General features: G+C 39.7%; 1 protein-coding gene across 2 annotated transcripts; it reads right to left on the reverse strand.

Annotated features, from left to right (window-relative positions):
• Positions 1-16,986: 16,986 nt before the first annotated feature.
• Positions 16,987-54,738, reverse strand: LOC122556924 (histamine H2 receptor-like). 2 transcript variants are annotated; one of them, XR_015759653.1, is made up of 4 exons: positions 54,602-54,738; positions 46,316-47,742; positions 31,915-32,083; positions 17,295-17,432 (listed from the first exon to the last, which is right to left on the reverse strand). XR_015759653.1 is itself a non-coding variant. In XM_087995048.1 (3 exons), the coding sequence occupies exons 2-3, from the start codon at positions 47,419-47,421 to the stop codon at positions 17,276-17,278; spliced, it is 1,263 nt and encodes a 420-aa protein (XP_087851174.1). In that variant the 5' UTR covers positions 47,422-47,742; positions 54,602-54,738; the 3' UTR covers positions 16,987-17,275. The 2 variants fall into 2 exon arrangements, 1 of the variants encoding a protein (XP_087851174.1); XM_087995048.1 differs by lacking the exon at positions 31,915-32,083 and having other exon boundaries at positions 16,987-17,432.
• Positions 54,739-72,089: the final 17,351 nt, after the last annotated feature.

Consider the following 72,089-nt stretch of genomic DNA (forward strand, 5'->3'; position numbering starts at 1 on the left):
AAGTGGCATGAAAGGATGGGTATCTTGCTTGCATTGATAAGTGGCAAGTAATGTTGTTGCCACACAAGCGTCTGGCAAATGACTATCTCTAACAAGAATCTAACCATCTTCACTTGGTATTCAACAGCTTTAGCATTGTTGAATCCCTTACTATTAACATCCTGGTAGTTGCCATTAACTAGAAATTGAACTGGACCAGCTATATAACTACTGTGGTTACAAGAGCAGATCAGACAACAAAATTTTGCAGTGGATAACGTATCTCCTGACTCTCTAAAATCTGTCCACTACCTACGAGGCACAAAGCAGAAGTGTGATGGAATCCCGTTCCCTCAAGTGACTTGGATTGGTACAACTCCGAAAACACTCAAGTAGGTCAACAACATCCAGGAAAAAACAACCCTTTTGATTGACATCTCTTTTATCATTAATATATAGTGCTTGCGATTTGTGAAAAGATGTGAAAAGGTTGAGATTCAAGTTGTGAGTTTGCTAGCTGAGCTGGTAGATTTGTTCTCGGATGTTTCATCACCATGCTAGATAACATCATCAGTGAGCCTCTGGTGAAGGGCTGGTGTTCTGTCCCACTTTCTATTTACGTGTTTTCGTCTGTTGTGGTGGATGATATCATTTCCGGTTCTTTTTCTCCGCGATTGGTAAATGGGGTCCAAATCAATATGTTTATTAATGGAGTTCTGGTCTGAATGCCAGCACTCTAGGAATTCCCGTGTGTACCTCTGTTTAGCCTGTATTAGGATGGATATGTTGCCCCAGTCGAAATGGTGCCTTCTTCGTCTGTGTGTAAGGATATTAGTGATAGTTGGTCATGTCTTTTGGTGGCTAATTGGTGCTTGTGTATCCTGGTGGCTAGTTTCCTGCCTGACTGTCTGATATAGTGAAAGGATCGGCATCTCGCTTGTTCCAAATGTTTGCCCTTTTTGCTACCTCTAAGGAGGGAAGAACAAAACCTTTTTTAAAATTCTTTTATGGAATGCAGATGTTACTAGTTAAGCCAACATTTATGACCTATCACTAATAGCTCTGGAGAAGGTTTCAGTGACCTGCCTTCTTGAATCAATGCAAACTTTGGGGTTTAAGGTACCTACAAGGCTGTTCAGAAGGAAGTTGCAGGATTTTGATAGTGAATGAGCAGTGATATTATTCCAGGTCAAAGTTGTGTATGCCTTGGAGGGGAGCTTTAGGTAGTATCCTTCTCAGTTGTAATGGTCATTCATTTGGAAGTTGCTGCTAAAGGAGCCTTGTTGAATTGCTGCAGTGTATCTCACAGATGGTAAATACTGCTGCCAATGTGTGATGGTGGTGAAAGCAATGAATGTTGAAAGTTGCAGTTGGGGTGCAAATCAAATGGGATCATTTTCACTGGATGTGTTAAGCTTCATGAGTGCTACTGATGCTGCATCCACGTTGGCAAGTGGAGAGTATTCCATCGCATTCTTGACTTGCCCTTTAGGGAAGAAGATCTGCCATGCTTATCTTGTTTGATATACGTGTGAAACCAATGCCACAGCAATGTGGTTGATAGTTAACTGATCTTTGGGCAAATAGAGGTGGACAATAAATCATGACCTAGATAGCAATAGCAATCCCATTAAAATTATTAAAGAACTATTTTCTTCCTGAAAGGATGTTCATGAAGTAGATTGACCTATACTGTGTGTTGTCAATAATTTCATGGTCACTATTACTGAGACAAGCTTTTAATTCTAGCTTTATTAATTGAAGTTAAATTCTAGCAGCTACCTAGCAAGATTTGAACTCATGTCTTTGGAGCACTAGCTCAGACTTCGAGAATAATAGTCCAGTGATATTACCAGTACACTACCATCTCCCCCACACATCATATTACATACATGCTTCATGTAACAATAATATTGTTTTTTTTAAACTTTGTGCTGAATATATCTTTCGTAATATTCAATATGTGGGAAAAACCAACATGCTGAATATAATTGTACATTTGGGCATATGTTATTAGGATGAAATCTCACAGTCCAATGTGAAATCCTAAATCATTTCTCCGTAAGTATTTTTAGATTCGCTGATGATACAGGAAGTTCCTACATGTTCTATAATTATCTCTCATTTTCATCCGTTTAATAATCTGAACTAACACTGTTTGATCTCATGCATTCACAAAACGTGTCACAAAATGTATTTCTCAGAGAGTTAACATCTTAGTTCCTTTGCATTTTAATCTGTCTAAAATTTAGAATATATTTTTAAGTTGACACAATGCTCTATTAACTAGGAAAATATTTCAGATTACCCAGTTGGCATAAAATCAATCTGGCAATGGAAATATTAGAGACTATTTTGACTAAGTTTATATTCAGTATTGACTTATTATTTAATAGAACTACTAAAATGGAACAAATCAAGACTATACAATATTACTATAAAAGGAGCAGGAACACATGCAAATTATTAAACAATAGCAAAGATGCTTATTTTAAAAAAACATTTTTGAATATGTCAATATTATCATATATTGGCCATTCGTAGTTGCTCTTGAGCAGATTCCTGGATAGAACCGATTGAGTTTCATTATAATTTTTGTGATGTCCTCAAGGAGAAGTGCTGGCCGTTTGAATTCCTTCAGGAGCTCTATACAATATTATTTATAATTCATTCAGGATCTCTATGTAGCAGACTCCATGGATTTGCCTAGAAGGTTGAAAATTCTGATGGGCAATTGACCTGCATCTGAAACCAACCAAAACAAAACCCTCAAAGATGGAAATTTAGAGGATTCTAATAGTTACCCAGAAAAAGTTACACAATTGAAAATCTAGTCTCACTCCTAGATATCTAGCAAGTTGATGCTTCAAAATTAGTATACACTTTTCCAACAGCTTAACTACTGGGACCACTGACAATCACAAATCTCCCTCTCCCCGACCAGACTATTCCCCCACAAGCCAACACGATTTTAATATCCCTCCCAGGGACCTGACACACTACTCAAACTGAATCCCCGGGACCCAACATCCTCACCTACTCCCCTTCCCTATTGGTGCTGACATCACCAACCCCATTGCCAGTCCTGACACACTCACCCTCACCATTGGTCCCAACATCCCCTCCCATTCAGCACTGCCAGCCCAGACACACTCACCCACCAGCCCTCAGTATCATTGCCTGCCAATGCCAACATTACCTCTCATCCCACCATTGCCTGTCCCCATACACTCATCCCCTTGCCTGACCTAGACTGAGTACTCCATACCTTACCTGCCACCTACTCACCTGGCACCCTACCCAACTGGCACAAGTAACCCCTTAACCAACTGCCACACTAATCTCAACTTACCTTTCCACAGCAGCTATTAACGTTATGCTACACGACATTAAAATCACAGAACATAGCACACTGCTGTAAAAAGGGGCAGAGTCTGACCATCCTTGACTATGCTGCAGCTACATGTCACATTTCTGAAGCAGTGTGGACTGCAGCTACATGTCACATTTCTGAAGGAGCTGGGATCAGAAATCCGAGCACGAAATGCAGATTTCAGTACTAATGTAAACATAAATGAGCAACTCGTAAATCTGACTCCAGTTGCCACTCCTGGGATTATTTGGGTTTGTAAACCATGGAGAATGTTGCCTTCCCAAAAAGCATCTGATCTTTTCTAAACAGAAATTTATCAGTGTCATTTTGTTCCTCTTACAATGAAAAAGATAAGTGACTTTTACACTTTTGAGTAGTAATGATTAGTAGTTAATGATCTTTATCAGAATATGTCAACACAGGTGAATCAATCCAAAAACTGATCTTTCTTACATTCGGGTTATAAATCTTACTCCAAATTTAGATGCATTTAGCATTAAGTTTGAGTAATATTAGCATCTGAATGATACTCCAGAACCTTGATGATGGGATACAAGTGTGTTCAATGTAGGCAAGCTGAGTCATTCACTGTTGAAGGGGCTCTTGTGATGCAGTAGTCAGGAGCCAGAAGGCTCAAGTCCTGCATGCTCTGGAGATAGTAAAAGCATCACTGAACATTTGGACTAGAAGATATCTAACTCACTATTGATATCTTCACCAATTCCATGACCTTTACTTATCAGGTGCAGGGATTAAAGCTGTATGCGTTCAAATGCTCAACTTTTATTTTCACCTCAGTCTGGCGTTTCTGACCTTCATTCATTCATATCCCACAGGCACATATGATGAGAGCCCATTGTACTTTGTACTAGACACCTTTATTTGGATAAGTAGTGATGCTTATTATTCTGTTGCTGCTTTAGCTGGAAAGGATTAGAAGGCTCTTAACATTTCTTGGCATTTCAAGTTTCAGGCATTGAAGAAGACTAGGAAAGCAATGTCAATATCATAACAAGTGGTGGAATTAAGGGACAATCTATGCTCCATTTTTACATTCATATTACCATTCACAAAACTGATCTATGTTGTCAGTAATCAGTCATTCAATATGGATAACTGGTAAGTGATGGCCTTCAACAACTTTGAGTTTTAAATACCAATGAATTCAGAGCATTTATGCCTTTTCATGACGCTGTATTTTAATTCTGCTTTAGCAAGTCAACTTTTCTCTTTCAATGTTTAATCTCTGATTAAGCCCCCCCAGGATATTTAGTATTAAAGTTAATTTTCAGTTTGGAGAAGTCTAGGAACTTGCATTAACTGTGCACCTCTCCCATGTCTCTATTTCATTTATCATGACCCATAAAATTAGCAATAAAAAGCATTGTTACCAAACCTGGTGACATTGCTTTAATTCTGTTAAAGGTTACTTCTTTACACCCTCCAGGAGTCTGTCTCTTGCTCTGAGGTATTACGTGACTAATCTGGAGGTTGATTCATAATGTTGTTGTTCATATTTTGTATTGAAAAACAGTCTACATATCTGATTATGTTTAATTTAAATTGTTTGCATAGAACAGCATAGTTTTGAACAAAAGCTCCAGGGGAATTTTCACATATAATGGATATTGGGCCGCTGGTGAGCATGCCTTCTCCAATCTTGGACTTCCAAAAATCATTCCTTAAAGTCCTACATGGAAGAATGTTAGTTAACCTCAAAACTATCTACAGTAATGGCAAAACTTGCAACAGGCTAAATGATAGAAAACGAGCATTGAAACATCTAAGGATGGCATTGAAAAAGACTGAACAATCTTACTTCCTCAATGCTCTTCATGTCCAACCATTGCATAGCAACAACCAACAAAACTAGCCGAGTATTGAATTACACAACAAAAAGCATAGAATATAATTTTGATAATTCTACATATTAATTTAAACATAAATTCAAAGTCACCATACTCCCACTCTATCATTAGAGAGACAACTGTTAGTGAGTTTAACCTAATGGTCACGACATCTCAGACAAGCAGTAAGAGTGAGATAACATCAGCCAGTACAGCAATTGAACCTAAGCTGTTTGCATTACTCTACACTACAAACCTGCCATCCAGCCAACAGAGTTAGAGAGCTAAGCTCTGTTATGTAATACAGGATATTTTAAATAAGCAGTTGTTTGACTGCAAAATGCTTTAATTGTTCATGACAAAGGTCTTAAGAGGCCTTTAATAAGTACAAATTCACTTTTGCCTCAACTTTTCACCAATCTTCCCTGTTTATTAAAATATGGGAATATTTGGAGCACAAGGATCAGGTTTCCATGGTGAATTTCCAACTCTGCAGACTTTCAAACCAGAATCCTTATTGACACATAGGTAAATGTGGATATCTAGACCCTACTATCCAAGGTGGCCTGTCCTTCCAAAAGCTTTTTGAAAATCTCATGGTGTAATTTCAGATTTGAAATAACTCATAGATAAAAACTAAATTCATCAGAAAATGTAAAGGCTTTTCTATTCCAGAATCAGCATCCTTTGCTGAGTCTTAAATAATGCCAAATGACATTTCCGTTGAGAAAATTAACTTCTACGAAAGAGAAGTTTCACTTCTTAGTTTTTAATGATTGTTGTAGAATTCAATTCTTTTGTTTTACTTTCCTATTTGACTTTCCAGAGTTGATATGACATTGTACCTATTATTCCTTTTGATATTTTCTGGATTAAATATTGGGTTATTCTCCACTCTGATTGGTGAAGAAGATGGAAAAATTATTTACTCTAGAAATATAGAAAATAGAAATAGGAGTAGTCTTTCAGACCTTTGACTCTGCCCCATTATTCAATATGATTATGCTGACCAACCCACTTAGCACTCTATTCCTGCTTTTGTCCCATACCTATTGAGCCATAACACTATTTAAAAAAGGAACAGGAGTAGACCATTCAGTCGCTCAAGCCTGGTCCCCCATTTAATAGGATCATGGATTGTCCAACATTTCTCACATCCACTTTCTTGGCCTTTCCCGTAATCCTTGATTCCTTTTATGATCAAGAATCTATCCACCTCAGCCTTAAATGTGCACCAGAACTATACTTGCACAATTGTCAGTGGCAGTGAGGTCCAACAACTCACAACCCTCTTAAACAAGAAATTCCTTCTCATTTCAGTCTTAAATTGGTGCTCCTTAATTCTGAGGTTATGCCCTTTGGTCTTAGACTCTCCCATGAGGGAAAAAATCCTCTCAGCATTTACCTGAGAGGCCCTGTATGTTTCAATGAGATCACCTCTCTCATTCTTCTAAATTCCAGTGAATCTCAACCTGTTAAGCCTTTGCTCATAAGACAATCCCTTTGTACCAGTGATCATTCTAGTGAATGGCTTTGAACTGGCTTCATTCAAATGATATCTTTCTGTAAATAATGGGATCAAAACTGTTCACAGTACTTCAGAAGTGGTCTCACTAGCACCTTGTACATTTGCAGTAAGACTTCCCTATTTCTTATAATCCAACCCCCTTGAAACAAGAGTCAACATTCCATTAGCCTTCCTGGTTAACAGCTGCACCTGTGTGCTAGCTTTCTGTGGTTCAGGCACAAGTACATGCAAGTACTGTTGTGTTGCAACTTTCTGCAGTCTTTCTCCATTTAAATAATATTCTGTTTTCTTGCTCTCTCTTCCAAAATGAGCAATGTTACACTTTCCCACATTATACTCCATTTGCCAACTTTTTACTCACTCGCCAATATCTCTCTGCAAACTGTTTGTATCCCTTTCACAACCTACCTTTCCACCTATTTTTGTTTTGTCTCCAAATTTAGCTACCGTGCATTCACTTTCTTCCTCCAAGTCATCAATGCATATTGTAAACAGTTGTGGTCCTAGCACTGATCCCTGTGGAACCCCACTGGTCGCAGGCTATCAACGTGAAAAGAGCCCCTTATTCCCACCTGCTGTTTGCCATATCAAAATACTACCTTATGGCATAATCTTTTATGAGGTACTTTGTCGAACACCTTATGGAAGGCTAAACACAAGATATCTATGGGCTTTCATTTATCCACCTTGGTTCAGACTTCCTTGAAAAACTCTAATAAATTAGTCTGATTCAATTTCCCTTTCATGAAGCCGTGCTGACTCCGCTTGATTAGATTGTGACTTTCCAAATGTTCTGCTATTACATCCTTAATAAGGAAGTAATAAGGCCCTTGGGGTGGCCCGGTGGCTCAGTGGTTAGCACTGCTGTCTCACAGCACCAGGGACCTAGGTTCAATTTTCACCTTGGGTGACTATCTGTTTGGAGTTTAAGCATTCTCTCTGTGCCTGCACTGGTTTTCTCCCACAATCCAAAGATGTGCAGTTTAGGTGAATTAGTCATGCTAAATTGCCCATAATGCTAGTTGCATTAGTCAGAGGGAAATGCGTCTGGGTGGGTTACTCTTCGGACGATTGGTGTGGACTTGTTGGGTCAAATGGCCTGTTTCCACACTGTAGATAATCTAATCTAATAAGTGATTTCAATACTTTTCCAACAATAGGTGATAAGCTAATTGACCTATAGTCACCTGCTTTTTGCCTCCCTTCCTTTCTGAATAGGGGTGCCACATTAGCAGTTTTATAAATCTCTGCTGGTTCTTCAGAACTGAATGATTTTTGGAAAATTACAACCAATGCATTCATTATCTCCATAGCTGCCTCTTTCAGGATCCTAGAATATAAGCCATCAGGGCCAAGAGGCTTATCTGCCTTTAGTCCCATTCCTGATGACGAGTTTATGCCCGAAACATTGATTCTCCTGCTCCTTGGATTCTGCCTGACTGGCTGTGCTTTTCCAGCGCCACGCTTTTCAACTCTGATCTCCAGCATCTGCAGTCATCACTTTGTCCTTTGGTGCTGTTGGTTTTCCAATACTACCTTTGTGATGATGATGGTACTTAATGCCTCTCCAGTATTCTTTAGTATTAATGGAATATTCAAAGTATTTTCTACCATAAAGACTGATTCAAAATATCTGAGTAACCGCTTTGCTATTTCTTGTTCCCCAAAACCATTTCCCAGATTCATTTTCTAATGGGCCTATGTACATTTTGGCCTCTCTCTTCCTTTTTATCTAATTAAAGAAGCTTTTATTGTCAGGTTTTAAATTCCTTGCTAGTTTGCCTTCATAGTTTGTCTCAGTCTTTATTACCTTTTTTATCCTCTTTTGCTGGATTCTTAGTTTATCTCAGTCTTTGGAGCTATTGCTGACTTTGGTCTCCTTAGATGTGTTTTCTTTCCCTTTGGTCACAGAATTAAGATCTAACTTCTTCCTGAAAATATTTGGCCTGTTGTTTTCTGTGCCAGCGAATTTTACAGGCTCACCATTCTCTGGGTGAAGGAATTTCTCCTCACCTCAGTCTAAGTGGCTTATCCTGTATCATTAGACTGTGACCCTGGTTCTGGACTCAGTCATTGGGAATATCCTTTCTGCATTTACCCTGTCTCAATCTGTTAGAATTTTATAGGCTCCTGTGAGATCACTTTTTCAAACTTTGAAACTTTAATGAACATAGTCCTAACTGATCCAATCTCCATACATCTGTTCTACCATCCCTGGAATCAGTCTGGTAAACCTATTTAAAATTAGATGGGAAAATGCTGTTCATTAACCAGTCAGGACAAAACCAAGCCAAACCCTAGTAGAAACACTGACTGATGTTGAACTTTCAAAAGGTGAAATCAAGGGCTTAAGTTGAAAAAAAAGTCAACTACTTCTATCAGACATTCAAAGTTATTTGATAAAGACTTATTTACCCTTTTGTGCTAACATTACTTTAAACAGCTGTAAATGTGTTTTCCTTTTAATCATTTCAGACACAAAGAGCATTTTAATCAGATTACTGCACTAAAGTTATTTGAAGGTAGGTTAATCATGAAAATTTATGCTTTCAGTACCACTATAGTAACAGGTATGTTTATTTATTTTAAATAAACATTGTCTATTGACCCAGTGAAAAAGTTCAACAAATCCATCACTGCATTGTAAAATTAACAATGGAAATTTACCATTACTTCTTATTTTTAAATGGGTCATAATACAATTATCATTCTGATAATGTAAGATTGCACTTTGTTGCTGAAATAATTCACAGCTATGGCAAAACAACTGAATATAAGGTTTTGGGAAATAACACAGCCATTACCATGACTATTTCACTGACTGTAATCTAAAATTTGAGCTGATTCAATAGTACATAAATCTAAAGAAAGCCTTCTTTTGTTGCATGCTAATTGGAAAGCAAACCTTAAGGAGCAGTCTTGGGAATATAAATTTGCATATTCACTCCAGAAATTAGTAGAAATTAAACTAAATTATTAAAGTAATGCAGACATTCAAGGCAAGCCCAGTCAGGGTTCTGGTGGGTGAGATTTTCCTTCACAAAATTGGACATAATATGTAAGAAACAAAGTAATATGTGAAAAGTAAAGTTCTACAGCCTCATTTATCTCCCGTCCCACCCGTATTACTGTTCACTGTTTATTTGTTGTAGACAAGCTCACAAAGGGCTGGACTGGGATTTTCTTTTATTCATTAATTTATGGGATGTATAACTGTCAAAATTAGAATTTTTTTTCCCCATCTCTCATTGTGCTTCAAATAGTGGTGGAGAGTCTCCATTACAAACTAGGGCAGTCCATGTTGTGCAGGTAGACCCACACTCCTGTTAAGAGTACAGTCCAAGATTCTGACTCTGGACAATAAAGAAACAGTGATATAATTTCAAGTTAGGATGGAATGTGACTTGAAAGAGAATTTAAAGATGATGATATCCTTTGTGTCTGCTGTCCTTGTCTTTCTACATGATAGTGGTCACAAGCTTGGGGATGTTTTCGGAGAACATCCAATGGGTTGCTGCAAAACATCTCATAGATTTTGTAGATTATAGACATGCTGCATCTTTGATAGAGGAACCGAACAGGTAAAAATGAAAATAAGAGATTCAGTTTGAAAATAAAAACACATCCTGGCCGTGGTGGTTATTCTTAAAGGTAACAAAAAAATCAAGTCTAGAATATACTGAAGTTTGTTAATATGATATTTTGGCTTCTGTAGTCATGAAGTAACAATGGATAGATGTCTCTCGGGTCTTGGTAAACACAGTATACTCACGTAATACAATATTGAGAAGTACTTTCAGTCACTCTTCTAGAAGAACAATTAGGTTTCAGCTTGATCTCAAGGAGAAAGTTTTCAAAAACAGGAGACACAAATTGAACAGTTTGTTAAGTAGCAAGCTTTCCTCAATGGAAAATCAAAACATAAATTCCAAATCTATAAATATTATTCAAACAAAACAGCCATAAAACCCAGGTGTGAAATAGTTAGGTGCTTTCCCTGGAGTGATTTCAAGCAACCAAGATCAATTATCTTGAATCATGAGGTTCCATTGCTTGTAAAAATAGTTTCAGTATCTTTTCAGTGACAATTAGAAAAGAAATCCAGACATCACCGTATCCATCAAATTCAAGTCCAAAAATATTATTAAATATTAAATATTCTTCTTGCACAATACATATTTTAAATATGAAATCATGTCAGGTCATCCTTTCAGCTATTAACTTGACATTTTAATTTATTTTTAAAAATAATCGGTCTCTACAGCGATCACAACCAGCTGGAACAAAAAGCAGTCTTTGACATATTGGTAAATCTCCTTTACTTCTTTGGCACTAACATATTCTTACCCCAGTATTTCTTCGCTCAACTCAAAGTCAGTCATTAATATGACCTTTTTTAAATCTACCACTTCCTCGATTACCTTTGCTTTAGTTGGCAATCTATAATATATTCCAAAGGGAATAATATTTACTCTTTTGTTCTTGCATAGCAACACACATGGGATTTTTGATTTTCATTGATATTTTGACTCCCAATCTTTTTTTAACTGCATTCATCTGATGTTTCACAGGCAGAAATCCTATCAAAAGACAAAATCAAAGGGATAAAATAGATAATTCAAATTTAAATGCATTTAGTTAGGGTTAATCGAATTAAAGAATATGGGGCAAAAGTGAGTAAATGAAGTTGTGGTACAAATAAACCATGAACAAAATGAATTTCTGTCATATCATGCTCTCCATTCTGACATATGCCTTCAACTTACCAGTTTCACTTTGTGCAGTTACATAATAATAGCTCAAAGCACCCCCTGACAACATGACTCATCTTACTGTGTCTTCATTCTGAAATTTTTTTCTATTTTATATATTCAACACTCCCCTTCTTTGCTCTCCTTATTTGCCTTACCTCATAATTTCCCATTTTGCTGCAATTAGATCCCTTCTCATCCTTCTAAACTCCATTGAGTATAGACCCAGAGTCCTCAAATGTTCCTCATATGTTAAGCTTTTCATTCCTGGGACCATTTTTGTGAATCTACTCTGAAAATGCTCCAGGGCCAGTATATCCATATCAAGACATTTGGCCCAAAACTGTGCACAATATTCCAAATGTGGTCTGACCAGAGCCTTATAGAGTCTCAGAAGTACATCACTGCTTTTATATTCAGGTCCTCTCAAAATAAATGCCAACATTGCATTTGCCTTCTTAACTACTGATTCAACCCGCAAGTTTACTTTGAGAGAATCCCCGACTAGGACTCCCAAGACCTTTGAATTTTCTCCCCATTTAGAAAATAGTCCATCTCATGCTTCTGTTCTTCCTACCAAAGTGGATGACCTCACACTTTCTCATGCTTCTGTTCTTCCTACCAAAGTGGATGACCTCACACCTTCTCACTTCTTTGCCCACTTTCCTAACCTGTCCAAATCCTCCTGCCACCTTCCCACCACCTCAATGTCATGTGTCCTTCTATTTATCTGTGTATCATCTGCAAACTTAGCCAGAATGCCCTCAGTTCCTTAATCTACATTGTTAATGTATAAAGTGAAATGCTGTGGTCCTATCACTGAGCCTTGCAGACCACCACTTGTCACAGGCTGCCATCCTGAGAAGGATCCTTTTATCCCCACTCTCTGCTTCCTGCCAGACGGCCAAGTCTCTATCTGTGCCAGCACCTTGCCTCTAACACAGGCCCTTATCTTACTGAGTAGCCTTCTGTGGCAGCACCTTGTCAAACACCTTCTTGAAGTCCAGGTAGATAACAGCCATTGGCTCTCCTTGGTCTAACCTGCTCATTACGTCCTCAAAAAATTCTAGCAGATTTGTCAGGCATGACCTCCCCTTGATTAAAAGAGGACTGGAATCGGCAAGACATAATTTTCTGTGATGAAATTAATTTGTACTTATCATATAATATGATATTTCAATACAATTCTCAACACATTCAATTGGTAAGGCAGACAGTGAAGTGTTGTTTTAAGGCAGCAAGATTTGTATTACCATATTTAATGTTGCAATATTTGTGCATGAGTAACATATGGCATCATTGTTAATTTTACAGCAAATTTTGGTTCAATGTTTTACATATATTAGTTCATTTCAAAGTGTAGTATTGCATTACAGACAACTTTGAGAAGAATGTTTCAACTTCTGTTTCTTTTTATACAGATAAAAAAGGAAGTTTGCTTTCAGAAGATTAAACTACAAAAAACCCTGCAATTTCTTTGCAAATTCTGAATTCTAACAGTTATTATAGTGAATTCTTATGTGAATCAAAGATATTGTTTCTGTGCTTGCAGATATATAAAATTGAACATTGAAAATCAAAGAAGTAATTGACAAAAGGGTAATTGTTTCCAAATTTTGGAGAACAATATTGGAAATATCTCCATGATTATGAAAACTGTGTAGTAACAACAGGAACAAAACAGTTTCTCTTAGATTTTTGTACATACTGTACTGAATGCAAGGGGCAATGTTACTGTAACTGTGAGTAAGCAAAAATGAAGTGCACACAGAATTGCAAAGTGGCTAATCTGTCCCTGTCACCCATTGATCATCTATTGCCTCATCCCTCCCTTTCTATGCAACCACTTACATCCAAGAGATAATGGGAGTCAAGGAAGAGTAGACCCAGGGTTACAGAGGGAACAATCCTTGTACAATGTTGAAAGAGGACAAGAGGGGAAGATTGTTAGTGGAAATGGCAGAGAATGATCCTTCGAAGGTGGAGGCTAGTAAGGACAAGACAAAATCTATAATCTGCATCCAAAGGAATAATCGTGATGATCATGACCTCTCACTCGAGACTTACATTGTCTAATTATGTAGGCAGCAGTACAGATATATTTAAATGATGTCCATGCCTCAAAATGGACCTGGCTTTTTTATTGTCACAACGGATAAGCCACTGGTACGCCCTGCCAGTTAACAACCTAAGCATTAAAATCTATCCAATTTAATTTGCTTATGCTTATAGTTATGATTCTGCCAATTAATTCTCAAGCTTTTTTTTTCTGGATTGATGAAGAATTCATTCATAGGGAGTTCTTTGCATTAGCTTGTGCAATACTTATAGGCAAAAGTGAGGACTGCAGATGCTGGAAACCAGAATCTAGATTAGAGTAGTGCTGAAAAAGCACAGCAGGTCAGGCAGCATCCAAGGAGCAGGAAAATCGACGTTTCAGGAAAAACCCCTTCATCAGGTTTTCATTCCTGATGAAGGGCTTTTGCCCAAAACATCGATTTTCCTGTTCCTCGGATGCTGCCTGACCTGCTGTGCTTTTCCAGCACCACTCTAATCCAGACTGTGCAATACTCATGATTGGCATTATAATTGTCAAATTAATTTTGTTCAAATCTTTCAATGCTTTTCATTCATGGTGTTGGTCACTGTCATTATCTATTACCAAAGTGGTGTGTCTTGGATGAGGTTGTGTATTGCAAAAGGATCTCGAGAGGCTGTTGAGTCTAGGCTGTTGGTAAGATTATCTTTTAAGTTAGTCCTGCAATTTAAACCACTATGTTGCTCTTATAAACTTCGAACAAAACAAAGTTTATAGAAGTTACAACTTGTTTTTATATAAGGGATTCAGTTTATTAAACAGTCTGGTAATATTGTGATCTCCACTGAGGACAGACTTTAAGCCATAATTATAATCATAGATCATCACTTAGAGGCCTATGTAGATTTGGTTTTTGTTTAGTCAGTCAGTGCAACGACCACCCACAGTGAACAAACAAGTGAAACTGTCCAATCGGAGAATAAATTAGAGAAAGTAATTATGACAGAAAGCTTTTTTAATTCAAGTTTCCATTTCACCCATTGCTTTTCACAAAAGAACTGCATCACATCAAAGATTTAAGTATATTTCCACTGTTTTCCACATGATGTTCTCTTCTAAATGGACATAGGTCATGGGGAATTATTTGCTTTCTTTCCTATTAATATATTAGAACCAAAATTCAAAAACTCCAAAAACTAATGCTTGGTCTAAAATGTGGATTTAGCCCCTCCACTTGTTCCTGATTCTGGTAGCCTGCTAACTTTGTTCTGTCTTCAAATTGACAAAATTGCAGTGTGAAGCCAGAAATACCAGCGCTGTTGAATAGTTGCAGACTGCAGTTGAGGCCTCAGGAGCATTTGTTGTTAACACCAATTAATACTAGTGAGCACCTCTTAAAGGAAAGGTATATTTTTCTCAGAGCTAGAACTGATTTTAAACTGGAAAATAAAACAAAAGAATGAGAGAGAGGGCTCCAAGATTTTCCAATATCTAAACTCACAGAAGGCAGTGGGACCAGCTGTGATGGTCAATGCTGGTAGTCAAGACTTGGGAAAATGGGTGCAGTTGCACAAAACATCTCTGATCCCACAGCAGCATCAAGATCAGTGAATGCATCTTCAAATCCCATATCCCACAAAGGACATCATCAAACTCTCACTTTTCAATGTGCTATAATTTAGTTAGTCACCTACCAAGTATTGCTAACAATTAAGGTTTACACATCACATTCCCAGCTGCATGTCACCATCAAAGAATTTTGCACTTTGTTTTTTTAGATTCCCTACAGTATCGAAACAGGCCATTTGGCCCAACAAATCCACACCGACCCTCTGAAGAGTAACCCAGCCAGACCCATTCCCCGACCCTATATTTATTCCTGACTAATGCACTGACTAATTTATCAGCAGGAGGAGGGTTTATCCTGTTGTGTAGTAAAAATTGTTTTATTAATGATGGACAAGTATATTTAGGGCACTTTGCAATACTTTGTTTTCATGAAGATAGAGTAGAATCAATTGCTACCGTTGAGAGGGTCTCCTTCCCCAGCTGTGGGTACAGGACTTTGTTCTGCCTCTATACCTTCTCTTGCAGCACTAACTCTTCCATAATCCAAAAGCCAACATAACATCCTAGCTACTGTGTGTCAAGCTGCCTCTCCAGACTGAGAGGAAATAGATGTGTGGAGTTCACACATCCTGTGACGTGAAATTGCTTCTGATCAGTAGCACTGCAGCCATTTTGAGGTTTTAGAGGCTCCAGGGAAATTCAGATGATGGCAATTCACAATCAGGTTGAAAATTCTATGTTAAATCTGGATTTTCAAAATGATGTAGGAGAAAGCGAGGACTGCAGATCAGAGTTGAGAGTGTGTTGATGGGAAAGCACAGCTGGTCAGGCAGCATTCGAGAAGCACAAATCCTGATGAAGGGCTTATGTCTGAAATGATTCTCCTGCTCCTCGGATGCTGCCTGACCTGCTGTGTTTTCCCAGCAACACACTCTCGAAACTTTTCAAAATGATGTGGCTTATTAGAAATAAAGGTAAAGTCAATATAGGGCAGCTCTCCCATTACAGAGAGATGGTGGTTTAACCTGCAGGCCACCACACTACAGGCAAGAAGAAGCACCCTTTATGGCAATTTCAGCAGGTGTACGAATTGAACCCATACTATTGGCAATGCACTATATCATAAACCAGCCATCAACCAACAGAGCTAGCCAAACCCCACATCAGAACAGCATCTACCTGGTAGGCATTTCCACTCTATCTCCCCCCAAAAAACCATTATCAATAACAGAGCAGCAAGGTTAGGAGAACATGTAGGACTTTCATAAAAGAAAAAGCAATGATTTACCTCCTTAATACTATGTATGAATCACCCGCTAATGTGTTCAACTCTGGGCTGATCATTTGGTAGGTTTGACAATGGTGTGCAATAACTTGCTTGTTGTTTTTCTGACATGCTGGCAAAGCGCCTAATCGCACTACTAGTCTTTTTAATGATTGGAATGGCTTGCATCCTACTACCTTGTTACAAAGGTTTTACTATCACATTTACCTCTTCATATGTTTGTACATTGTATCAGATGATGGTTGGTATTTCATTCTAGGCTTTCTTTTATTGTATCCTGAACTTGTGCAGTTACCTATATTATAAGCCAAATTGTGTCTGTGAACACAAGAACACATTGACAGTTATTATTAGTTTATTTTCATCATTGCAGTATACCTGGTGTATTATTGCCAAATAAGTTGGTTCATGAAGTTCTTGGTTCACTCATAACTCACTGATTTACGTATTGCTTAACTGAAACTACTAACATAGACAGAGAAAAAGAGAAGTATGCAAATCTTGGACTTTCCACATGCGTTCATGCCTTTAGAGTGTACAGAAAAACAACTTCTGTTTTATTGCACAATTAGATCAAATTAGAATTAAGCTGAAGACACTAATACTGGTTAGGGTATATGTTGATAAATTATTTATTCCCATTGATATGATGACTTATTTATATTATCCATAATCACTTATAAATATCAACATCAGAAATTCAACTCATTATATGAGAGCAAATTTAAGAATTAACTTTCAGACTTACATGTAAACTTTGAACTTTCTTTTTAAAAAACTCTAAAACACTTATAAGAGTCTATACATGAGAATCACATGAAGGTAGTTTTCAGTACACTAATCAATATTGCACATTCATTGCTTATATAGTAACAGTGTAAATTAAAGACTTCGTAGTTCAGTGCTTAAGGTCCAAACATCCTTCTGGATTCCATCAGTTCTACGTCAGTCTCTTCAAATTCAGGAACCCATAGGTTTTTCATCAATCTGACCTTTGTCAACCATAAGTCTCTGCAGTAAGAGATCATCTCTGCTGACCTTCCACGTAAAGTGACATGATATCTGAAGGAACAGAAAGGGTGTGATCATAAAAGGTGGAATATACCTTTCTGGTGTGTCTAAATAACAAACGAAACAGAAACATCAAATATAACAAATTCACGAAATGATACCGACATTTTATTGCTGGTTCAAAAATGGAATTTCCCCAAAATTCCATCACAATAATATGTATTTTTGCTATACATCAATATCATGCCACTGAAAGTCCAGAAAATTGGAGCATAAGTGATTTATGCTTCCTGTTTGCCAAACCCTTCATTTAGGGTTTATGTTGGGTTAGACGCTGCTGGAATATGATCAGTTACAATTTTTCCTCATACTTTATCCGGAACATAAATTGCACTACAAATAGCCAGAAGTGCATGTTAATAACACAGCAGCAAGGGCATGACAGCTTGTCAGACTTTCATAAATGACAAAGCAACAATCTATCTCCTTAAGCCCCAGTACAAAGTAAGGGCTGATAAAGAAATAGACTGAATCCCAGAGAAAGAAATAGGATGAATTAGATAAACTAATTGCAAAAGGAAAAATAAACAGAAGGTAAGAAAGAATGGATTAGCAGAGAAGGAAAATGAGAAAAAGAAAAAGAATAGCAAAACAAACATTAACATTTAAAATGTTATAAATTCAAAGAATAATTCTCCTCCTGCAGGAAAGAGACTTGTCATTATTTGCTGCCTTTCTGAGTCTCTAAGATTGAATAACATTATGGAACCATTGAATACGTCATTAAAAGAAGCCATGCGTCACTAAATAGCAATGCTAACCTTTTGTGGCTATTTCAATTTATTTTATCTGTGGAAATGCAATGTTTTTTTGTCATTAAGTGGAACCTTGATAACATTCTTTTGAAACAATTCCAGTGTCAAATTTGTATGAATTGCAACTAATAAGATAGCCAATTAACTTGCTATGTCGAATGTCACTTTCTCCAATGAGAGTCCACCAGTGGCTTCGGTTTAATATTATCAATGAGTAATGTGTTGTATTAGAAAGAAACTTGGCAAATAATGGACTATTGCCAGGCATTGTTTTCAAATTATTATACCTTAAGAAAGACTTACAGCTGACTGACACCATGTTTTGAATCCACAATAAGAGTGATACTTCATTTTTTTTTTCTAAAGCTGCTATTCTCCCAGGATTTTCTGGAGAAGCTATGGTATATGTTGTACAAAAAAGTTTATGTTTATCTACAGGCAACACTTATAAATTGTATTCATTAAATGGCCCTTTTTGTGATAAATGAAAGGTTTGTTCAGTGCATTATTTCAAAAACAAACCATAACTATTGACTATTTGAGCCATTCTTGCACATAGGATTCCCTTTTCATTTCTAATGCATAACTAGGCCTGCCATGGTCAACGGGAAGACAAGCAGCTAACAGAGATGTTCACAGCACAGAAGGAGAGCATTCATCCCATCCCGACTACCATCTACCAAGTAAATAGCTATTCAGTCTCATCCTTGTGTTTAGTTCTTAGTTCTTAGCCATGTAGATTATGGCACTTCAAGTGCATATCTATATACTCTAAAATGCAATAAGGACTGTTGTCACTATCAAGTTCAAGGCTGCTACTTCCTCTGGGAGAAAAGATTACTACGCAACCTCTCCTTAATCTTCTATCAATTACATTAAATCTGTACTCTTAGTTACTCATCTCTCTGCATGTGAGATGGATCTTTCCCATCACTTTATCTAAGGTTCTCATGAAATCATACACCTCAATTAAACTTTCCCTCAGCTTTTTTTGCTCATCAAAAACAGCCTGTGCATTCTTTCCTCAGTTTTCTGCTCAGAGTAAAATTCTCATTAATCTCCTCTCTACCCTCTCTACTACAATCATCTTCTTTCTATAATTTATGACCAGAACTGTATGCAGTACTCTAAATGTACCCTCTTAAGTTTATACACATCTAGCATATACTCCCTGCTCTTACATTCTATGCCTCAGCTATTGAAGAAGAATCGTCTCGGACTCTCCTCCACCAACCCATTCACCTGCTCTGCTTCAAGAATCAATTGACATTTACTCCAAGAATCCATTGTTCTTCTAAACTTCTTAGTATTCTTTCCATTTATTGTGCATTCCTTTAGTTAGATGCTCTTTCAAAATGCATTAATTACCTCAAACTTAGAGTCATAGAGTCTTACAGCATGAAACAGACTCTTTGGTCCAACTTGTCCACACTGACCAGACATCCCAATCAGATTTTGAACCAGTTGCTGGCATTTGGCCCATATACTTCTGAACCCTTGTTTCTGTATCAGATGCCTTTTAAATGCTGTAATTGTACCAGCCTCCATCACTTCCTCTAGCAGCTCATTCCAAGCATGCATCACCCTCTGCATGCAAAATATTGCCCCTCAGGTCCCTTTTAAATCTTCCCCCTCACACCTTAAACCTATGTCCTCTAGTATTGGACTCACCCCCTCTAGGACAAAGACTTTAGCTACTCATCATATCCATGCCCCTCATGATTTTATACATCTCTATAAGGTCACCCCTCATTCTCTGATGTCTTAGAGAAAAAAGTCTCAGCCTATTCAGCCTCTCCCTATAACTCAAACCCTCTAGTCCTGGCAACATCCTTGTAAATCTTTTCTGCACCCTCAAGTTTAACAGCATCCTTCCAATAGGAGGGTGACCAGAATTGTGTGCAGTATTCTAAAAGTGGTGGCATCAATGTCATGTTCAGCAGCAACATGACATCCTAACTCCTATATTCAATGTTCTGACCAAGCATGCCAAATGTCTTCTTCACCACCCTAACTACCTGCACCTCCACTTTCATGGAACTATGCACCTACACCTCTAGTTTCTTTGCTGAGCAATACTCCCCAGGGACCTACTATTAACTGCATAAGTCTTGCCCTGGTTTGCCTTACCAAAATGCAAACACCTCACATCTATCTAAATCAAACTCCATCTGCCACTTCTCAGCCCAGTGGCCATCTAATTAAGGTCCCATTGCACTCTGAGGAGTTATTCCTCACTGTCCACTACACCACCTATTTTGGTTTTACCTGCAAACTTACTAATCATAACTCTTATATTCACTTACACAAATGACAAAAAGCAGGGTACCCAGCTCGGATCCTTATGGCACACCACTGGGCACAGGCCTCCAGTCCAAAAAGCAACCCGCATCACCAACCTCTGCCTCCTTCCTTCAAGCCAACTTTGCATCCAACTGGCTAACTCTCCCTGAATCCCATGTAAACTACCCTTACTAACGAGTCTGCCATGCAGAATCTTGTTGAACTCCTCCAGTGCAAATTCCATTTTCCCAATTTAACATTAATGCAATTTAAATAATTGAGATATAGTAAAAAAACGATGTATTACTGAACAAACTGGAACAAAATTTCTAGTCACAAAAAAAGATGAATTACTGAATTAACTGGAATAAAATTTCTACTCACAAAAGTAGCTTTTGCTTTCTATCTCCTGCAAGCCAATTTTAGATCCCACACCCAAAAACTGAAGTAAATCTGCCATTTAAATACTAATATTTCCAGATCAGATTAAAGGTTGGGAATTCTGCAGTAAGTAGCTCATCTCATAATTTCTCAAAACCTGTCAGTCTGTGATCTACAAGTCAGGAGTCAGGAGTCAGGAGTAGGATAGAATATCTTCCACTTGGCTGGATGGTTAGGTCCAACAATACGCAAGAATCTTGACAGCATCCAGGACAAAGCAACTCACTTGACTGGCATCCCATCCACCACCTTAAACATTCATTCCCTACAACACACAGTGGCAACAGCATGAACTATCTGCAAGATGCAACTCACCCAGGGTCTTTTACCAGTACTTTCCAAACCCACAATCTTTAGAAAGACAAGACCTTACAACACCACCTGCAAGTTGCCCTCCAAGTCACATGACATTCTGACACCATTTTCACTCAGGACTGAAAGCAGAGACCACAATACCAGACCTTGCCAACTTGGTCTAAGTTTGCCACCTGAGATGGAGCAGTCTCAGCTCTCTGTATTAATGCCCAACTCTGTAGGAAGCAAGTCAAATTCTCCAATCTGCCTGTGCAAGTGCCACCATCTTCTCTTTAATATCTTCAATTCACTCAATCTCTGTTCCCGTTCCCACTTGCCACAACCCCAAACACCACAATGCCTGTATACTGTCTGCATTTCCAGCTCACTCACACGAGACATTTCCCCATCTGCATCAACATTAATAGCTGTGCTACCCACTTTCATCTCCTGTAACACCAGCCTCTCTTTCATTCTAGGAGGGAAATAGCATACAATTGAGCAGAAAGAGTCAATATGTTTGCTCCATATTCAGCACCTCACCCCTTATCTGGAAGTACCCATGACTCCAATTGCCCTGGAGTGATAACAGAGGTCTCCCTGACTGAAGACTATCCCTCTTGTCTGAGGCCTGTTGACAATTGTGACAAGCAGGAAGAAAAATGCAAGGATGCTGTGAGCATCCAGGTCGGCTCAGAATGAGTGAGCATTGTGACAGCGAATGGAGAGCCCAGGAAAGTAGCCTGGTATAGTCCATGACCTGAATGCATGTCCATGAGCATACAATGTCCTTGCTGCAGCATTACAATGATAACTGCTGGTGCAGCCCGAGAAGGTCTTCTAAGTGAATCGCAGATGTGCCATGAGTTTTCTTATGGAAAGCATAAAAGATGGCTCAAGATTGCTCTTAATGTTGAAATTGGCCTCACCATATTTGTCACCCAGTTCTACCATACATCTCACCAAAGTTCATATTGCTCAGATCTTATAAGATTCTGCCCTCTGCTTTTTTGTTTTTAACTACTGGGAGTGTTGTATACTTTCAGTGGGTTTTTCTCACATTTGAATGATATGTCTCATCATTCATTCAGAATGCTTGATGTATTGCTATCAGAAATTAGCTGATTACTGCTCATTGGAACTGACTGGCAAGTATACCGTCAAATAAATGTTGGAAAAGCTATTATATATTTTTCAAATCATTCTGATTAAACCTGTTCACTTCTAACTGATAATTTATTGACTTTAAGATGGATTTACTGATTTTAAAATTAAGCATGAAGGCTAACTTTAGCTTAAGGGGTTTATGTTAGAAATGCTTTCTACAAATTTCTCTAAAAGATTGTGGGCAGAAGATGACTAAATGAATTTTAGAAAAGTTGGACCAACTTCAAAGACCTTCAAAATGGTGGGTAGGGCTCACAATTCCAATGGCCCCTGTCCATGTTCCATACTCAAAGACAAGTTCCTTTTATTTAATACATACAGTGGTGAGACAGATAACAAGTTTCCTTTTCCATAATATTATAGCACAGCAATGCACGACAAAAAGCAACATTTAATATTCAAAATTAACTATGCATCTCCTCATCTAAAAATGCTGAACCGTTTACCCATAAATATCAGAGAACACTTTTACCCTTGGCATTAGTTAGAAAGTAAACTTTGGTCCATTTGGGTCTTCATATTTAAATCATTTATGAATTAAATGAGTGTAAACTGCAAGTGTTTTTAGAAAACTGTTGGAAAGACTTGTACTTTTTAAAATTGTAATGTGAAATGATATCAATACGGTCCCACTGCATCGTTATATCATTCAAACAGAAATAATCCAAGTGATTTTCTCAGGGATTAATTTCTGGTGAGGTTACTTCAGAAGGAATAGCTTGGTTTGTCATCCAACATTGTGTTTTATTATTAGCACAACGTCCACAAAATAAAAACATTACAAGTTCAACCATAAAGAGCCAGAAGGATGGGGCAAGAATGAGTGTGGTTGGGCTTTGAGTATCCGAAAGTTGAATCAAACTGAACCCAAAACATTCCCCTCTGCCTGTGCCTTCTCAGATGCTGCCAGACCTACTGAGTTTCTCCAGCACTTTCCGATTTTATTTGATATTTGAAAACCAAGGTGCTGCAGATCAACCCGGAATTCTGATAGCTCCAGCATAGTTTCAGTTTCGGAGGAACATTGGGAGAAACAAACAGGATATACATTTAATGCCAATTAACAATCCCTTGAGCTCTTTGCACAGTTTGTTACAATTCTGATGTGAAGCAGATTGGAATTTTCAAACATTTTTTTCAGGTGGACTTGATCAATCTGGTGAAAGTGAACGCGCAGCTGTTGGTTCACCTCAGGATCCACTTAATTTTATCTGCTGTGGTCTTTAAAACAAAAGTGTGGAATCAACTGTGAACCATACTTGCCTGGATGAGTACAGCTCCAACATTACTCAAGAAACTTGACACTATCCAGGACAAAGCAGCCCACTTGATTGGCACCACATTCAGAAATATCCACTAGGTTCATGCTCAATTTTCAGTAGCAGCAGTATGTACTGTCTATATGATGTATTGCAGAACTTCACCAAAACTCCTTCGGGAGCACCTTCCAAATCAATGCCCACTTCTGTCTTGAAGAACAAGGGCAGCAGATACATGGGAACACCATAACCTGCAAGTTCCCCTCCAAGCCACTCACCATCCTGACCATATACAGAGGAACCTTGATTATCCGAAGGATACGGGTGGGGAGTATTTTGCTTGGTTAATTGAATTTTGGATAATCGAGTGCCAGATAACATAGTTTAGCTGTGCACTGTGGCATTGAGATCTTTCCAGATAATCCGATATTTGGATAATCCAATATGCCAGATAATCAAGGCTCCTCTGTATCATCATTCATTTATTGTTTTTGGGTCAAAATCCTTGAGTTTGCTACTTAAATTCATTGTGACCCTACACACTGTACATGAATTGCAGGAGTTCAAGAAGGCAGCACACCACCACTTTCTAAAGGACAACTATGGATGGGCAATAAGTGTTGGTGCAACCAGAGACAATACAGAAAGAATACAAAAATTGGCAGCATATCCAATATTAGCCCTACCTTGACAGACTGTTCCCACCTTCCAGAGTGGTCAGCAGCTCCAATTGCTTCCAAGTTCACCTTCTGACCAATTAGTCCTTTCAACTTTAAAAATCACTGTGATAGTGACACAACTTAGGCAGAGTGACAGGACAGGAATTAATTCAGTTTTCTGGATTCTGACTCCCACATTGAAAATCTGGCCTTGTCTCACATTCACTGTGTAATTTATAGCTATTATACAAATGCTTTGCAATGTATTTAACTTAATTAAATCACATTAATGCATTTTTGGTTATTTCAGTAAGTAAACAAACTAGGACCAAATCATAACCAAATACTTTACTCTGATGCTTAAAAATAAAATCACTTTCAATTAGAGAAACCTGAAATATTTAATGTGCATTATAAGTAAACAAATTTTCTTGGGGCTAAATTCTTAAAATGAAACTGTCTCCAACTCATTTTAGCCAAAAATACAGACATGCCATCTCACAATTATGAGGAGAAAGGATTCTCTTTGCCTATCCCAAGCCGTGAGTATTGAGGTCAGTTCTAATGCCCCTTACTTGGGTTCAGACTGCTGTTCACTTAAAGGAGACTGGGTACTGAGCTTTGTGATATAATCTTAAACCATTTCTAGAAAATATGCAGAATAAACTGAAAATAAAACGTAATAGCTGTATTTTTGCATTCTGGTTAGTCTTTTAAAATTTTACCAGTAACTGAGGTCATACATCTTATCAGATAAGTGAGTAAATCACTATATTCCTTCTGAACAACTATTCTTTTGCATTCGCAATACAAAGGACAAAACACCAGGGGATAATTATGACTTCAGATAGTTTAAAACAAGTGATATCAATACATGCATCCTCCCTGATTTTATTTTCCATTTAATTTTCCCCAAGTCAAAATAACCCCAAGAGATCTTGATAATCTGATTAGCAATAGAAACATATTAAAAGGAAACAGCATTGAAACATTTACAACATGAGGTTACTAACCTGAATAGTATAGAGGAGAAAGTAAGGACTGCAGATGCTGGAGATCAGAGTCAAAATGTATGGCGCTGGAAAAGCACAGCAGGTCAGGTAGCATCCGAGGAGCAGGAGAGTCCACGGTTTGGGCATAAGCCCTTCATCATTCTTGATAAAGGGCTTATGCCCGAAAACGTCAAATCTCCTGCTTGGATACTGCCTGACCTGCTGTGCTTTTCCAGCGCCATACATTTTGACTCTGATCTCCAGCATCTGAATAGTACAGAGATCTACTTATAATGTATGAAATAATTCCACACCAACAATAGGCATTATTTTCTCATGGAAAACACTCAGCTACAATTTTGGTTGTTGTCAGATTTATGAACATCCAAGTTACCTGGACATTTTTGTACCAGGAAGCTGTCACACCTCTCAGGGTGAGATTAGCTGATCTGGTGAGTATTCAGTGATAGATTGGTGACTTCAAGTGAGGTTAGCAAGGAGACACAGATGGTGGGTGCACAGGAGCTTCAGCCTTTGCAATTGTCTGACAGTTCTGAGATGCTTTCATTTGTCTGGATGAGAATGATGCCTGCAGTGGAAATGAGCTGATGGCACCATGGTACAGAAAGCCACTAGAGAAGGGGGAATGAGAAGGAATGTAGTTGTCAAAGGGGATGGTATAGTGAGGGGGATTGACACTGCTCTCTGCAGCAAAAAGAGTGCATGTCCAAACGGCTATGTTGCCTGACCTATGTAGGGTTCAGGATAACTGCAGAGGAGTTTGGAGTGGGAAGGAGAGGATTCAGTTGTCATGAACTCTGCAGATACCAACACCATGGACAAGATAAAAAAGTGCATTCTGTATTGTCAGTATGTGGAGATAGATGCTAAATTAAGATGCAGAACCTCAAAGATTATAATCTCTGCATTATTACTTTGGCCACAGGTAAATTGGCATAGAACAAATCAGATTAGGAAGATAAATGCATAGTTCAAAAACTGATGTTTGAGATGTGGGGATTCTAGTTTTTGGGGCACTGGCATTAGTATTGGACAAAGTGGTATATGTAATGATGGAATGGTCTGTACTTGAACTGTGCTAGGGTAAGTGGCTTTTCCAACCACAAAATAAGGGAAGTGGAGAAGATTTTAAATTGAGTAATAATGGCAAGGAATCAAATTTGGTAATTTTGGCAAATCAAATAGCAGTGTCCAGGAATAGGTTGCTAGAAATAGAAAAAAAAAGTTAATATGGGAACTCGAAATAGGCTGTGATAGAAAGGGATGGAAGTGTGAATTGAAGAGTCAACCAACAGAGAAGACTGGGATTTATTAAGAGAATCAAAGGATGAATTAAACATTATGTATGTGAATGAACATAGCTTTTGAAGCCAAACAGATGATCTGCAAGTGCAAATAGAAACAGATATGATTTAGATTAGATTACAGTGTGGGAACAGGCCCTTCGGCCCAACAAGTCCACACTGATCCGCCAAAGCGCAACCCACCCATACCCTTAACCGAACACTACGGGCAATGTAGCATGGTCAATTCATCTGACCTGCACATCTTTGGACTGTGGGAGGAAACCCACGCAGACACGGGGAGAACATGCAAACTCCACACAGTCAGTCGCCTGAGGCGGGAATTGAACTCGGGTCTCTGGCGCTGTGAGGCAGCAGTGCTAACCACTGTGCCACCGTGCCACCCACAAATGACCTGATGGTGGCAGGACCTGAATCTTGAAGACTATATGACATTTATGAATGATAGGTAGGTAAGAAAAGGAAGCTCTGTATGTTAATAATGGTACTTGCTCAGTAGAAAGGGAATGATCTAAATTAAGAAAGCATGTCTATCTTTCCATGCATTGTGATGGCTAGCATATTGGGGCATTGCTTTAAATTGAGGGGTGATAGATCTAGGACAGATGTCAGAGGTAGTTTCTTTACTCAGAGAGTAGTGGGAGCGTGGAACGCACTGCTTGAAACCGGAATAGACTCGCCAACTGTAAGGGCATTTAAATGGTCATTGGATAGGCATATGGACGAGACTGGAATTGTGTAGGTTAGATGGGCTTCAGATTGGTTTCACAGGTTGGCGCAACATTGAGGGCCGAAGGGCCTGTACTGCGCTGTAATCTTCTAGGTCCTATGTTCATTATGATAGTCATAGGTGATTTTAACCCACGCATTATCTGGAAACATCACATGGGCAAAGGTCAGATAGATACGAAATTCACGGAATGTTTTCAGAATAACTTCTTACAGCAGCACATGCTGGAACTAAAAAGAGAACAGTCGATATTCAGCTGTACAGGTAGTTACTTTATAAGTGATGGTCACATGCTTGAAGACTATGTGGAAGTGATTTCCACATTATAGGAAAATTGAGCTTTAGAAACAGCGCTTAAAACATTGGCAACATAATCGCATTACAGCCAACATATGTTTTAAAAGTTCATGCTTTTGAAACAGTGTCCCAAATTTGTCAATCGCGTTACAGCAGAATGACCTGCATTGTGTAATGAGATAAGATAAATTAATGATTTCAGTGAAGGTGCCGCATTGTAGCAGAGATTACAACATGATTGAATTTTGCTTTCAGTTTGAAGGCGAGAAAAGTGTGCCTGAGACTATTTTGTTAAAATTCAACTAAGGGCATGAAAGCAGAAGTGGCAAAGGTAAATGAGGAAACTGCATTGAAGTTAGGTCAATTGAGATCCGTGACAGACATATAGTAGAATATTTTCAAATATACAGAATAGATACATTCCAATTAGTTAAGAAAAGTTCCAAGCGATGGACCAACCAAATTTGTTTAACTAAAAATGGTAGCATCAATCTTTAAGAAAGAACAGATAATTGCACAAACTCAGGCAACAAGTCAGAGGACAGAATGTAAAAACAACAAAGAATTAATAAAGAGGAAAAAGTAGAGCATGAGAGAAAGCTAACTAGAAATATAAGCATAGATGATAAGAGTTTCTAAACATTTTTAGAAGTGGAAAAGTGAATATTGGTTCTATAGAAAGTGAGTCTGAAACATTAATCATGGAAAATAAGGGTTCTTAGCATATGAGATACTTAGCATTTGAGTCTTCACTGCAGAGGATACAAATGTTCCAGAAGCAGTGACAGACAGGAAATGATGGGGAGGAATGAACTCAGGAAAATCATTAATAGAATAAATGCGTGGGAAAATGGAATATAAGACGGAAAGAAAAATTGAAGTTGTCTGTTTTGAAGGAAAGAATAAAAGATAAATATCTAAATGGAGAGAGATTGCAAAGCTCTGAGGTACAGATGAATCTGGGTGCACTCATGCATGCATTATAAACAGTTAGTATGCAGGGACAGGAAATAATTAAGAAGGCTAATTGAATATTATCATCCCAAGGGGAACTGAATACAAAAATAGGGAGATCACTAGTGAGACAGCATCTGGAGTATTGTCACATTATTGGTCACCTTACTTAAGGAAGGATGTAAGTGGGTTGGAGGTAGCTCTGAGAATGTTTTTGAGGTTAATAGCTAAAATGGGCATATTGTCTTTTGAGGCAATGTTGAATTGGCAAGGCTGTTGGAGATTCGAAGAGTAAGAGGGAACTTGATTAATCAAATAAGATTTGCAGGAGTTGTGACAGGGTCGATGTGGAGAGCATAGTTTCTGTTGTGGGACAACCTAAAAGTAGGGGACCCTCTTTAAAGATCAGTGATTTCCCACTTGAAACAGAGATTAGGTAATGCTGTTTTTTCTCATAAGGTCATGAGTTTCTGGAACTCTCTTCATGATCAGGTGGTGGAAAGAGAGAGTTTGGATATTTTTAAAGTAGCAGTAGAACTGGGGGCGGGAGGAGCTGAAAGCTATCATGGATAAGTGGGAATGTGAATGTGATGTTACAATCAAATCAGCCATAATCTCATTGATTGGCAGAAGAGGTTCATGGTGACGAATAGTTTCCTCCAGCTCCTAATTTTGTGTGTTTTTATGTAATACTTCACTATTGTTTTTGTGTATTAATGATTTAGATTTGCATCATATTCTTGAAATACATATTTTTCAATTATTTTTGCAAATTAAGTATTGGTCTAATGTGCCCTATCTTGCCTTATTTGTGGTGTATTTTGTATTAACATAACACAAAAGCAAGTTGAAAAACTCTTTGTTTACAGTTCAATTTTTGTACAGCTTTCTAGAAGTCTATAAACAATAGAAAATGCATTGCAAACGTTCACTAGGATACTTTTGGGAGAATTATATCTCTAATGATATGTTTTTATAAAAATACTTGCCTTTAATTGGAGCAAATAAGACTAATCTTTGATCTATTAGTAGTCTTTGAGATAATGAAAAGAAAAAATACCTTAATATTTAAACTCCTTTTACAATACCACAACAATCCAAAAAAGCTTTCAAAGCCAACTAGACTTCTGACATGTATTCAATGCTATCAGACACAGTGTCCCCAATTTGTGCACTTGACTTGATCACAAATAATGAGATGAATGACCTGTCAACATGTTTTAGTGGCTTTAGTTGCAATGTAGATTATTAGCAAGGCCATAAGAAGAACTCACCTGCTCATTATTAAACATAGCTTTGGGACCTTTTATCTAATGAAGCAGATGGAGCCTTCTTATAGTATTTGATCTGAATAATGGGAGTATTGACAATGGAGTACTCCCTCTGCACACCATTGAAATCGCAACCTAAGTTATAGGCTTTTATTTTGTCTTAACTCTTACTCAGTCACCTGGTATTGCAAACTACCATACATTTTAAATTATAGCTATTTTAATTCAATTTAGTTGAGTCCTAAGACTACCAGTCCCAACTGGAAGCAGTTAAGACAAGGTTCATGAGGATGATCCTCTGTATAGAGGGATTGTCTACTGAGCAAATGTTAAACAGGTGAGAACTCAATGGAAGTCAGAAGAATGGGAGGTGATCTCATTGAAAGTATAGGATTCTTAAGGGGTTTGACAGGGTAAATGCTGGGAGGATGTTTGCCCTCATGGGAGAATCTCGGAGGCATAGTCTCAGAATTAAGGGTCACCAAATTAAGACTGAGCTGAGGTGAAATTTCTTCTCTTGTAATTATTTAGAACTCCATGTCACAGACAACAGTGGGGCAGAGTCCATGTGTATATTTCAGGCTGAGCTAGATATATTCTTGCTCATTAGAAGAATCAAGAGTTATGGGGCCAAGACAGAAAAGTGGATGTAAGGAATATCTTAATACATTGATAGCTAACTAAAAAATATTTAAATGAGACACGATCATGAAAACAATTCATACCTCCAATAAAGTGCAGCAGGCAGATAATGAGCCCATAGTGCTCACTGTTTGTCAATTAATGGGGCTGTATGAGAATCCACGCTGACATCAATGAATATCAAGCGAGTGAAACTTTAACTCAGCAACACTGGTACAGATTGTCAATTATCCAGTCAAAATTTATGCTTAGGCCTGCATATCTTCAGCTGCATCATCAATGACCTTTGCTCCACTGTAAGGTTTAGATGTGAGATTTTCATTGATTATTGCAGAATGTTCAGGACCATTCAAGACAGGCACTGAAGTAGTCTATGTCCAGAAGCAGCAAGACCTGGATAATATCCAGGTGTGGTCTGAAATGTGGCAAGTAATATTCACATCGCAAGGCAATGATCATCTCTGAGAGGGGAGAACCTAACAATCAGCCCATGATTTTCAATGGCATTACCATCACTGAATCCCCTCTGAACAACATTCTGGGGGTTATCATTAACCAGATACTGAACTGGACAAGTGATATAAACATGCTGGCTACAAGAGCAGGTCAAAGGCTAGGAAGAATGCAGTGAGTAACTCACCTTCTGATTTCTCAAAATCTGTCCACCATCTAGGTACAAGTCAGGAGTGAAGAAATGCTCCTTACTTATCTGGATAAGTGCAGCTCCTACAACACTCAAGACACCATCCAAGACAAAGCAGCCTGGTTGACTGGCACCACATTCAGAAACATTCAATCCTTCCACCACCAATGCTCAGTAGCATCAGCATGCATGATCTACAAAATTCACAGCAGACCTCCTTCAAGGATCTTTAAGCAGCACATTTCAAAGTCATAACCACTACTATCTAAAAGGACAGAGGTGGCAGACACACGGAAACACCATCATTTGCAATTTACCCAATTACTCACCCTCCTGACTTAGAAATATATCGCCATTCCTTCAGTGACACTTGTGTACGTCAAAAATCCTGGAACGCCCTCCCTAATAGCATTGCAGTTCTACCAAATGGGCTGCAGTAGTTCAAGAAGCCAGCTCACCACCACCTTCTCAAGGGCAACTTGAAATGAGCAATAAATGCTGGCCCATCCAGCAGTAACCACATCTCATGGTGAATAAAAATAAACCCATGTGGAATATGGAAAAATAAACCATGTGAACTTTGTCAAGTTAGCTTACTATAGATGCATCCTCCAATAGACTGAGGAGAAAAAAAAGGTTAAAATATTAAACAGGACTACTATTTTACTCTATCACACAGAGCACCAGTAATATTAAATACTTGAAGGAGATCATCATTGATATAAACAATTTATTCTCTTTGTCCCTCTATTAACACTCACCACTTTGTACTTTCCTTGAGCTGGGATAGTCTGGGATGAAAACTTGTCCATGATTTCCAGGATTTGTTGCAGCTCTGCAATTAGTTGGGTGGAGGCACGTTTCTATTGGGGTGTATTAGCTTCCCCTTCCAGGAACACCTCTCTACTGTGTATAATTCCATCTAGTGACCTGGGTGAAAACAAATAAAATTCACCCAGGTGAAGCACACAAGCTTGAGTGATAAACCTCGCTCAAACATGAAAACACAATGGTCGGTCACGAGGCATACAATAAGCTGAACTACTTGGCTGTCATCTATCAGCTTCTACATTGTGTTATGATGCTAGCTTTCTCTCTCATCCATCTTATTTACACCAATACACAATCTACTTGTCAAATTAACAGCTTAATATTTACATGCAATTTTAACAGCACTACAATTTGTACAAGCGATCTCTGCTTTATATTGGGATCATGCTGCATGCCATTCTCTCCTGCCCCTCTTTGCTTCTTGGTTTTCAAGGTCACCCCCTACAGGCTATCAGCATGAGATTAAATATTTTCCATGTGGGCACAATGAATGCTGCTTATGGATTAATTACTTACATAAATAGCAAGTAAATGAATTACAGGCTATCTCTTACTACCCTTGTCAACTTGTCCCATTTGGAAGCCATGAGGCTTTTCCAGTTTATTTCAAATGGAACCCATTAGGATATTTCTCAAGAAATCAAATTCAAGGAGAAAACTAACATAAATACTGCACGAGAGGACAGCATTAATTGGATGGTTAGTGGACACTGATTGGTAAAGGCATTGCCATGGAGGACACACACATTCTTTTCATGCAGAAAGAAAATGTACAGACACTGCAGCCAAAAGAGAAATTTCTGGAAAAATTCAGTAGGTCTGGTAGCATCTATGGAGGGATAGCAGAGTTAACATTTCAGGTCCAGGGACCCTCCTTCCCTGCTTTCGCTCCACAGATCCTGCCAGACCTCCTGAGGTCTTTCAGCATTTTCCTGTCTTTGTTTCTAATTTCCAGCATCCGGAGTTCTTCTGTTTTGTTTAGTACATACTCTGAACCTGTTTCAATTCAACAGAGGGGTGACGGTCCAAGATGCAAGTAAATAAGGTTGAATTTCCTCATTTGGAGTTAAAGTGTGGTGGTGAGGGAGTTTCATAGCTCAGGTTGAAATTTCTCACATGACCTTTCACTTTTCACCTCATTCATTATGAGTTTTGGGTGTGTTTCTTGTGAATTGTAAGGTAAGTGAGGTGAAAGCTTTTATCACTGCCAGAAATTGTGCTTTCCAGCCTCTGCTGCCATATTTAAAACCCAGCTGTACACCGGCTCAGATACTTTATCACAAGAACTCCTTCTCAAACAGCAATGCTCAAAACTGAAAGTGCTGCAGAGAAGAAGCAAGATAGCTAGGACAGGGATCTGGAGGAGTTGATGGACAATGTGGCAGTGAAATGAGTGATCCTTTTCTCTCCTAACCACCAAAAGCTCCAACCCGTCTGAAAAGAAGTTGCAGTATAGATCAGCGGTATGTCTTGTGGCAAAACAGATGGCCTGTAATGCTGCAAAAAAGTCAAAACCCCTGCGTATTGCACAAGAGTAAACATACTCTCTCTGCTCCCACACACTCACAGGGCTAACACTTACTCTAATTCTACCATTGTACATGTATCTCACCAATACTCAAGGACTGCAGCTCTCATTATGGCATGCATTGTGTCCATGCAATGACATCCTTCCTCACAAGCTACGAACCCTTCATGCCCCCTGCATTTGCTTCTCACTCACTCAGGGCACCCACCATTTCTCCTGTTCATGCATTACCATTAATCAGTCTTCCATCTATTTCGATCATACTCAATCATTCCTTTTGTGTCACTGAAGGAAAAGCTGGCGCATCTTCCACCACCATCCCCAAAACTGATGTTTTCGCAGCACACTAGCCCCTACCTCTGCTTGTACTTGACCTGCAGGACTGATTGTAGTGCTATTCCCTGGCTGACTGTAGACCCCTTCACTACCAGCTATAGTCACTTCGCATTGGCTTTCACCCATTGCCATTTATGTGAAACACACTGCGTGTGTTCGCTGCATGACCTGCTGGCATTGATGCCACATGGTACCATAAATGGACCATCCACTCCCTGTCTGCCTCAAATCTTCAGTCTTCAGTGCAGCCCACTGTCACAAGCTGCCTGCCTCTCCCTCTGCTGTAAGAACCAAACACAGAGGCTGACAGCCTGCAAGTGATCACTTAAGACTTTGTGCACGAAGAAAGCATGTGACCCACACAGTGACTGGTAGCCTGTAACTCAGTGCTGAAGTCAGTATTAAGAAGGTAAACAACGAGACTGATCTCCAGCATTGGCAGTCCTCACTTTCATCAATGAAACATAGGATGCATGTCTTGGTCAGTGCAAAAGCATCTTGTGTGGAATTTTCTTTTTATTCATTTATGAGAAATGGGCAATACTGGTAGGCCAGCATTTATTGCCCACCTGTAACTGCCCAGGGGAAGGCATTGAAGCATTGCAGTCCTTGTGGTAAAGCTCCAGTGTTGGTTGAGCTGATCCTAGAGCAGTCATATTGGTGTAATGAAGCTGGTGGTTTGACGGTGGAACATTTTGTCGATGATGATTCGAGGAGGATAATCACCGTGGAATCTGCAGGGTCATTGTGGAGGAGAAACAGAAGTGTGATGGTCAGGAAGGCAGTGCAGCCACCAGGGATCTGTTTTGATTTACCAGTTGGGCATTTGCAGCACCTAGCTTGTTGGAGGAGGAAATGAGGATTGGAAGTGAGACTGGATTAATTTGCTTTAATGAGATACAAATGCATGGACACAAAGTAGTTGCCTCTCAAAGGTGCAATTCTGAAGTCGCTATTCAAGACACGAGGAGAAAATCAGGAACATTTTTCTTCATGCCAAAATCTGATTTTTTTCATTCTCACCTCAATTTTGTTATGATACAGGCAACACACAGGCAGTTGCCCAAGGCAGGAATCAAACCCAGGTTCCTGGCATTGTAAAGCAGCAGTGCTAACCACTGAGCCACCGTGCTGCATGATAAATTCAAATGGTTATTAAAGGTGATACAATGTCAGTAAAGGGGATATTGCTGTTTCAAGGAAAGGAGTTCTCCCAATATCTGTAGCAAAAGTTTTCAAAACCCGAATAAAAGAAAAATATTGCAGATGTTGGAAAACTGGAACAAAAAACAGAAATTACTGGAGAAACTCAGCAGGTTTGCTCCTCGGAAAGAGAAATTTCTCTTTCCACAAATGCTGCCAGATCCATTCAGTTTTACCAGCACATTCTATTTTCATGAAATAAAGTTTAACTGATAATGATTTTTTTTTAATATCATCTGCAACCTAGAAGCATGGCATTCCAACCAGAACTCTATCAACAAACATATTGAGTTAGACCCCATCTACTACCCCCTGAGAAAAGGAACAGGAAGTGACTTCACCACAGGAAATATCATCACAGGAAATGACATCATCAACCAAAAGAAACCCAAATGTATAAATGGAAAGCAGGAATTTTCAGCATTGCTTCACCTGCGGCCCATTGAAGATGTTACCTAGTAGGTGATGAAACGTCTGAAAATGAACCTTCCAGCTCAGTGAGCAAACCTTCATCCAGAACCTCAACCTGAGCTACAAATCTTCTCAAAACACGCTAAAAACGTGCTCAAAGCTCAGTTGTACAAAACCATTGCTAACTCTAAAAGAAAGGAATGATCGCATGGCACTGATAAAAGCACTGGAAATGACCATGGCAAACCCAGCCCTGCCAACCCCACAGAGTCTTACTTAATAACACCTAAGGGCTTGTGCAAAACTTGGGAGAGCTATTACTCACGCTAATCAAGAAGTCGCCCTATTATGATAATCGTCACAGTAGCAGATCTACAGACAATGTCCCACTTTCTTAGTCACCGGACAGTCCTAACAGAGATGGTAGCAAAATGGTATAAAGTCAGGAGTGAGTTGACCTGGGAGTCTTCAATGTTGACTTTAGACCCCATGTAGTCTCATACCATCAGATTAAATATGGATAAAGAAACCTCCTCCTGATTACCACCTATCATGCTCTTTCAGCTAATGAATTAATGCTCCTTTACATGGAACACCACTGAAGACAGCAAGGGCAGAGAATGTACTTTGAGAGTGGCACCTCAGTGTGTTTTACCAAGGATGGCTTGATAGCATCACTACTAATCTAACTCACCAGTTTCTAGAGAACATGGCTACCGGATTGAGTCTGCAAAAGATAGTGAGTAAACAGCAAGAGGAAAGCCTTACATGGTGGCTCAGTGGTTAGCACTGCTGCCTCACAACACCAGGGATCTGGGTTCGATTCCAGCCTCGGGCAACTGTCTGTGTGAAGTTTGCACATTCTCCCCACGTCTGTGTGGGTTTCCTCCCACAATCCAAAGGTATGCAGGTCAGGTGAATTGGTTATACAAAATTGCCCATAGTGCTAGGTGCATCAGTCTGAGTGAAATGGATCTGGGTAGGTTACTCTTCAGAGGGTCAGTGTGGACGTTGTTGGGCTGAAGTGCCTGTTTCCACATTGTAGAGAATCTAATCTAATCTTACGAGGCATGGTCCTCACCAATCGACCTGTCTTAGATGTATTTGTCCGTAATAGTATTGATGAGTGGAACCAGCACACATTTAATATGGAGACAAAGTCCTATCTTCATACAGGAGATATCCTCATTGCTATTTTCTGTGGTATTACCATATTTAATCTTTGAACAGATTAGATTAGATTAGATTACTTAGTGTGGAAACAGGCCCTTCGGCCCAACAAGTCCACACCGACCCACCGAAGCGCAACCCACCCATACCCCTACATTTACCCCTTTAACCTAACACTATGGGCAATTTAGCATGGCCAATTCACCTGACCCGCACATCTTTGGACTGTGGGAGGAAACCGGAGCACCCGGAGGAAACCCACGCAGACACGGGGAGAATGTGCAAACTCCACACAGTCAGTCGCCTGAGTCAGGAATTGAACCCGGGTCTCTGGCGCTGTGAGGCAGCAGTGCTAACCACTGTGCCACCGTGTCTCCCAAAGATCTAGCAACAGTATTCAGTAAAAGTCTATGCCTCATCATCTGGCACATACCTCCACTCTACCATTACAATCAAGCTACATGATCAACCTGAGTTCAATGAAGAGTGAAGGAACAGCACCAGACATACCTAAAAATTAGTTGTCAGCCTGGTAAAGCTATGAGAGAATTGCTTGCATGTTGAACAACATGAATAGTGATTGATAAACAGGGCTAAGTGCTCCCACAACCAATGACTCAGATCTCAACACTGTTACCCTGCCATATTCAGTTGTGAATAGTAGTGGACAGTTAAATAATTAATGGGGGGAGGATGAAGCTCCAAAACAATCATTATCATCATCAGATACTGAAGCACGCTGTACCCTAATGGAACCAGACCTGGATAACATTTAGGCTATGGTTAACAAATAGTACGTAAGATTTGTGCCAGACAAGATCCAGGTAATCATCATTTCCAATAAGAGAGAATCTAACCATCACTCCTTCACATTCAATGACATTCAAACCTTTTACAGGCATTTCAAGACCAGATGACAAATTGGTAGGCTTTAGCACAATACAAATAAGGATATTAATTCGACTGCAACATTTTTTTAAAAACTGATGCGGAAGAATGATTTGTCATTGAGGCAAAAATGTTAACTGTTACGACCCACATGTTCTCAAACCCCACTACTCCTGTGGTGGCCTCAAAACTTAATGATGTAATCTAAGATAAAAATTTCTGATTTTCCTGTGAAAGCAAGTTAACAGAAAACAACAACCAGGTTTTTGTACTTAATAAAAAACCTAATTATTACAAGGAAGTAAATAGTTCTGAATATCCACATATGGCTCTATTAGTTAAAACTCTCAAGCCCTTTTAAAATGGCATGCACGCAAACAGACAGACCCAGATAAACAGAAACCGTTGGCTTCATGGGTGAAGGGAAAAATAAAGCTGGGAACTCAGTCAGCAAGTTTTCCTAAGATAATCCATTTGACTTGCCAGGACATTTTGTTCTTCAATCTCATTTCTCCAAGTTTGTTCACTTCCTTTGCAGGACACAAAGAGCAAATGGTACACTAACTGCGCTGTCAATCACTGGATTTGTTGGGCTTCAGTTATTTATAAAGCAAAGAGAGACAATGTCAGAGATCCAAGGATTCTCATTATATTGTTTAAATCCACAAACTATTAAGTTATCCAGGAATCAATCAGATAGCTATTGCCAGATTGATGATGATTGGCATCCACAACTGGGTACAATTGTAAAAACCAAGTCACTACTTGCTGCTGGCCAAAACTCACTTGGTGTACACACCATGATACCAGACCATCTATAAATGGCTTCCCCACTATGTGAGCAAAGCATTAGTGCAAACACCATAGATGATGAGTTTCAGTAACTTGTTTTTGAAAACACCGCAATTCCTTTCACAATTCTTGGCTTTAAAACAGTTTCTTTTTGCATTTTAGTCCACTATCAAAAATACAGAAAATCGAATGATAAGGACTTTACATGTCTGATAAATCAAAGTTCCTACTGGAGAATACCTTGATGCGCATCTGAGTAACTCTATAATTTGTTCCATAATTCTTGGTACCCAATTATTAAACTAATAGCCCCCAATATTATCCTATGCATTAAATGTAGAATCAACATGCAGTTTCTACGTATTCATCACAAGGTAATTATAAATAAGCAAAGCTCTCTTAACAGATTAATTTGCTTTATCCTTGTTAATGGAAGCTAACGATCATGAATTACAGCATATTACTGTTCCCGAAAAGGAGCTGGGGCAGCTAGCATATGGTTCAGAATATAAAATATATACCCCAGTCCTACTTATCCGAGTTAAAGGCCAAGATCATCACAAAGTCGCAATGAATCCTGAGCCATTTTAAACCTTGAATGATTTTGCTTGAAGTAACAGACGTTTTAATGACATTTACAATTGCCCTAGTTCTAGTAAACAAAGGTAACCTTCAGTCAATTTTCAAAACACTCCAATTGTATCATGTCTGCTTATTTGATTGACTACTTTCCTAGGAGGAAACATATCAATCACTTTAGTGAACTTGCAGCGTATTATGTCAGCATTTTCACTTTTATTCACAATATTTAAGTAGATCACTGTTATAAATTCCCCCTTTGTACATCTTTGCGTACTGCCAGCATTGAAACCTATTAATATAATAAAACAAAGAACTGTGGATGCCAGAGATTCAAGAAAACAAGAATTGCTGGAGAAACTCAGCAGGTTTGCCAGCATCTGTGAAGAGAAAACAGAGTTAACATTTCGAGTCCAGCAATCTTCTTCAGAACTTGAATTGAAATCTGAGTTTCTCCAGCAATTTATGTTCTTAATAGAAATTTAATCACCAGGTACCTGATGAATGTTGGCAGAATTGTGTTGGTAGTTAAATAACTGAAGAAACATCATTGTTATCAATGCTTTTTTTAAGATACCATACAATCCTGTCATCATACCCATTAAAGCTGACTCAACCATATTTGACTGATAAAAAATTCTCCTGTATATTACAATTCAAGATGAAAATTATATTTCACATGAATCATACTATAACCAGTCTGCAGAGTTACTTCCTGTTATATTTCAAAACGAAACTTTAGATCAAAGATACAACATTATTTTATAATTAGGAACTATAAAGCTTTCATATTTCCTGATCTTAAACTGATTTCCTGATACATCAGTGAATTGACAAAACAAGGATAGAATGACTGTATTGGATAGCATGTCAAATTATGTTATTTAATGTCTTTTTATTCCATAACATTCATCATACTTTGGAATTTATTTTATTTAAATATTACTGATTAGCATGCATTTTAGACTGAACCACGAACATTAGCTATAATTTTGTTCCTGTGAAAGCATTTTTTGTGAAAGAGGAACCAAATATTAGGGAAGAAAATATTGTGATTAAGTACATTGAATGCTATGTCAACTGTAGAGTCCACACTACAGACAAATCAATGATATTTGGAGGCTAAAAAGAGTATAAAATTACAGGGATTATAAATCAAATGGCTCTAATCTACTGGACACAACACAGGATAAGTATCTGGAGATCTGTGAAGGTCTGTTTCCCACTCCCCAGCAAAGGAAGAATAAGAAGCCAAAGTGCTCATGAAGAACTTCCAGAAAGCATCTGACTCCTAAGAGAAAAAACAAACACAAGACATGATAACATTCAGAAAGTTGGGTGGAACTGAAGGAAGGGAAACAATGACATAGCTGAGGCTGGAAAAAATAATTGAATGCTGGAACTTGCTAAAGCATAGAAACAAATAAAGCACCAGCTCAGATTAAATCAAAATTAAATACTGAGAGACATAAGACAAACAGATAAAAGCATTGAAACAGATCCTGCAAATAAGAATGTACACAAAAGAAAGTGCTGGAATCAATCTTTTTAACATTCAGTTCTTCTTAATTAGCTATGCAACAGGTCATATTAACATTACTTTAGAGTTCCAAGACTGGCCTTTCTGTCATCCATAAAGATGCAAATTTCCAAAGTTCACTCTCTTAATGCCATCCAAAATAACTTTTCACATGTTTGCCCAAACTTCATTTTGTGCTGGTCCATCTGTTTTTAGTCTGTTCTTTAACTGGGGATATTGCTAAAAAAGACAATATTTGGACTACTTTCAGCAAAAAAAATTGTCATTTTAAGTTCCAGACGTTGATTCATTCTTCTCCAATCAAAAGGGCCAAAGTCAATGCATCCTTTCTGACCAACAACATATAAACATTTATGCTTGTGCACACATGGAACATACAACCATAGAAAAGATACAATACTGAAAGCGGCATTCATCCCACTGTGTCAGCACTAGCTGTCTATCATTATTCCACTTACCAGCACCTGAATACAGTATAGCCTTGTGGGTTACAGCCCTTCATGTGCAGAGACACGATCATTTAAATAAGTTGAGGGTTTCCATCTCAACCATGAAATTCAGCAGTGAATTCCACACTCATGATTTTAAAACAATACTCTCCTGACAGACCTGTGCAGTCTCAGCTTATGCGATGATTTGGAAGGACCTGATTCATTAAGGCAATGAAGGTGATGCTGCCAATAATCCCCTACCCAGTTGTTTAATGAAAAATTAATTTCTCTGCAGTACAAAGATGTAACCTGAACGTATTGTGCCATGGACAGTGGATGTATTGGCCCTGGTATTTCTCTCCCCTGTCTGATCACCCAGATGCCAGTCTGGAGGATCTCATATGAACTCCTCAAATTTTTCCCTGAGGCAAGAGCAAATGCAACTGCACATTGTAGACCTGAAGGCTGCAGCAGATCTAATGTCTATAAGCAACAGGCAAAAGGCCTTTGCTCCTATCATTGTTTTACGGCTTCTCAAACAAAAGGGGACAATTACCCTCTGGGGGCCTCTCTATGCTTTGCTGTCCATTCCTCTCACCCCTTTTGATCAGACAAGAAATTTCTGTAAAACCTCTTGCAATTAATTTGGATATCCCATCCAATATCCAGTCCATTCAGGGACCCAGGTTCGATTCCAGCCTCGGGCGACTGTCTGCTTGGAGTTTGCACATTCTCCCTGTGTCAGCGTGGGTTTCGTCCGGGTGGTCCGGTTTCCTTCCACAGTCCAAAGATGTGCGGGTTAGGTGAATTGATCATGCTAAATTGCCCATAGTGATAGATGCATGAGCAGGTGAATGGGTCTGGGTGGTCTTCGGAGGGTCAGTGTGGACTTGTTGGGCCGAAGGACCTGTTTCCGCACTGTAGGTAATCTAATCTTAAATATTATGTTGCTACACATTAGCCACCTTCCTAGTTCATTCATGTTCTCTTGTATATGGTTTGCCTTTCCCTGTTTTTCAAATCTCCTTCAATTCATGAACCCAGCTCTGAAATTCCCATGTAAAGAATTTCAGGATCTTCAAACTTTTCTTCATAGCTAAATGCCTTAAACTAGGTATCAGCTTGGTTAACACTAAAATCAAGATAACTACCTGCAGTATGGTGATCAGAGGTGTGTAAGCCACTCTAGATATCAGTGTTAGACAAAAACTAGTTGTCAAATGGGATTTGTTTCTATTTCCCTAGCTATACAGTACGTCCTAAAGTACCATTCCTTTTTTCCCGCTACATTAAATTGGTTGCATATGTTTTTGCTGATTTCAGTGAGCTAACCATCATTATCTCCAGATACTTATCCTGTGTTGCGTCTAGTAAATTCGAACCATTTGATTTATATTCCCTGTATTTTTATACTCTTTAGGAGAAACTGAGGACGGCAGATGCTGGCGATCAAAGTTGAAAAATGTGGTGCTGGAAAAGCACAGCCTGTCAGGCAGCATCCGAGGAGCAGGAGAGTCGACGTTTTGAGCCTTAGCTCTTCATCAGGAACAAGAGGGTGGCCCAAGGAGGCTGAGAGATAAATGGGAGAGGGGTGGTGGATGGTAGCTGGGAATGCGATAGGTGGATGAAGGTGGAGGGTGATGTGACAGGTCAGAGAGGAAAGTGGAGCGGATAGGTGAGACGGAAGATGGACAGGTAGGACAGTTCAAGAAGGCGTTATCCAGTTGGTAGGTTGGAACTGGGATAAGGTTGGGGGAGGGGAAGTGACGAAACTAGTGAAATCCACATTGATCCCATGTGGTTGAAGGGTCCCAAGGCAGAAGATGAGGTGTTCTTTCTCCAGGCGTCGGGTGGCTAGAGTATGGCAGTAGAGGAGGCCCAGCACTTGCATGTCCTTGACAACGTGGGAGGGGGAGTTGTTTTGTCACAGGGCGGTGGGGTTGTTTAGTCTGTGGTGTCCCAGAGATGTTCTCTGAAACGTTCTGCAAGTTGGCGTCCTGTCTCCCCGATGGAGAGGAGACCACAACAAGAGCAACAGACACAGTAGATGACATACTTCCATATGCATCATCTACTTTACAGCCCCACCACCCTGTGGCCAAACACTGCAACTCCCCTTCCCACTCCACCAAGGACATGCAAGCCCTGGGCCTCCTCCACCACCAAACTCTAGCTACCCAATGCCTGGAGGAAGAACACCTCATCTTTTACCTTGCGACCCTCCAACCACACGGGATCAACGTGGATTTTACCAGTTTCCTCATTTCTCCTCCCCCCACCTTATCCTAGATCTAACCTTCCAACTCAGCACTAAACTTCTTGAACTGTCCCACCTGTCCATCTTCGTTCCCACCGATCTGCTCCACCCCCCTCTCCGACCTATTGCCACCACCTCCCGCCTTCATCTACCTATCGCATTCCCAGCTACCTTACCCCCAGCCCCACCCCTTTCCCATTTATCTCTCAGCCTTCTTGGGCCATGCCCTCATTCCTGATGAAGAGCTTATGCTCGAAATGTCAACTCACCTTCCCCTTCGGATGCTGCTTGACCAGCCGTGCTTTTCCAGCAGCACATTTTTCGACTTTTATACTCTTCAGCCTATCTCCAAAATTCTTTTTGTAATTAGTCTGTCTCTTCCCAATTATTTACAGTTCTCCCACTCTGAAGCTGAGACACTTGAATTGTTTATCTTTGATGTATGGATGCAGTGTAATCACATCACCCTTCTTCCAGATTAGCCTTTTTTCAAATCACTTCAGAAGCTAGCTGCCTCCTCAGTGTGCTTCAATCTGGTGGGCCACCTGATTGAGTGACAGACTATTAAAAACCTTGCCATAAAACCAATGCATATATCATCAAGTACCTAAAAAAATTAAATCAGTGCTGACTCAATTTTACTATACCATATCCGTATGAGTGTTTTAGCATGCCATGTCAATGTGCTGCCTGGAACAGATGCTGCCAACTGGCTTTGGTTAAGTTAGTCTTCTTTGTCACTGTGCACTATTTCTGTTTTAAATGATTCCCTAAACACATTACCAATTGAGCTGATTAACAAGGTGGACACCAGTAAATATTTAAATGCTAAATATTTAATAATAAGTGAAGTTAACCAAATGAAATACTAACTCGTGGATGGAAGAGTGAGACTTTAAATTTCACAAATTGTACTCAGCATATCTTTTCATTCTATGGATTGTGAACAGGCCAGACATTGATTAAATTTCAGAGATTGGTTAAAGTAGAGCGAGATGTATTTGAGTTGTCCATAAACATAGAAGATTTTGAAAGCAATTTACAGCAAACATTAAACAGTAAAAATTCTAACATTTCATTGGCTTATTAGTGGGTGCAGAGATTGTATGTGAGATTATACCACACCCAGTAGAAACGATACAGGTAGCACACACACCTCACTCTGCTTATCTCCATGGTGTGACAGGCAACCTGGCATTCAAGGCAATGCTAACTGACTGCATGCTCAGCAGGGAGCTTAGGTTCATTTGAGGTTTGCACCAATTAATGCATCTCCTAAAGTGGAACTTCATTCTTGCTGCAAGAAAGAACTGTGGAAGAACTGCAGATTAAGACGTGATGATGCAGAAAGTCAAAGACATTCTCAAATGCAGCACTGCCCTCTGAAAAGGTGGGGTAGACAGATTCGATAGCAACTATTTAATAAATAAATCACTAAACACAAAACAAATTGCAGAGCTTTGACAGAAAGAAGCAGGGGAACAGGACCAGTTACATAGTACTCCTCAGCTGATGTAAGATTTTACCATTAGCAATGATCATTTTTTTTCCATCTGATTGATAACTGAGACCACAAGAGAAAAGCATGAAAATCATCAAAGCTTACTCATTAGTATGCTATTTCGTAGAGTGCTGACATCAATTCATGTGAGGAAAGAATGGAGGGAAACATTGATGTAAGCTATGGAGGAGGCATAAGTTAAACATGAGGTTTACAAGTAAGATCTAATATTAGGAACACTATGAGAATTTCTAGGGGCACTAAGAATTCTACGAACATATTTTTTCCTTCCCTAATTTAACTATTACTATAGTTGCAGTGTTACACTGAGGGCATTCAGTTTTCAGATGACACAAAGGTAGATGGATGGGAAGGTAGTGTCGAGGAGACTGCAGAAGGACTTGAACAGGCTAAGGAAGTGGGCAAACAGTGGCAGATGGAATACAATGTAGGAAAGCATAGGGTTTTGCACTTTGGTAGGAAGAATAGAGGAGTAGACTATTTTCTAAATGGGGAAATGCTTCAGAAAGTCTGAAGCACAAAGGGACTTGGGATGCCTAGTTCAGGATTCTTTTATGGTTAACATATAAATTCAGTTGGCAGATAGAAAGGCAAATGCAATGTTAGCATCCATTTCAAGAGGGCTAGAGTACAAGAGCAGAGATACACTGTTGAAGTTGTACAGGACTGTGGTCAGACTGTGTTTCGAATATTGTGAGCAGTTTTGGGCCCCTTATCTAATGAAGGATGTGTTAGCATTGGAGGGGATCCAGAGGGGATTTACAAGAATGATCTTGGAGATGAAGGGCTTGTTATATGAGCAGCATTTGAGGACTCTGGGTTTGTACTTGATGGAGTTTAGAGGGATCTCATTGAAACAGAATACTGAGAGACTTGGATTAAGAGGACATGGAGAAGATGTTTCCACTAGTAGGGGAGTCTAGGACCCAAAGTCTCAGCCTAAGAGTGAAGGGATGACTCTTTAGAACCAAGATGAATTGGAACTTTTTCAGACAGAGGGTGGTGAATCTGTGGAACTCACCACCACTGTAAACTGTGGAGGCCAAGTCATTGAGCATGTATAAGACAGAGATAGATAGGTTCTTGATTGGTAAAGTGATCAAGGCTTATGGGGAGAAATGGGGTTGAGAAACATCAGCCACGATCAAATGGCAGAACGGGCTCGATGGGTCAAATGGTCTAATTCTGTTCCTACATCTTATGGTCTCATGGTAAAGGAATTCAATGCTATTGCAGTCTCTAAGTCACATTTCATTGTCTTTGACAGTAGGCAGTTATGACACTTTCCATGATGTCCATCGCTGATACAAGAAAAGGAAGCTATTATTTTATCTTTAAGGTGGTAATAAATGTTGATAATAAATCAGTGGTGGTGATATTTTTGACAATTGTCAGCACATGCATTCTGCTTGGTTCATTGTTATGCAATTAGGCTTGTCTTATGAGAAATCAAAACCCTTCCATTCTTGAGAATACAATTAGGCACAGTCACACAATTAAGCAAAGTGAAGCAAGTACTGTTACGCTGATATGGTATCATTCTGTCTTACACTTGGCATTCAGAAATTGACATACTAACCCGATATTTTTACATTAGCAAACATTATGAGCATTGAAAACTGCAAAGATATCAAGTGCTTTAGAATTAAAAGTACAAGAAAATTAGAATGTTACCTTTCTGAATCATCCTTGTAGGAAGCAACATTTTCACCATTCCTGTCTTCTGAAGTGAGCTCCGAGTCTGGACCCAGTTGGTGGCACTGTTCATTCCTCAGGTCCCAGTTGTGTAGTGGCCGGTGGCTCAGAGGGTTGTCAGGTGAGTCTTTGTGGTATGAGTTCCTCCTCTTGCAGCGCAGTAGCTTTTCGTACGCTTTGCGGAAATCCCGGTTGAGGGTGGCATAAAGAATAGGGTTCAGGGCTGAGTTAACATAACCCAACCACAGGACCACAGCAAAGACAGTCTTGTTGGCCGGTCTCCCCGAAATCCCTTCATGGGTAAACACTGTGAAATAAGGGAACCAGCAAATGATGAAGACTCCCATCACTGTCGCTAGTGTTACAGTTGCTTTATGCTCCTTCACAGTTGGCAGTGATCGGTTCAGTGCTGTGCATCCAGTGACAGTGTTGATTCGTTTGGCCTGTTCCCTTGCTATTTTGAATATTCGATAATAAGTCAGGCACATGATGGGCAAAGGGATGTAGAAGGTGATGAAAGCATCTATGAGGGCATACCCTTTGTTGAGCTCTAAGTGGCATCGATTGGTTTTGGCTAAGCTTTGCACTGATAAGTCTTTGGTATTCCAACCTAAGTTGATAGGCAAGAAGGACACCATGATTGAAATGCACCAGATGAGACTGAGGGAGATGACAACTCTGTTGCGAGTAATAAGCACGGAATATCTCAGTGGAGCTGTCACAGCATAGTAACGGTCCAGACTGATCATGAACAGATTGAGGATGGAAGCTGTACACAGCATGACATCCAAGCTGGTGTAGATGTTGCAGAAGGTGTCTCCAAATGGCCATTCAAACAACTCTGAGATAGCTGAAAATGGCAGGACCAGCAAACCCAGCAGTAGATCTGTAGCAGCCAGGGACACAATGAAACAGTTTGTGTGGTTCTGGAGTTTCCGGTTCAATCCAACCGCTAGGCACACCAGCACATTCCCAAAGATGGTTATTATTACAATCACTCCTAAAACTAATCCAATCAGAACTGTGGAGAGTACTGTCCTGTTCTCAGATGAAGTCGTGACATTCTGGCTCCCCTCCACTTCCATGATGTTGGAATTAGAAAATCATAGTCAAAACGGAGATAAATTCTACTGTGCAATAAAGTTGACTCACAGCAAGTACTTAAGTTTCAATATTACTTAAGTTTCAAGTCTGTGCAGATAGCACATCCATGGTTATTTGGGAAATTATTAATGAGCCAGTTAAAACCATCTTCACCATCTCGGCCATAAATGTTTGTTTTACCAATGCTTGGTAGATCCAAGGGGGTGTTGCGAACATAACTTCCTAATCCCATCCATCCTGTGTGTGTTGGTACACATTCAGTCTTGTCAAATTGTGTATGTGGCCATGCTAATAGGCAGAGGCTGTAACAAAAATGGCAGTGATAAATGTCTAACTCACATTGGACTACTACAGAAGCAAAATACTGCAGATACTGGAAATCTGAAATTAAAGATAGAAAACATCAGAAATATTCAACAAAGCTGGCAGAACATTTCTGATAAAACATCAATGTAAAATGGCAAATCTGTTTCTCTCTCTCCAAAGATGTTGTCGGACTTGTTGAAAATTTCCACAATGTCTTTTACAAATTGGATTGCATCAGCATCTTATTTTCGGTAAATACATAATTCTCTCTAACCTTTACCGCTCAGAGATTGGAGTTGGATTATTAATACCAAAAGATTACATTTCTGTGGTAAGTATCCAATATTTCACATTACATTTATTAATATTCCTCACCTTTCTGTTTCATTATCCAAACTGTACAAATATTAAATATTTTTCAATTGTCTCAAGTCAAGTTAAATAGTATATACAGTTTTGTTTTGAACAATGTATTAGTGAACAACAGTTATTCAAGATGTAAATTTAGCAAGAAAATACAGCTAACTAAAAGTTTCATTGTCTTCTTTCACAGCAGGACAGAGTAAATTTATACAGTACTATCCAGCTCATCTCTATATTCTTACGATACTAATGAAGTGCTTAAGTTATGTTTGTGGTTTTCATTCTGGTAATGCACATTCTGAGTCACTGCTGGTAAAATAAATCACTATGTCATTACTTTGTAAGCTTCGATGTTAGGCTTTCAGGATATGGACACAAAGGTAAAATATATAACACCATGTACCAGCAACTTATTTAAATTCACACAATTTACTAAAAAAAAAATTGGTCATCATATTGGATCCAAACCCGTAGCCAAATGAGGCATTTTAGGAGCAAACAAACAGTCAAGTGCAATACAGACCATCTGTTAAATTACTGTCAAAGCACTGTCCTCAGCTATTTGAGAGTATAATGTCATTGCACTGTCTAAAAATAATTAAAATACAAAACTTGGTATTAACAAAGCAATGCTTTTTATTAAATGCATGCTGTTAATTATTTGCTGAATGTTTCTAATCAACCTAGGGTCATGCAACCGAGAAAAGCAATGCTGTGACTACACACTCTTTGTGAACAATGATTTTTTTTTGCTATAAATTCTGTATCTTACAATCGTGTACTCCACAACCACCTGATGAAGGAGCAGCACTCCGAAAGGTAGTGCTTCCAATTAAACCTGTTGCACTATAACCTGGTGTCGTGTGATTTTTAATTTTGTGAACAATTGCAGCGTCTATAGACAAATCAGAAATACGCGCTTCCACCCTAAAGACTGGCCCTTACATGTTCCAGCACAGTTTTACTGCCTGCCTTAGAGTGGCAATTTGAAAACCTCCCCTACCTCTTACCTAACAGTAATCAAGTAGCATTTGAATTAATCCATAAACAAAGTTCTTAAACTCAGAAAAAACTCAGCAAGTCTGACAGCATCCATAGAAAGAAATCAGAGTTAATGTTTCAGGTCTAGTGACCCTCCCTCAAAACTGATGGCAGCTAGGAAAAGGCTGGTATTTATGCATAAAATCTTGTGGGGGGGAGGGGGAACAATGGCGGGAGAATAAACAATAGGTGGAGATAGAGCCCAGGTTCATAGCTCCTTGCAAGTAAAATCGCAGGTAGATAAGATAGTGAAGAAGGCATTTGATGTGCTTGCCTTTGTTAGTCAGTGCATTGAGTATACAAGTTGGGAGGTCATGTTTTGGCTGTACAGGACATTGGTTAGGCCACTTTTGGAATACTGCATTTAACTCTGGTCTCCCTACTATAGGAAGGATGTTGTGAAAATTGCAAGGGTCCAGGAAAGATTTTCAAAGATGTTGCTTAGGTTGGAGAGTTTGAGCTATAGGGAGAGGCTGAACAGGCTGGGGTTATTTTCCCTGGAGTATCAAAGGCTGAGGGGTAACCTTATAGAGGTTTATAAAATCATGAGGGGCATAGATAGGGTAAATAGACAAAGTCATTCCCTCGGGGTGGGGGAAGTCTAAATCTAGATGGCATAGATTTAAAGTGAGAGGAGAAAGATTTAAAAGGGACCTAAGGGGCAACCTTATCACGCAGACGGTGGTGTGTGTATGGAATGAGCTGCCAGAGGAAGTGGTGGGAGCTCTTTTAAATTGCAACATTTAAAAAGTATCTGGATGGGTATATGAACAGAAAAGTTTTAGAGAGATGTGGGTCAAATGCTGGTAAATGGGACTAGATTTATCTAGGAAAGCTGATCGACATGGATGGGTTGGACCGAAGGGTCTGTTTCCATGCTTGTACATTTCTGTGACTCTAAGAGCCATTCAATCATGGATTACCTCAATTACTGCTACTATTCTGGTCAATCATCTCCCAATCTGGCCCACGCTCCCACCAAATCTGAAAATTGGGCTTCAGTGGCATAACACCAGTTTTTCACCAAAAGCTAGCTTCACCAAGGTAAATCTTACATTATTCCTGAGTTTCCATCTTGCTAAACTGGATCAAGCAAGCACTGTTTGTTGCTTTTAAACCCCCACTCTCAGCTATACTGGCCAATTAGTGGTGCCTGGACTCTTGTGAACACTACAACTTCCAGAACATTCCTAAGCCCTGACTGCAATATCTAACCACCTAATAACTTGTAGAACTCAACCTGTCATGTTAGAGCAAAGAAATATCATGTGCTCTTTGGACTTCATCCACTGTCCTCTATACAGAACTATTTGCAGCTCAGTTGCCTTCCTTGTAATACAGCTTAAAATCAGCACTTCATAGAGTCTACTCTCTGCCTTTTGCACAGCTCACTAAAATTACTTCTAAAGCATAGAGATAATAAAATACTCAACCTATTTTCCATGAGACAGAACCATATTTCAGTTGAATTCTCTGCAAGCCAGCTAACCATCAGAACTCCTAACATGAAAAGTGCCCTATTTCTGTCTCTTTGTCCGAGGCAGTACCTGAAATTGCTTTTCAATAACCCCTGAACTGTGCTGAGAAAACCTCATGAAAACTTTTCAATAAGCCCTTCCATTTTGCGGGTGAGAAATGAATATTGCTACTATATAGCTTTTCAAACTGGGTGAGCTCTGAATTGTACATTCCACAGAGAATGCTGGCTTCCCTGATACAATTGGGTACACAGGAAATGGCTTTCATGTTCCCTTTCCTGCCTTGTCAATGTGGCTGCCTACTTCCCAAAGGGAGTGAGTATCCTTATGCCATGTGTCACCACTTCACCCCCAAAAACCCCATCTGTGCACATTCACACTGGGTTGTGCCCATACTTCACCTACATGAGGAGAAAAGCATGAAAAGACATTAGCATGCAGGCATGAGCACTATGCCCGTAAAAATTGACAGAGATAGAGATGGCCGTTCCCAGAGCTGTGAATGTCGGTGTTTGTTACTGGCAAGAAGAATCTGGTAGGGGGAAGTTAGGACTTAAAGAACTAGAGTTGATGCAAACCAATGAAGCATCATATGACATGTGTGCCTCAGACATTGGTGAGGTATTCATTCCAAAGTAATCTTTTATGGTTGTATCTTTGTCCCATTTAAGTCTTCGGTGAAACGTACCCAGATATAGACATTCCCCTTGTTGTGCTGAAGGTCAGTCAGCTGATATTGCATGAGCTGCTGAGTGCTGTAGTTCATTTAACATTTTAAGCGTGACCCCTGGCAGATGTGTGACAGCCAGTAGCTCTGTTGTACAATTGGTGCTACATCGATAGCTGCAAGGAAGTGACTGACAGGAGACACCTTATGGAAAAGCCTGGCACACAATCTTGCATGTGACAATCCTCTGCAGTGACAATCTAACAAATCTTAATTTACATGCGTAGTGGGATGAACCAAGTAGACAGTAATACATACCCCAGCAGAGTACAGCAAATCAATCACCATCTTATGCATTGGAACCAGGTTCTCATGAACTTCCCATGGATACAAACCTCTGCAGTCATCTCTGCCCATGCTACCTTTGACAATTGGGATGGCTTTCTGTTACCATCCCAAGGGGAAAAGCAGGTCCCTTCTCTCTTGATCAACCTACAGCAGAACCTCTGTGGTGTGTCACTGAAACACGGGCACTGCATTTTTCCAGTCTCTGACATCTGCAGAGGTGGATGGGGATGATGAACAGAGATTGAGTGGTGCTCCTGGGTTGGAGAAAGCTAAGTGGTGTTTGGGTGCCTTTTCATTATGGTGTCTTGAATTAGGAGCCGGGATGATTATGGTGGGTAGATAGCAAAACCTCCTGCCACATGTCCATAAAATTTAGCATTTTACTGGGGTATCAATTGACCCATGAGATGAGAAGAACATAATTGTCCAAGAAAACTTGACCAACTCTGGGCAGGTGTATTTCCTTTAAGGTCTCAGAAAAAAAAAACAAAGTTCAGAGAGTTCTACTGAATTGTGTTAACATCAGGAATCAATCTGCCCACATTGAAAGAGATTATGAGTTGAATTGATACAGATGTGTAAATATAGTAAATGGGAACAAATAGTTTTCAGCAACTGAGGAAGTTTCAAATTGGTGGCATAGAAACAGAAAGAATATAAATATTTATGAATAAAGTGCCTTTCATAACTTCCAGAATGCCAAAACTCTTTGCCACCAATCAAATATTTTTGAAAGATAGCCACTGATTTAATGTAGGAGAAGTAGCAGCAAACTCCCACAAACTGCATTATTGACCAATAGTCTGTTTTTGTAATGTTGATTGAGGGATTCATATCAGGTGGGACATCAGGGACTGGACTGCTACAATTTAAAATAGCATCATGGGAACTTAAACATACATCTCTGAGAGTAGACAAGTCTTTGGGAAATATATCATCTAAAAGATCTCACTTCCAATGGTGCAACATTCAGCCAGACCTGCAGTAGAGTATCAGCCTCAATTCTTGTGCTGAAATCTTGGGAAAAGTTTTCAAACTCTATAAAACTCTGACTTAGAGAGGAGAATACTGCCACTGAGGCCTGAGGATGTTTATTAGAGACGATTTAAGACAGTGAGGATTATAAATGCTGAGAAATGCACCTACAAGAGCTGGAGATAGAAACAGAGACCACAACAATTACAAAAATGTATTAGAAGGGCAAAGGGGAACACAGAAAGGTAGGAACAGGGTTGGTACATCTCATTACTAAACAAATGCAAATAATTGGAAATGCTGAAGATCTGAAACCAAAACAGAAATTGCTAAAGAAGCTTAGCAGGTCTGGCAACACTTGTGGGGGGAGAGCAACTCAACATTTTAAATCCTGCGAATCTTCAGCTGAACGTTTATTGCTGCCAGACCTGCTGAGTTTCTCCATCAATCTCTGTTTTGGTTTCATTACGATTACTGCTGTGGAGAGGCAGACTCATCTGAGCTACAAATTCATTTGCTTTCTTATAAAAAGATATTCTTTCACAGGATGTCATCTTCACTTGCTGGACCATCCCTGATTGCCCTTGAGAAGGTTGTGGGGAGTAGCCTGTTCAACGGCTGCAGTGCACTTGGTGAAGGTACACCAGCAATGGTTTCAGGAGCTCAGTGTATGAAGAGTTCAGGCATGGACCCTTCCTTCCACAGCTCAGGCTACACAGTCCTTCTCTCTCCAGCTGCTCAAGCAATGATCTTTGAATGTGTGGACTAAATTCCACATACTGCAATTCTTGTAACATGCTTTGGACCCACTGAGACCTATTGCATTCCGAGCTACCTTACCCCCAGTCCCACCCCCCTCCCATTTATCTCTCAAGCCACTTGGCACCCTCCCCCCTCCCCCCATCCCACATTCCTGACGAAGAGCTTATGCTCAAACTATTGACTCTCCTGCTCCTCGAATGCTGCCTGACCAGCTGTGCTTTTCCAGCACCACACTTGTTGACTCTTGATACTGGGTCAGAGCCAGTCAGAGCTGGCTCATCCTCTCATGTTAGTGGCCAATGTCAAAAAGCTGAAAACATGACAGTCTCATTAACTGTATTCGTTGGTGGGACAAGGCCTGCAAGACTGCAAGACCCTAAATGTCCTTGAACTGAGTGGTCTACTAGGCCATGTCAGAGAAAACTTAAAGAGTCAAACACCTTCTTGTGAGTCTGGAGTCACGTAGGTGAGGAGGGCAGATTTATTTTCCTAAAAGAAATATTCCAGAAAAATTCCACCATCTGCAGTATCTGGTGGGATTTCAGTCCACACTCTCAGATCGTTTCACTGGGTTTTTTGGTGATTCATCAAGAGACTCCACCCTCAATTATTTACCCTAGTTATGAATGAAGCTCTGCTAAACAATCTGAAAAAAGCAACCCTACCTCAGTCACTTAATGGACAAAGAACCCATCGGTGCTGCCATGATTGCCTCAGAATCAGACACATCAGAGAACCTCCAAAATATATCAAACACATTCAATCATCAGTAACACTTCTTGGTAAACTTCCTTGCTCAACAAATAAACTAATTGTTTTTAAAAACTTCTCTCCCTCACCCAGCTCCCTCAACCGTCCTTTTTTCCAGCTGCCTTTTTCAGGGCAGAATTCACCTTCATTAGAAAACAAAAGTTTTGGGAAAAGGTGGGTCAATGTTAAAGGTTCTGTCTCGCCTGGACAAGACCCATGCTGAAAGCAAGCAGCAAATAGAAATGAAATGGGACTGACGCCCACATTTAATAACTTTTTTAACAACCCGGTTGTCTGTACAAACGTGGGCACTGTCACTTATCTGGAACACATTCCCCTCTGAAGTACATATCCCGGAATAACCTGATTCAACTGCTCAGAGGTGCTGGGAGAAAGCAGTTCAGGGTTGGAAGAATAGTGCAGAGTGTGATCGGTGGAAGAGAGTAGGTTACCCGAACTGGTTGTACTTGCCCGCTCTGAAAGGTCCAGCTCGGAAGAAATGTTCTGGTAGAATTGCACAGATGAGCAAAGTGCCGTTCGGCTAACGGTGTTTCCCTGAGTAGCTGCCCGGCCGCCCACTCACTTTACAGACTGAGCCTCCAAACAGGATCCCCTCCCTCAGGGCAGCTCTGACAGGAGCTCCGCGCATGTGCGCCGGTCGCAGAGGACTTGTCCTTCAGCTCAGAGAAAGATTTATCTATAAGATGTTGTTTGTTTTTCATACACGTGAGACTAGCCCTTGTACGAGTGAAATTCAGAAGCAGCACGAACGAAAATATGTAGCAGGAGAATGTAATACGAGTGATGTGTTCATTATCTGAATTGTAGCACTTTCTGGATATATCTGTAACATGTTTCCTTTTACGCTAGAGGAGGACGTCATAAGAAACTTTTTTTAAGACACTTTGATGCAACAAGCCCTTGAAAAACCATTGCCCTGGTACTTCCAGCCGATCTTCCAAGCAGATCTGACCTTAACATTAGCTTCTCGTTGTATTCTGTTACTGCTGTCTCAGCGATATGTTTCCCTTAACTTTCTACTGCACTGCATTTTATTTCTGAACCGCTCGTGTTTTGTGTGAACTTGTCTCCGAGGCTATTGCCTGCACTGTACCTACCTACAGACTGGCCAGGTCGTTGTTTAATTTAAAATGGCCTTTAACATTCTTTGAGTCAACATACGATTCTGCAATCGAAATGTAATTTTTGCAAGACGCGTTATCTCTTTCCAGACAGTTACCAAGATCTTTTCATTTGGAGTTACCGCGGAGCTAAATTGTTTCATAGGCAAACCACCTCCCCCGCCCCCCCCCCACCCAGCTCCTCACATTTCTAAAATTTAAAAAAGTCGCATTTCATATGGGCGACTTTAAACAGAGGCTATTGTTAGTTTCGGTTTTTATTGCCATATTACTGACATGCATTTAAGGGCTCACGGTTAAAAGGTAAGGGACAAATTTCCTTTTTGAGTTATGCCTCAGAAATTTATACTGGCAGATTAAAACAAAAGATGTGCAGGAAACGGTCAATGCTCCCCCATTACGGGGAGGATGGAATTGTCTTTATACAATATCATCCTCAAGTGCTTTACAGTGAAGACCGTTTTGAAATACAGTGACTGTTGTAGGAAATGTGACTGCCAATGTTAGGTAGCAGGAGGGATGGCTGTTTGGCCAGGACACTAAGGAGAAACATTTTGTTTTTGTTCTAAGTAGTAAAATGATGCCATTTCAGTTTTGATCTACAGTAATCAGTGGAAAGCTTGCTCATGTCACAGTTCACCTTCTGCATTTTAGAAACTTAAGATTTGGATGTGAACATAGGAGACATAATTAGTCAGTTTGCAGATGACACCAAAATTGGAGGGGTAGTGGACAGCGAAGACGGTTACCTTAGAGTACAATGGGATCTTGATCAGGTGGGCCAATGGGCTGAGGAGTGGCAGATGGAGTTAAATTTAGGTAAATATGAAATGCTGCAATTTGGAAAAGCAATTCAGCAGGAATTGTACACTTAATGGTAAGGTCCTAGGGAGTGTTGCTGAACAAAGTGACCTTGGAGTGCAGGTTCATAGCTTCTTGAAAGTAGAGTTGCAGGTGGATAGGATAATGAAGAAGGCATTTGGTATGCTTTCTTTTATTGGTCAGAGTATTGAGTATAGGAGTTGGGAGGTCATGTTGCGGCTGTGCAGGACATTGATTAGGCCACTGTTGGAATATTGCATGCACTTCTGGTCTCCTTCCTATCGGAAAGATGTTGTGAAACTTGAAAGTGTTCAGAAAAGATTTACAAGGATGTTTCCAGGGTTGGAGGATTTGAGCTATAGGGTGAGGCTGAATAGGCTGGGGCTGTTTTCCCTGGAGCATCGGTGGCTGAGTGGTGACCTTATTGAGGTTCATAAAATCATGAGGGGCATGGATAGGGTAAATAGACAAGGTCTTTTCCCTGGGATGGGGGAGACCAGAACTAGAGGGCATAGGTTTAGGGTGAGAGGAGAAAGCCATAAAAGAGACCTAAGGGGCAATGTTTTCAAGCAGAGGGTAATGTGTGTATGGAATGAGCTGCCAGAGAAAGTAGTGGAGACTTGTACAATTGCAGCATTTAAAAGACATCTGGACGGGTATCTGAATAGGAAGGGTTTAGAGGGATATGGGCCAAGTGCTGGCAAATGGGATTAGATTTGGTTAGGACATCTGATCGGCATAGACGAGTTGGACCAAAGGGTCTCTTTCTGTGCTCTACATCTTTATGACTTTATGACTCTAAATCAAGGTGCATGTGTTAACAGTAATGCCTGATTTCTAGCACTGAAGAAATAGTTTACCTGGGAAAGCAAATAGGACTTTGGTTTAACAGCACGCCCAAAGGATATTGATAGTGCAATACTCTCTCGTTAATGCAATACTCTCTCGTTAATGCAACGGAAGTGTCAGCGTAGATTTTATGTTGTGCTGGAATCTCTGGAATGAAGTTTATATTTTAATTCAGTATTTAATCCCCAATGTTGGCAGCCACCATGCATTCTGTATGATGGGAAAGGCAAGAAACAAGACATAAGGAAAAAACTCATGCTAATTCTGGCAGAGCAAAAATGCTGAGAAATTCATGTCACACCCATGATGTTTATTAACTTCCAAGAGACCACTGACCATAAGGCACATTGCAGCATCTCACCTATCACATGTTTGAATGGAAAAATCCATCCAGCTGTCTTTTAATGTTTGCAGCAATTTTTTTTTGATAAACAACATTTACATTACACATCATGCCTTTCTTTGGCTCCTTTCTTAGGGCTTCTGTAATTTTCAGTAGCAGAAGAGAATAAAACTGGACAAATGGATGTTTTTATAAATAACATACTTTTTTTACAAAATGCATGACAGAAACTTTCCTCAACTCTTAAGTTACAGCCAGCATGAAGTGCTGGTAAGCTGACAATGTCACGAGACGAGTAATCCAGGTAAATGTTCTGGGAACATAGGATTGAATTCCACAATGGTAGATGGTTTAATTTGAATTCAATTGAATGAAAAGTTAGCCTAATGGTGACTATGTGACTTCTGTTGATTGTTGTGAAAACAATCTGGTTTACCAATGTCCTTTTAGGAAGAAAATTGCCTTTTGGTCTAACCTACATGCGACTTCAGATTCACAGCAGTGAATAAGCCACTCAGTTCAAGGGCAATTTAGTTCAAAAATAGAAATTGCTGGAAAAGCTCACCAGGTCTGGCAGCATCTGTGGAGAAAAGTCAGAGTTAATTGTTCAGGTTCAGTGACACACGCATCTCATCAAAGAGTGAAGGGCAACCAATGATGGTTAGGTCCTTGAGTGGGTTTCTCATCATCTGACTATGCTTAATTGATAAAGCTGCTGATGCCATGATCCATTGTATGTCTCGAGCTGGGCCTGGGCTGCACCGTAATTTCAATTAGTTGCACATGAAAATGCCAGCTTGTCATTCTTTACTTTTCCAATAACAAAAAGAGACTGACTATATTATCTGCTGCTTTATCACTTTCACAATCTTGCTGTCAGTCAGTGTCTGATGAGAAGAGCTCCATACATTACATTAATACATATGTGTGCCCAATATGAGTGGCATGAATAACAGTGTCACCAATATTATGCCTTCCAGCAATGCTTCTGAGGCTGCATTGCTACATAGTATAGTGCAATCAGGATTTTTTTCAGTCAAGTATTCTTGTAACAGGCTTTGCTAAAACTGAGGGAATATTTGCTTACGTATGAATGCCCTTAATAAAACATCCACGGTCATGTTATAACTTTCAGTTTAGTAGAGAAACATAAGATGTAAATAGATGATATGTCTTTTTAATAAGATTGTGTACACAGTAAGACAAGAGAATTAACTTTACATAGGCATTGGAGTTCAGGCGTCCTTCAGTTTAAACCTCAGTAATCAACAATTTAAATGATTGTAACAATGTTAAAGAAATGGTGGCATTTGCTTTGACACAATGTTCAAAATGTTTTGGCGAAATAAATGACTTTTGTTTGAAATTCATGGAATAAAAATGACTGAAAAGTGAATAGTTGGCCACTACAGATATAAATTATGCACAGTTATGTATGTATTACAAAGGTGACCAAGGAAGTTCAAATGAAAATTCTTAAAGGCAGGTGCTGTTATCTGACTTACAGCCACATTCATAAATAGGGGAAGATTTATATTTGAAAATTGCTGTTATTACTTTATTTCAAAAAAGAATTCAAATCCAGTACTGTATTAATATTCACACATCTTGGTTAGAGATCTGCTAAGAGACATCCATCCTTCAAAGGAATGCTATCACTTTGCTGTTGAAATATTGTTACAACAAAAAAAAGATACCCCTATGGATTGTGAAAATCTGAAATAAAGACAAGAAGTGCTGGAAAAACTTGGCAGTATCTGCAGAGAGAAACAGTTCCTGTTTCTAGTTGATGACCCATGAATGGTTAATGAGCTGTAATATTAACTCTGCTTTTGTGTCCACAGATGTTGCTGAGCCTCTTGAGAATTTCCAGCTTTTTCTGCTTTTACTTTAGATTACATATTATTATTTTCCTGCCATGAGTTGTCTCTGAGGAACAATGCCATATTGATCCTCATCTCGAGCCAAAGTTGTATTCTGAATCATGTCCAGTTGAATTTCGATGAAGCTACTGATGACTTTTTATAATAAGGAAATAAAATTTAACTCCTCAGCATGGAGCTGAATTTCAACAAATATCTGGCACACTAATTTTACAGCTTCGAATGGCTTTCATATACCATGTGAATTATATTTGCTGCATTATCTTGTGCGATAATAAGCCCAGTCATGATAGATGTTCTTAAGGGGCTGATATTCCTGATGATTTTTATGGTCTGATAATCTCAGGAAGAAGATTTTCCATGCATTTGCCATAGCCATTATCAACCTTGGGGAGTGGATGGTCTAGTGCCATTGTCATTTGACTGTTAATCTCAAGACATGGTGGAATTTGAATTCAAAAAAAGCTGAAATTGAAAGTCTACTACTATTGATAGTCCTAAAAGTTCACCTGCTTCACTAATATCCTTGAGGGAAGGAAACTGCCATCCTTACCTGAAGACAACAAATGCTAGAGATCACAACGGATCAGACAGCATCCATGAAGAGAGAGCACATTAACGTTTTGAATCTAGATGACTCTTCATCAGAACTGAAGTGTGGAGGGGACAGCATTTATGCTATAGTTTGGGGATGGAGGTGGGGTTAGAGGGTGTAGGATGCCAGTGAAGAAAAGGTTTGCAGAGTTCAGCTTCAGTGATCGGAATGTGAGAATGGCAGAACAATAGTGTGTCTCCTGCCATTACAGCCTTCTGGACTTAATGTTAAGTTCAACACCTTTAAATTGTGAACATATCTTCGCCTTTTTTAGCTTGTTATCATGTCCTCTCCTCCTCCCATCTCACTTACTATCCTTTCAAGTCTGGCAGGAGATACACCATTGTTCTACGATTCTCAGATTCCAATCACTGATGGTGAACTATCAATATCTTTTCTTCAGTGGCACCCTACACCCACTACCGATAGGCACCCCTCTCCAAGCTGTAGCATTAATGCTGTCCCCTTCACGCTTTACTTCATCTCTAATGAAGAGTCATCTGACTTCGAAACATTAGCTTTCTGTCTCTCCATGGATGCTGTCAGACCCGTTGTGATCTCCGGTATTTGTTGTCTTCAGCACAGATTCAAGCATCTGCAGTAATTTGTTCCTACCATTCTAACCTGGTCTGGCCTACATGTGAACTCAGACCCACAGTGATATGATCGAATCTTAACTGCCCTCTGAAATACAGAGCAAAGCAGTAAGATGTATTGACCACCAAAAGAGAAAAAAAAGGAATGAAACCAGAACAACCATCAGGCATTGACTGAGGCATCGGAAACAGCAATGTCAAAAATACCTCTGTCAATCCTGCAAAGTCTTCCTTACTGGAGGCTGGTGCCAAAACTCGGAGAGCTGTACCTCAGATTAACAGAAGGGTCGACGTTTTGAGCATGAACTCTTCATCAGGAAAGTTCAACTCATGATTGAAATGTCGACTCTCCTGCTCTTCAGATGCTGCCTGACTGGCTGTGCTTCTTCAGCACCACACTTTTTGATGCTCTTTGAGGCATCTTAAAGCCTCACTTTCTTCTGTACCTCAGATCAGTTAAGAAATGGCCTGATATAGGCATTGTCACAGAATCATAGCACACACAATATGTCCCAGAAACTGGACTACACCATCACCACCCTGGGTATGTCCTGTCCAATTGGAATGACGGGTCCTGCAGATGATGACACAGTGGTATACAATCAGGAGGGATTTGCACTAGGAGTCCTCAATATTGTCTCCAGAACTCATGGCATCAGTTGAAATATGGGCAAGACAACCAGCTACTGATTCCCACTTACCCCTTCTCACCCACATCAGCACCATTCACCCCCTAACCACCATCCCCCAACCCACATACTATCTCTCCCCATCTGAGGAATCAGTGCACGTTGAAAGCACTTGAGGAAGTACTGAGGATGGCAAGGGTGTGGAATGCTCTCTGAGTAGGGAACTTCATTGTTCATGACCAAGAATGGTACAGCAACATCACTACTTACTGCCTGATTGAGAACTAAAAGACAGTGCTGCTAGACTGGGCCTGTGGCAGGTGGTGAGGGAACTAACAAAAGTGAAAAGTATGCTTCAACATCATCATCCTCACCAATCTGCTTGTATCTGTACATGACAGTATTGATAAAAGCGATCGCTGCACAATCTGTGTGGAGACATAAGTCCCATTATCACATTAAGATTTCACCAGTCGTGTTGTGTGGCACTATGACTGTCCTAAATGGGATAGACTTTGAACAAATTTAGCAACTGAACACTGGACTTCCATGATGCAGTGGGCCATCAGCATCACTAAATTGTACTCCAATACAATTCTGCAATCTCATGGCACAGCATTTCTCGCTCTACAATTACCATCTAGCCAGGGGATCAACCCTCGTTCCATAAAGATTGCAGGAGAGCATGCCAGAAGCAGCATCAAGCGTATTTAAAAATGAGGTGTCAACCTAGTGAAGCTACCAAACAACAATAATCATCTCCAACAAGAGACACTCTAAACTTCAAGCCTTGAAATTCCATGACATTGCCATCACTGAATCTCCCACTATCAACATCCTGGACATTACCATTGACCAGTAATTGAACTGTAGTAGACTTATAAGTACAGAGTCTACTAAAGCAGGTCAGAGACTAGGAATCCTGCATTAAGTAAGTCATCTTGTGACTCCTCAAAGCCTGACCACCATCCAAGACATAAGTATGATGGAAGATTTCACAGTTGCATTCATCACTGCAGCACCAAAAGCGCTAAAAAAACTTGACATTACCCAGTAAAAATTTAAAGTCACCATTGTCCCAGAAGACCGTAGAGCTATTCTTTCATTAGAAAGAGGTCAGTTTAACCTGAATGTCATCATGCCTCAGGTGAAGATAAGATAAAAGAGGTAGGATTTCATGGTGCCCTCAACTAATAAAGGAATTGAACCAGTGCTGTTGATGTTATTCTGCATCACAAAGTAGCCATCCGACCAACTGAGCTAACCAGGATAAAACAGCCTGCTTGTTTGGCACCATGTCCATAACATTACTCCCTTCACCACCAGTCGCAGCACTATGAACCAGTGTTTTGGAGAGATGGAGGCACAGTGGTGATGTTGCAAGACTAGGAAACTATCGATCACGGTCAAGCAGTCCTTAATCGGTTTCCTTGTGAATTGTTCTAAAGAATGCAACATAAAAAGCTCCAATACACTGTGTCGTTTCTCAGCAGTACTCAGCTCTGGACTACCAATCAAGCATTTGGAAAGGAAGAAAATCCTAATACTTTGATTGATATGCTGGAACCTCAGATACTATATCAATGGAATTGATAGATGCCTTGTTGCTGCCTGATAGGTATGATCAATATAGATCTTGAAAGCATGAACATTGACATAGCTTCTCCATGAGACAGACCACCGTAACAAAAGCATTTATCTGGCAATGAGAAAGTTCAGAGGAATATAACAGCAAAGTGTAAGCTTCACTGTAAAGGACAAACTGCTCTTGATGATAGAATTCCCTAAAAATTGGACAGAACATTTTTTCTTCATCTATTAAAAAATTCCACATTGGACCAATTAGCCTCAGGGCTAACTGTGATCTAATGCTGTACTCTATGACAGAAGAAAAAGACCAGCTCTATTGCTTTCAGTAGAATCCCTAAGTCAGCGCAACTATATCTATTGGTGCATTTCAATGGAATAGTGGGTGCCGAGCATGAAGCTTGGACCTCCTTCCTCAGACACCATGCTCAGCATTCCCTCTAATTATCCTACCTACACTGCAGCCTTCCCAGGCCCATGCATGGCAGTGAATTCTGGAATTGGATGTCAGTCCCACACTTGGCATGACATTGCTGATTTCCATGTGTGAAACATCGGAGCAGCTATTGGTTAATCATGACCAGGAGGCGATCTACTTACGTTCACTGCAAAGGCCTGCAGACAGGGCTCTAGGATGAGCTCAGTCAGTTTGTGTTGCACCAGCTCTGAATGGGCAGCTGCAGTCTGAGCTGGCTAACAGAGCACCCTGGTGGAATCACATTAATGGAAACACAAAAGCCCTCAATCTATGAGACAAAAACAAGTGGGATGTTGGCATCGCCGACAGGTCAGCATTTATTGCTTGTTCCTCTTTGCCCTTGAGAAAGTAGTAATGAGCTGCCTTTTTGAACAACTGCAGTCTACATGCCGTAGGTAGACTCAAAATGTCTTTGGCAGGGAATTCCAGGAATTTGACCAAGTGACAGTGAAGGAGCAGTCATATATTTTCAAGTCATGATAGTGAGTGGCTTGGAGGAGAATTTGCAAGTGGTAGTGTTCCTACCTATTTGTTGCCCTTGTCCTTTTAGATGGAAGAAGTTATGGGTTTGGAAGGAGCTGTCCAAGAATCATTGGTGAGTTTCTGCATGCATCCTGTAGATAGTACACCCTGCTGCTACTGAGCATCAGTAGTGGAGGGAGTGGATGCTTGTGGATGTGATGCCAATCAAGTGGGCTGCTTTGTCAGCATGGTTACATCAAGCGGAGGTCATGCCTGATAACTCTGCTAGAATTCTTTGAGGAAGTAATGAGCAGGTTAGACCAAGGAGAGCCAATGGATGTTATCTAACTGGACTTCAGGAAGGCCTTTGACAAGGTACCGCACAGGAGGTTACTGAGTAAGACAAGGGCACATGGTGCTAGCATAAGTAGAAGCTTGGCTGTCTGGCAGAAAGCAAAGAGTGGGGATAAAAGATTCCTTCTCAGCTGATGACAAGTGGCGTTCCAAAAGGCTCAGTTTTGGGACCGCAACTTTTCACTTTATGCAGTAACAATCTAGATGAAGGAACTGATAGAAAGATAGTTAGAGGGACTGGTGGTATTGAAGAGGTCGGGAGGCTACAGAAGAATTTGGACAGGTCAAGAGCATAGGTAAGGAAGTGGCAGATGGAGTACAACATGGGAAGGTGTGAGGTCATGCAGTTTGGTAAGAAGAATAGAGGCACTGATTATTTTCTAAATGGGGAGAAAATTCAGAAGTCTGAAATACAAAGAGACTTGAGAGTTCTAGTCCATGATTCTCTCAAGGTAAACTTACAAGTTGATTCAGTAGTTTAAAAGGCATATGCAATGATGACATTTATTTTGAGACAACTTGAGTATAAAAGCAGGGATGTACTTCTGAGGCTCTATAATGCTCTGGACAGGCCACATTTGGAGTATTGTGTGCAGTTTTGGACGCCATATCTCAGGAAGGATGTACTGGCCCTGGACCGTGTTCAGAGGAGGTTCACAAGAATGGTCCTAGGAATGAAAATCTTAACATACGAAGAATGTTTGAAGACTCTGGTTTATACTCGATGGAGTTTAGAAGGATGAGGTGGAATATAATTGAAAGATACAGAATACTGAATGGCCTTGACAGATTAGATGTTGGAAAGATGTTTCCATTGGTAGGAGAGACTAGGACCCAAGGGCACAGCCTTAGAGTAAAGGGAAGATATTTTAGAACAGGGATAAGGAAAAACTTCTTCAGCCAGAGAATAGTGAATCTTTGGAATTCACTGCCACTGAAGGCTGTGGAGGCCAAGTCATTGAATATATTTAAGACTGAGATAGATATGTTCTTGAGTATCAAGAGGATCAAGGGTTACAGGGAGAAAGCTGGAGAATGGGGCTGAGAAACTTATCAGCCAAGATTGAATGGCAGAGCAGACTCAATGGGTTGAATGGCCGAATTTCTGCTCCTATATGTTATGGTCTTCTGGTCTTTGCCCTGGATGGTATCAAGCTTCTTGAGTGTTGGAAAATGGGGAGTATTCCATCACTCTCCTGACTTGTGCCTTGTAGATGGTGAACAGGCTTTGGGGCAGTCAGGAGGTGAGTTACTCACTGCAGTATTCCTAGCCTCTGACCAACTGTTATGAACATTGTTTCTGTGGTGAATCTCATTGAGTTTCAGGTCAATGGTATCCCTCAGGGTGTTGCTGGTGGTGGATGGTCTGCCTGGTGAGAATGTTACTTGTCATTTGTCAGCTCAAGCCTGGACATTGTTCAGATCTTGTTGCATTTGAGCATGCTGTGCTTCAGTATCTGAGTAGAGAGGAATAGTGCTGAACATTGTACAATTATCATCAAACATCCCCACTTATGACATTATGATGGAGGGAAGATCATTTATGAAGAAGCTGAAGATGATTCTGTCTAGGACAATACCCTCAGGATCTCTTGCAGAGTTGGCCTGAAGCTGAGATGACTGGCTTCCAACAACTAAGAACATTGAATGTATCTCTGTAATTAAATGTGGAAATCAGTTTTACAATAGAATGATCAATTTTTCCAGTAGATCTTTAATCTTAAAGTTGGTAATTAAATCTGTCACATTGCCAAATACTCCATCTAAAATAGACTCATTCTTTATTGCTCTCACCATATGTTGGTCCAAGAAATTATCACAAAAGGATCCTGTGAATATGCTTTCCAGATCCCATTTGTTAATTTGACCTGCTTTGTCTATGTAAAGGTAAAATTTCCCACAGTTATTACACTGCCTTTGTTACAAATTTCAATAATTTGTGAGAAGTAGTCTCCAACAATATTACTACTATCAGAGGGTCAATAATTCCCGTCAACATTTTCTGTCCCATGTTATCCCTAAGCTCCACCTATACTTTCTTATCTTCTAACCAAGGACTATTCTCTCAGCTATATTTCCATCAGTCTTTCTTATTAGGGACTTTTCCATCAGAATTTTCATGACTTCTGCTTATTCCATGGAATATAAGAAATCGACCAGCCTAGAATCCTAGACTAGTTACAGCACAGAATGATTTCTCATCACATCATATCACGCCAGTTCCCTACAAAAGCTAATCAGTTATTCCAACTCATCCACATGTTTTCCTGCACTTTTTTTACTTCAGATGCCTATCCCTTTTGAAAGCTACCATTGAACCTGCCTGCACCACATTCTCAGACACTGCAACCCAGATCATAAATACTTTTTTAGGTTAAAGATATTTTTCCTCATGTCAGCATAGGTTGTTTTCCGATGCACCTGGCATTGATGTATTCGGTGCTTGACCTTACTACCAATGTGAACAGCTTACCTTAATCCTTTCTGTGTAGGTTCTGTATGATTTTTATATACTTCTATCAAATTTCCTCCCAACCTTCACTTCTTGAAAAAGCATAGCCCTGGCTTTTCCAATCTATCCACATAATTGCAATGTCTCATCACTGGAAACATGGTTTGAATCTTTTTCTGTATCATTCCTAAAGCCTTCATATTGTTCCTAAAGTTTGTTTCATGGAATTGCACACACTACACAAATTGAAACCAATGAAGTGCTTTATGAAAGTTATCATAATGTCTTTGTCTTTGCCCCTCCCTAACCATCCTTAAGAGGGCTATGATGAGCCATCATCTCAAACCTCTGCAGTCCAAGTGGTTTCGATACACCCATGACACTCTTATCGAAGGTGTTTCGGGATTTTTATGCTGAAACAATGAAGGACTAGCAGTATACTTTCAAGCTCACAATGGGGTGTGACTTCCAGGGAGACTTGCAGTTGTCCTTATCCTCCTAGATGGTCAAAGCCCTGAAGTGGAATGACTAGGGAGAGATTCTGGAGGTGATGGGAAGAATTATAGAGGTAGAGAAAGAGATTGTGGAGCTTATGGGTAAATCATGGAGTTTACATTGCCTCCTCTGGGGGCAGACTGCCTCAATGACCAGCAGCAAACCTTCACCATAGTCAAGAACCAATGGTCAGAAATGCTGCTACATTATCCCAGCACATATAACCAACCCTGCACCCCGATCCCCTCACCACTAAGCCCTGTCAGCAACCAGAAGCTGCAAGCTGTCTATTTTAGACAAAGTTAAAAATCACACAACAGGTTTAATTGGAAGCACACCAGCTTTCGGAGCGTCGCTCCTTCATCAGGTGATAGTGGTGATAGTGATTTCAGACAAAGTCAGTAATGCAACCATCTGAGATTCCAGAGTTGGTGAGGATCCAGGTCACTGATGCGGGACGGTGAAATGAAGGATATGTGGTGGGGTCACAGGAGGAGGTATTAGCAGCAAGGGAAGTGGCTTGAGTGACACTCTTCCTAATGTTGGTTCTGTCACTCAGGCACTGATAGCCTGACAGCAAGGAACCTCGCCCCACCCCAGGCACCACAATCAATCTCTAAAAGATTTTGCTTTTAGGTTCAACACTGGTTGAATACTAACGGAGGCATTGGTATTAATGTCCCATTGTGTCCAAACTAATTTCTCAGGATGGAACTAAATTCCTCCTCATGTGTTACAAGGCAGCTATCGCTTGCATAGTTTGTTAAAGTAGAAATAAACGCATGCAGTCCTCACCGATCTATTGCTAAATCAGAATTACTTAGTCAAGATATAATACTAATTTGCTCACATTTTAAGTATAAGATTTATAGCAATCAAAACATTAATTTTGAGCCTCCTCCCACAATCCAAAGATGTGCAGGTTAGGTGAATTGGCATGCTAAATTGTCCATAGTGTTCAGGGAAGTGTAGGTTAGGTGCATTAGACAGGGGTAAATGTAGAGTAATAGGGTAGGGGCATGGGTCTGGGTGGTTACTCTTCGAAGCATTGGTGTGGACGTTTTGGGCCAAATGGCCTGTTTCCACACTATAGGGATTTTCTAAAAATGATAAATTCCTGTGTAACATTTAAGTCACTGTTTAAATATTTTGCCCACTCACATTGCTCTGAACCGTGTTACAAATATCTTGTCCATTGTCCATGAATCTAGTTAAAATGTAACTTTTAGTTTTATGAATAAAAGTTTTACTATGGAAAATGGGATACATGCAGCTGAAGAATATGGAACTCTATTATAATTAAAAAGGCTCTCGTCATGCTGCTTTAAGAAGTTAATACCTAGAAAGGTAGGTTTAGAATTAGCAGACAAGTGATTGAGCTAAAGACATACAGTCATAGAATCATAGAGTCATATAGCACAGAAACGGTCCCTTGGGTTTAACGCACCCATGCCGACCAAATATCTTAAACCGATCTAGACCGATTTGCCAGACCCATATTTCTCTAAACCCTTCCTATTCATGTGCCCAGATGCCTTTTAAATGCGATAATTGTACAGCCTCCACCACATCCTGAGGTCGCTCATTCCAAACACGCTCCACCATGTCCGTGAAAATCTTTCCCCCTCACCTTAAACCTATACCCTCTAGTTTTGGATTTGCCTAATCTTGGAAAAAGACCTTGACTATTCACCCTATCTATGCCCCTCATGATTTTATAAACCTCTCTAGGTCATCCCTCACTTTTCGATGCTCCAGGGAAAAGAGCCCAGCCTATTTCATCTAATTCCTATAGTGCAAACTCTCCAATCCCGGCACCATCTTTGAAAATCATTTCCGAACCCTTTCATATGGGAGAGATCTTTTGGTGACCAGGCACTCTTTATTCCACTGTAAATAAATGTTGCGCATGGGAACCCTGCAGAATACCGACTATAGTATATTCTGAAAGAATTGGCCAGGGAATGCGGTTTTGAACTACTGGGCAATTTCCTCCATATTAGGATCCCGACCAAAAATATTCATTTAGATTAAGTAATCTGGTTCTCTTAAATACAAGATTTAATTCTGGAGTAGCTAGTAAACAGACACTATACTTAACCACAGACATTCATTTATATCTCCTCAAAATTCCTTATACTCCTGCAGAACTGCCCACCTTACCAAACCCAACAACCTCTAAAGACCTGAACTCCTTCCTCCAACTCCTCAGTGTCTGACCCTTCTAGCAGAAATTATGTTAATAATTAGACCCTTATGAGCAGTCCCAGGAGTCCTTGGGAACTTGATCTCGAATGAAGAGATTGAACTGCCAAAAGGAATCATTGAAATAGTCTGAATCAGAAAGGCTTTGATTTTGTTCCCAGGCTGGATCCTCAAAAGTGAAGAAATATAATTATTTTGTGAAGGAGATGCAGTTTTAATGAGGCATTATGACCTGCAGTGTAGTGTCACTAGCATCAACAGACTGAATTGAAAATTGGTGGAGATATAACAAGTACAGACGCAGGAAAAATGGGAAACGGGGACGTGGTGAAGGGGAAAGGAGAGAATGTCTTTGATAGGTTGAAGGATCAAAGAGAATAAATGGCAAGAGGAATAGTGGTGAAGTACAAAAAGAGAGGATAGTGGGAGACAAATAACCAAAAAAAAAAATCTGTGGTAAAAAAATTAATAATAACATAATCATTACCAACATTTGTTATTTGAAAACAAAATTGGAAATAATGGTTATAGTAGGAAGATTGTTAATTCAAGATCGAATTCAGAAGGCCTAAAGTGCCTTTTCAAAAGTTGACATGCTATTCCTTAAGCTCATGTTGAGCTTTAAAGAATGATATAGAAGCTAGAAGATAGCGATGTTAAAGTTGGTGTGGAGGATTAAAAGGACAGATAATGAGAATCTTGCAGACTTAAAGAGATATATCACAACATTATCACTCAATTCCATTTGGTCTGACCAATGTAAGAATACTGCATCATCCAAAGCATCTACATTGTACTAAATTAAACTGCTCATAAGTCGCTGTCTCACTTGAAAGGAGTGCAAGGATCCATAGACATTGGGAAAGGATAAGTAAAATGGCAGTCTGTGTCATGCATTTGCATTAAAAGGTATCCCATGAAGAGATCAGACAGTGGGGGGTGTCAAGAAGGGAATGTTGAAAGGGAAGGGCAAGGTAAGTTTGGCAAAATGGTAGAGGATGATCTATTGATTACGGAAACTGGGGTAGTGAAAGGTGAGGACCAGGGGTTCCCTATTATTATTCTGAGAGGCAACAGAAGAGAGGTGCAAGAAATTAGTTAACATTTTTGCGGATTCTATCAACCACAGTGGGAAAAGAATACTTGGTTGACAATTAAGAAAAACAATGGGTATGGTGATGAAGAAGTCAAGGAAGAGAAGGGGATGAAAGACTTGGCAATGATCATATATAAGCAAGGGAAACATGGAAACTGAAAGAAAGTTGATGAAATGTTTGAGTTTCAAATGAAAGTAATAAATGACAAGATAGTAATTATGAAGAAAAGAGGTGATGGAGGGCACACAAGGTAGGACTGGAGCAAAAAATATTCCACATATCCCTGAAAAATGCAGGTATAACTAGAGCTTATATGGACTCCCCCTAATAATTCATTTTATTTTAAGGAAGTGAGTGGAGTCAAAGGAGAAGTTTGAGAACAGGTTCGGCCAGATGGGATAGGACGGTGGTGAATGGGAATTGCTTGGGTCTCTACTCAATGAAGAAGTGTGATCCTTAGGCTGGTCTGGTGAGGTTGAAGGTGTAGGGTGTTTCCATGATTATAAAGAAGTGTTTAAGACATAACATTTCAAAGGTTATGAAGGAATACTGTTGATTTCACTAATTCTTGCCTGAGCAGTTTGTGTTTGGATATCTTCCAATTCATGGTGTTAATATGTGTAATGGAAAAATAAACACACTGTAAACTACAGAAAACAAGCACATTAATCACTTAATAACACAATACAGTTGCATATATATAATCCTACAATCAAACTGCAGATCAGTTCTTTTCACTCTTTAACTAAGAGGCAAATCAGTGTCCTTACTCTTATATGTTTTTCCATCTAGATCAAGTGGCTTGTGGTTGGAATAAGAGCACAGAAGGTTTTATGGAGTCACAGAGTCAAAGAATTATACAACACAGAAACGGTGCCTTTGGTCCAATTCATCCATGCCAACCAGATATCCTAAACTGATCTAGTCCTATTTGCCAGCATTTGGCTCATATCTCTCTATACCCATCCAGATGCCTTTTAAATGTTGTCATTGTACCTGCCTCCACCACTTCTTCTAGCAGCTCATTCCATACACCGTGCACTCTCTCCCTGAAAAGGTTGCCTTTCAGGTCCCTTTTAAATCTTTTTTTCTCTCACTTTAAGCTTTTTCTCTCCAGTTTTGGACTCCCCTACCCTAGGTAAAAGACCTTGGCTATTCACCCAATCCATGGCCATTATGATTTTATAAGGATACCCTCAGCCTCCGATACTCCAGGGAAAATAGACTCAGCCTATTCAGCCTCTCCCAAAATCTCAAAACTTCCAAACCTTACAAGTTTAACAAAACCTTTCCTATAGCACAGAGACCAGAATTGAACAAAGCATTCTAAAAGTGGCCTACCCAATTTCCTGTATAACTGAAATATGACATCCTAACTCCTATGCTTAATACACTGACCCATGAAGGCAAGCATATGAAATGCCTTCTTAACCACCTGCCTACCAGTGACTCCACTTTCAAGGAACTAAGTCTCTTTGTTCAGCAACACTCCCCAGGACCTTCCATTAACTGTATAAATCCTGCCCTGATATGTCTTACCAAAATGCAACACCTCACATTTATCTAAATTAAAGTCCATCTGCCACGCCTAAGCCCATTGACTGATCTGATCAAGGTCCCATTGTACTCTGAGATAATCTTCTTCACTGTCCACTACACCAACAATTTTCTAGGATCCTGAGACTGAATGTTGAGTTCATTCAGGAAAATTCAAGATTAATTCCCTTGACAAGGAGAGGAAAGTTCTAAATTAACTTCTGTTTGGATCATCAAAAAGGACGATGATTGTGCTGATTTTGAGTAAACATTTCAGCTTGTTAAATAAATAATATGGATTAAACATCTTGCAAAAGCTGTAACTGTGAAAATGTTGCATATTTTGGTTATTCCAGAAGTGTTTAGTTTATTTACTAGTTTACTGCAAACCCACTAGTCACACATAAAATCTACAAATATACAATAAATTTCTC

Source organism: Chiloscyllium plagiosum, unplaced genomic scaffold (genome assembly GCF_037043375.1).
Source record: "Chiloscyllium plagiosum isolate Xiang-an unplaced genomic scaffold, Cpla_swu_hap1 HiC_scaffold_16, whole genome shotgun sequence".
NCBI classification, from domain to species: domain Eukaryota; kingdom Metazoa; phylum Chordata; class Chondrichthyes; order Orectolobiformes; family Hemiscylliidae; genus Chiloscyllium; species Chiloscyllium plagiosum.

What these genes read in the sequence shown, in the direction of transcription:
- LOC122556924 (XM_087995048.1), bottom strand. Translation starts at nt 47,421, where the DNA reads ATGGAAGTGGAGGGGAGCCAGAATGTCACGACTTCATCTGAGAACAGG. An exon ending in TACAAGGATGATTCAGAAAG is followed by an intron (nt 17,433 to 46,315) that starts GTAACATTCTAA and finishes CTGTTCCTTCAG; the next exon opens with ATATCATGTCACTTTACGTG.